The sequence below is a fragment of the Coregonus lavaretus genome (assembly GCF_964263955.1).
Source record: "Coregonus lavaretus genome assembly, chromosome: 23".
Lineage (NCBI taxonomy): Eukaryota > Metazoa > Chordata > Actinopteri > Salmoniformes > Salmonidae > Coregonus > Coregonus lavaretus.
In genome coordinates, this window is record NC_140010.1 from 40,450,107 (window position 1) to 40,522,195 (window position 72,089).

The 72,089-nt window shown below is 44.1% G+C and overlaps 1 protein-coding gene across 1 annotated transcript; it reads left to right on the top strand.

Annotated features, from left to right (window-relative positions):
- The first annotated feature begins 31,719 nt into the window (after window positions 1-31,719).
- On the top strand, window positions 31,720-57,473 carry LOC311150844 (tetratricopeptide repeat protein 19, mitochondrial-like). The gene is made up of 10 exons (XM_084188397.1): window positions 31,720-32,232; window positions 32,486-32,577; window positions 34,572-34,682; window positions 35,068-35,106; window positions 36,104-36,160; window positions 36,459-36,520; window positions 38,678-38,772; window positions 55,667-55,821; window positions 55,966-56,128; window positions 56,696-57,473. Exons 1-10 carry the CDS (start codon window positions 31,968-31,970, stop codon window positions 56,893-56,895), a joined length of 1,239 nt encoding a protein of 412 aa, XP_084044523.1. The 5' UTR covers window positions 31,720-31,967; the 3' UTR covers window positions 56,896-57,473.
- The last annotated feature ends 14,616 nt before the right edge of the window (window positions 57,474-72,089 follow it).

Here is a 72,089-nt window from a genome sequence, read left to right on the forward strand (position 1 = left end):
TCCTTTGCTGTGCTAATTTATTTTATTCCTTCTTGTCTCTCACTTTTGTAAATTTTTTACATTTAAGTCATTTAGTAGACGCTCTTATCCAGAGCGACTTACAAATTGGTGCATTCAATTTAGGATAGCCAGTGGGACAACCACCCTTTTTCCCCCTTTATTTTTTTTTTATGGGGGGGTAGAAGGATTACTGTTATACTATTCCAGGTATTCCTTAAAGAGGTAGGGTTTCAAGTGTCTCCGGAAGGTGGTCAGTGACTCCGCTGTCCTGGCGTCGTGGGGGAGCTTGTTCCACCATTGGGGTGCCAGAGCAGCGAATAGCTTTGACTGGGCTGAGCGGGAACTGTGCTTCCGTAGAGGTAGGGGGGCTAGCAAGCCAGAGGTGGATGAACGTAGTGCCCTGGTTTGGGTGTAGGATCTGATCAGAGCCTGAAGGTAAGGAGGTGCCGTTCCCCACACAGCTCCGTAGGCAAGCACCATGGTTTTGTAGTAGATGCGAGCTTCAACTGGAAGCCAGTGGAGTGTGCGGAGGAGCGGGGTGACATGAGAGAACTTGGGAAGGTTGAACACCAGACGGGCTGCAGCGTTCTGGATAAGTTGTAGGGGTTTAATGGCACAGGCAGGGAGCCCAGCCAACAGCAAGTTGCAGTAATCCAGACAGGAGATGACAAGTGCCTGGATTAGGACCTGTGCCGCTTTCTGTGTAAGGTAGGGTCGTACTCTGCGAATGTTGTATAGCATGAACCTGCAGGATCGGGTCACCGCTTTGATGTTAGCGGAGAACGACAGGGTGTTGTCCAGGGTCACGCCAAGGTTCCTTGCAATCTGGGAGGAGGACACAATGGAGTTGTCAACCGTGATGGCGAGATCATGGAGCGGGCAGTCCTTCCCCGGGAGGAAGAGCAGCTCCGTCTTGCTGAGGTTCAGCTTGTGGTGGAGATCCGACATCCACACTGATATGTCCGCCAGAAATGCAGAGATGCGATTCGCCACCTGGTTATCAGAAGGGGGAAAGGAGAAAATTAATTGTGTGTCATCTGCGTAGCAATATTAGGAGAGACCATGTGAGGATATGACAGAGCCAAGTAACTTGGTGTATAGAGAGAATGGGAGAGGGCCTAGAACTGAGCCCTGGGGGACACCAGTGGTGAGAGCACGTGGTGCGGAGACAGATTCTCACCACGCCACCTGGTAGGAGCGACCTGTCAGGTAGGACGCAATCCAAGAGTGAGCAGCACCGGAGATGCCCAACTCGGAGAGGGTGGAGAGGAGGATCTGATGGTTCACAGTATCAAAGGCAGCAGATATGTCTAGAAGGATAAGAGCAGAGGAGAGAGAGTTAGCTTTAGCAGTGCGGAGAGCAGTCTCAGTTGAATGACCAGTCTTGAAACCTGACTGGTTTGGATCAAGAAGGTAATTCTGAGAGAGATAGCAGGAGAGTTGGCTAGAGACGGCACGCTCAAGAGTTTTGGAGAGAAAAGAAAGAAGGGATACTGGTCTGTAGTTGTTGACATCGGAGGGATCGAGTGTAGGTTTTTTGAGGAGGGGTGCAACTCTCGCTCTCTTGAAGACGGAAGGGACATAGCCAGCGGTCAAGGATGAGTTGATGAGCGAGGTAAGGGAGAAGGTCTCCGGAAATGGTCTGGAGAAGAGAGGAGGGGATAGGGTCAAGTGGGCAGGTTGTTGGGCGGCCGGCCGTCACAAGTCGCAAGATTTCATCTGGAGAGAGAGGGGAGAAAGAAGTCAAAGCATAGGGTAGGGCAGTGTGAGCAGGACCAGCGGTGTCATTTGACTTAATAAATGAGGATCGGATGTCGTCAACCTTCTTTTCAAAATGGTTGACGAAGTCATCCACAGAGAGGGAGGAGGTAGGGTAGGAGGAGGAGGATTCAGCAGGGAGGAGAAGTTGGCAAAGCGCTTCCTAGGGTTAGAAAGTGGTAGAAAGTGGCTTTAGCAGCAGAAACAGAGGAAGAAAAAGTAGAGAGGAGGGAGTGAAAAGATGACAGGTCCGCAGGGAGTCTAGTTTTCCTCCATTTCCGCTCGGCTGCCCGGAGCCCTGTTCTGTGAACTCGCAATGAGTCGTCAAGCCACGGAGCAGGAGGGGAGGGCCGAGCCGGCCGGGAAGATAGGGGACATAGAGAGTCAAAAGATGCAGAAAGGGAGGAGAGGAGGGTCGAGGAGGCAGAATCAGGAGACCGGAGGGAGAAGGATTTAGCAGAGGGAAGAGATGATAGGATGGAAGAGGAGAGAGTAGCGGGAGAGAGAGAGCGAAGGTTGCGACGGCACATTACCATCTGAGTAGGGGCGAGAGAGAAAAGCATACAAAGTAGTGGTCGGAGAATTGGAGGGGAGTTGCAGTGAGATTAGTAGAAGAACAGCATCTAGTAAAGATGAGTGGAAAGAAGGAGGCAGAGAGAAATGAGTCAAAGGCAGACGTAGGGAGGTTAAAGTCACCCAGAACTGTGAGGGGTGAGCCATCCTCAGGAAAGGAACTTATCAAGGCGTCAAGCTCATTGATGAACTCTCCAAGGGAACCTGGAGGGCGATAAATGATAAGGATGTTAAGCTTGAATGGGCTAGTGACTGTGACAGCATGGAATTCCAATGAGGACATAGACTGATGGGTCGGGGGAAAAGAGAGAATGTCCACTTGGGAGAGATGAGGATTCCTGTGCCACCGCTGCGCTGACCAGATGCTCTCGGGTATGCGAGAACACATGATCAGATGAGGAAAGACCAGATTAGAATGGCAGCAGCCACGCGGTGTGAAGCGTTTGTATGGCCTGTGCAGAGAGGAGAGAACAGGGATAGACAGACACATAGTTGACAGGCTACAGAAAAGGCTACAATAATGCAAAAGAGATCGGAATAAAATGAACTAAACATCTGGAGAAGCGAGAGAGTGGGGCCTCCCTCACTTATCTTTCACACTTTTGCCTCACATTATCTATTCAGCTCTCCTGTGTCCTGCTCCCAGAGATCAACCAAGTGCTATTCACCAAGCATGGGCTGATTCACTCACCTGTGAGGAGAACCATCCTACTGCACTTTGAACTAGCCCTGCTGTCACTATTTAGACATTGGGACCACATTTGCATTTGCCTGTTGTCTTTTCTTTTTCTGGATTTTGTCTTACACAGTCTAGTGCATTTTAGAGTTGAAGAACACCCACTACAGATACCTTGTGAGGATTCGTAGGCGAGTGAGTAAATCGACACTACCATTGGTTCTGTCACGGTTTCGGCCGAGGCTGCTCCTCCTCCTTGTTCGGGCAGGCTTCGGCGGTCGTCGTCTCCGGAGTACTAGCTGCCACCGTTCTATGTTTCATGTTCGTTTGGTTTTGTCTCTTTGTAACACCTGTCCCTTGTTTGTGTTTGATTGTGTTCCCTATTTAGTTTCGTTTGTTTGGGTCAGGTGTTATGTGTGATTGTTATTTGTCAGCCTGCCTCCGAGGAGTTTGTATCTCTCGTTGTTGTATTTTTCGAGAGTTCGCACTGCGTGCGCTTTTCTTGTTTTTCCGCACTGTTTGTGCGTAATTGTTCGCGCCGCCCGGTTGGGTTGGCGACTCATTTCCGTTGTTGGACCTTACTAAAGTCTGTTGAAGTCATCCTTGTTCCTGCGCTTGATTCCTTTCACTCATCCACACACAGCACTCTGACAGGTTCTATTGGCCAACGTGCAATCACTTGAAAACAAACTGGATGATCTACGGTCGAGACTATCCTAATAAAGGGACATTAAAAACTGTAATATCTTTTGTTTCACCGAGTCGTGGCTGAACGACGACACGGATAATATAGAGCTGGCTGGGTTTTCCGTGCATCTGCAGGACAGAGCAGCTACATCTGGTAAGACGAGGGGCGGGGGTGTTTGTCTATTTGTCAATAACAGCTGGAGCGCGATGTCTAATATTAAAGAAGTCTCGAGGTATTGCTTGCCTGAGGTAGAGTACCTCATGATAAGCTGTACACCACACTATCTACCAAGAGAGTTCTCCTCTATATTATTCGTAGCCGTCTATTTACCACCACAAACCGACACTGGCACTAAAACCGCACTCAACCTCGCCCTCCATTTGGCAAATCTGACCATAATTCTATCCTCCTGATTCCTGCTTACAAGCAAAAACTAAAGCAGGAAGTACCAGTGACTTGCTCAATACGGAAGTGGTCAGATGACGCGGATGCTACGCTACAGGACTGTTTTGCTAGCACAGACTGGATTATGTTCCGTGATTCATCTAATGGCATTGAGGAGTATACCACCTCAGTCACCGGCTTCATCAATAAGTGCATCGACAATGTCATCCCCACAGTGACCGTACGTACATATCCCAACAAGAAGCCATGGATTACAGGCAAAATCCGCACCGAGCTAAAGGCTAGAGCTGCCGTTTTCAAGGAGCGGTACACTAATCCGGACGCTTATTAAAAATCCCCCTATGCCCTCAGATGAACCATCAAACAGGCAAAGCGTCAATACAGTACTAAGATTGAATCCTACTACACTGGCTCTGATGCGCGTCGGATGTGGCAGGGCTTGCAAACTATTACGGACCACGAAGGGAAACACAGCTGTGAGCTGCCCAGTGATGCGAGCCTACCAGACGAGCTAAATGCCTTTTATGCTCGCTTCGAGGCAAGCAACACTGAAGCATGCATGAGAGCACCAGCTGTTCTGGACGACTGTGTGATCACACTTTCCGTAGCCGATGTGAGCAAGACCTTTAAACAGGTCAACATTCACAAGGCCGCAGGGCCAGACGGATTACCAGGGCGTGTACTCAGAGCATGCGCAGACCAACTGGCAAGTGTCTTCACTGACATTTTCAACCTCTCCTTGACCGAGTCTGTAATACCTACATGTGTCAAGCAGACCACCATAGTCCCTGTGCCCAAGAATGCAAAGGTAACCTGCTTAAATGACTACCGCCCCGTAGCACTCACGTCGGTAGCCATGAAGTGCTTTGAAAGGCTCACATCAACACCATCATCCCAGAAACCCTAGACCCACTCCAATTCGCATACCGCCCCAACAGATCCACAGATGACGCCATCTCAATCTCACTCCACACTGCCTTTTCCCACCTGGACAAAAGGAACACCTATGTGAGAATGCTGTTCATTGACTTTAGCTCAGCGTTCAACACCATAGTGCCCACAAAGCTCATCACTAAGCTAAGGACCCTGGGACTAAACACCTCCCTCTGCAACTAGATCCTGGACTTCCTGACAGGCCACCCCCAGGTGGTAAGGGTAAGCAACAACACATCTGCCACGCTGATCCTCAACACCTGTGCCCCTCAGGGGTGCGTACTTAGTCCCCTCCTGTACTCCCTGTTCACCTACGACTGTGTGGCCAAGCACAACTCCAGCACCATCATTAAGTTTGCTGATGACACAACAGTGGTAGGCCTGATCACCGACAACGATGAGACAGTCTATAGGGAGTAGGTCAGAGACCTGGCAGTGTGGTGCCAGGACAACAATCTATCCCTCAATGTGAGCAAGACAAAGGAGATGATCGTGGACTACAGGAAAAGGAGGGCCGAACAGGCCCTCATTAACATCAACAGGGCTGTAGTGGAGCGGGTCGTGAGTTTCAAGTTCCTTGGTGTCCACATCACCAACAAACTATCATGGTCCAAACACACCAAGACAGTCGTGAAGAGGGCACAACAACACCTTTTCCCTCCCAGGAGACTGAAAAGATTTGGCATGGGTCCCCAGATCCTCAAAAAGTTCTACAGTTGCACCATCGAGAGCATCCTGACCGGTTGCATCACCGTCTGGTATATCAACTGCTCGCATCCGACTGTAAGGCGCTACAGAGGATAGTGCGTTCGGCCCAATACATCACAGGGGCAATGCTTCCTGCCATCCAGGACCTATATAGTAGGCGGTGTCAGAGAAAGGCCCAAAAAATTGTCAAAATCTCCAGTCACCCAATTCATAGACTGTTCTCTCTGCTACTGCACGGCAAGCGGTACCAGAGCGCCAATTCTAGGTCCAAAAGGCTCCTTAACCTCTTCATCACTAGGCACCTGGCTAAAGTGCCTGCCTCGAAAATGCATGCCCAAATTGAATAGAGTATATCTCCAAAACGACAAGGGCTATCAACATAATCTTGGTAGCAAAAGAAAGGTAACACATGTGAGATGTATATTGAAGTAATTGAAATAATTAATGTGGGTATTACTGTGTCAGAGTACATGAAGCTAGAACACAGCATAAATTGGGAGGTTTTGATTCCGCCTGAAAGTAACTTCAGATATTATAGGGAATAATTTATTGGACTTATGCAGCTGCAGCTCCTAAACACTATGGGACCATAGCCCAATATCTGATGAGTACTTATGAAGTTTGATGCCAATAAAGTAAAGTAAACCAAAGTTGTAGGGGTTTTAGTTGAAGTATGTTTAGGCGGATTACCAAATGGAGACATTTGGGTAGATTTGGGCACCATCAGTGCCATTTGACTTTTATCAGGTACCAGACAGCAAAAGGCATTTAATTTTACTAACATATGTGTACATTCCATCAAAATACAACTGTTTTGATGTTGTTTCCCATGTTCTCCCAGACCTCTATACATGTTCCCATTAAAATAAACCATACAATGGGAAAGTTTGACTCCAAACTGAGCAGATTTATTAGAAACTATAAACAACAAATTTAAAAACAAAAATTACACACATCCCAAAACTATAAACAATGATATGCTGTCCTTGGGTGGGTTGTCACACAAAATGTAGACCCTTTTTTCTCTTCTCTATTATGCCACCTATCTTCTTCTTCCTCTTCTTCCTCCCCGACTCTTGGAGTGGCAGGCCTACCTCCACCACGCTGACTTTGAGAAAGCTTTTCCTTTTCTTTTGGGTTGAGGGCTCTTTACAGGGGACTCAGTGTCCGATGAAGACCGTGGCCGAGGGAGGGGAGCAGAAGTGCGTTGTCTAGACAAGCGGCCAGGCTGAGGAAGAGGAGGCTCTGCCTGAGGAAGGGGAAGCTGTGGCTGAGGAGGCAGATGCTCTGGCTGTGGCTCATCACCCCTATAATCATCTTCACTGTACAAACAAGACAAAAGAGAAAATAAAATCATGACTAAAACACACTTGCATTCATTCATTGACAAATCTGACTCAAAACAGTCAGATATTTAAAATAAATAGTTCGAACTATGAGAATGTTGACTAAAGTGATAATTCAGTGACAAGAAATAATACACATAGCGTTTGTCACACCCTGGCTCGGGGACTCATTATGTTGAGCCAGGGTGTGTTCATTCTATGTTTTCTGTTTCTTTGTTGGGTGTTCTAGGTTGTCTGTTTTCTATGTTTGCCTGTGTGACTCCCAATCAGAGGCAACGAGTGTCAGCTGTCGGCTGGTTGTCTCTGATTGGGAGCCATATTTAACTGCCTGTGTTTCACTTTGTGTTGGTGGGTTTTTGTTCCGTGTTCGGTCAGTGTCACCGTGGACTTCACGAGTCGTGTTTTGTTTGTATTTAGAAACTTTAACTAATTAAAGTCATGTTTGTTTCTCACGCTGCGCCTTGGTCTACTCCTTTTCAAGACGATCGTGACAGAAAAACCCACCATACAAGGACCAAGCAGCGTGTCCAGGAGCAGGCAGACTGGACATGGGAGGAACGCCGGCCATGGAGTGAGACTGACGAGAGGCAACCCCAAAAAAATTTTAGGGGGGGGGCACACGACATGGACGACGGGGCTGACGGAGGCAAAAGAGGGGCGGATTCTGGAAGCCACCAGGTTACGGATACACCGCCCTGTACGTCCTGTGCGGATGCCCCACACAGAGTGTGTGAGGGTAGGCATTCAGCCAGGACGGGTTGTGGCCGCTCTTCACTCCAGGGCTCCTATCCGTCTCCACAGCCCGGTTCGGCCTGTCCCTGCTCCACGCACCAAGCCTACGGGGTGCGTCGCCAGCCCAGCCCGGCCTGTTCCTGCTCCACGCACAAAGCCTACGGTGTGCGTCGCCAGCCCAGCCCGGCCTGTCCCTGCTCCACGCACCAAGCCTACGGGGTGCGTCGCCAGCCCAGCCCGGCCTGTTCCTGCTCCACGCACAAAGCCTACGGTGTGCGTCGCCAGCCCAGCCCGGCCTGTCCCTGCTCCACGCACCAAGCCTACGGGGTGCGTCGCCAGCCCAGCCCGGCCTGTCCCTGCTCCACGCACAAAGCCTACGGTGTGCGTCGCCAGCCCAGCCCGGCCTGTCCCTGCTCCACGCACCAAGCCTACGGGGTGCGTCGCCAGCCCAGCCCGGCCTGTTCCTGCTCCACGCACCAAACCTACGGTGTGCGTCGCCAGCCCGGCCCGGCCTGTTCCTGCCACTCGCACCAAACCTACGGTGCGCGTCGTCAGCCCGGCCCGGCCTGTTCCTGCCACTCGCACCAAACCTACGGTGCGCGTCGCCAGCCCGGCCCGGCCTGTTCCTGCCACTCGCACCAAACCTACGGTGCGCGTCGCCAGCCCGGCCCGGCCTGTTCCTGCCACTCGCACCAAACCTACGGTGCGCGTCGCCAGCCCGGCCCGGCCTGTTCCTGCCACTCGCACCAAACCTACGGTGCGCGTCGTCAGCCTGGTCCAGCCCGTTCCTGGTACTCGCACCAAGCCAGGGGTGCGAGTCGCCAGCCCGGCTCGGCCTTTTCCTGCCACTCGCACCAAACCTACGGTGCGCGTCGCCAGCCCGGCCCGGCCTGTTCCTGCCACTCGCACCAAGCCAGGGGTGCGAGTCGCCAGCCTGGTCCAGCCTGTTCCTGCCACTCGCACCAAGCCAGGGGTGCGAGTCGTCAGCCTGGTCCAGCCCGTTCCTGCTACTCGCACCAAGCCAGGGGAGCGAGTCGTCAGTCCGGCACAACCCGTGCCTGAGTCATCGGTGCCAATTCAGGTACCGCTCAACTGCTCCACTAAGGAGCTGAAGCCTACCGCTCCTGCTACGTCCAGTCCAGCTCCAGCCAGCGGGGCCAGACCGGACCAGGGGCGCTATGGGGGGTTTGTTGGAGGGTGGTGGGCAAGACCGGAGCCGGAGCCGCCGCCGAGGAGGAATGCCCACCCAGCCCTCCCCTGTTTTTGCTCGTATTTAGGCGCGGAAACTTTAACTAATTAAAGTCATGTTTGTTTCTCACGCTGCGCCTTGGTCTACTCCTTTTCAAGACGATCGTGACAGCGTTCTATTGTAAGTCAACTTGCGCGTGGGCCTCTAAGCTAAGCTAGCGCTAACTTACGTTGAGCTTCAGTTTCTCAAATAGATATTTTAGAATGTATGTTTTGTACTCATACAATAAATTAGTAATAATAGTATTAGAAGTAATAAATAACAATGGGATTACATACTTGAGTAGGGCCCTGGACACGATAACCTTCGTTCTCGTCGTTGGGGTCTGGTTCGTCCGGTCTAAGCAGGTCCTCATCGTCTGATTCAGAGTCAATGGGGAGACATGGAGTCCAACTTTCATCTGTTACAATTAATAACGCCTCTGTAACTGTATATTTGTTACTAGAGCCTGCCATATTTGAATAAACTTTGCGTTTTACCTCCGAAATTCTAGTGTTGTGGTGCGCTCTGCGTAACCGTGCGTAACGCAGCAAGTCAACTAATATGAGACAATGAGGTGCGCACTTGGATATTTCAACAACCGGTTGGTCGATTTTGACATGTGACCCCTCTATCGAAAGCTCTGGATGTGTAGAATTAAATGAGAACAATTACAAACCACCGGGATTGCATTATATATCCAGAGGATGGCGACAAAACAGTGCCTGTTGTGATTGAACCAAACTACTGACTTCATCTTCAAACACATTGTTGGCCATGTAAAACGATGGAAACTCATTGAAATCGACTCGGAATGAGAGAAAGACCCTAGAGTATCTTTTCAAGTGGTTTTATTCGATCAGACACTACTTTTGGTAACAGAAACAACAAAAGTAAGATGCAGTTTGTTGTTGTGATAAAAAAAATGGAAGTTTGTTATTGACGTTCTTTGATTAATAGTTTAGTGAGTGTTGGTCATAGAGGAACACAGCTATCACTGTTGGAATCTGTGAGGTAGCAGCTTTTGAATGGTGTATCGTTTGTGTAGATAGGTTGAGAAAAATACGTTATCTGTCTACGAATATACGGGCATGCACGGTTTCAAAATAAAGTACTGGTTTTGCTATATGCTTATATATTTGCTTGGAGTCGGAATATTGTTTAATTTGGGCAACAACAGTTTAGCTAGATTCACAGTTGAGACGCTTCTCGTTCCAGTAGTGTATAACATTCAGGTATTCACACATGTTTAAAAACCGTACTATGCCATTGTTTGAGATTGCGGGAGGAGTACCCCGGATATGGGGAACCTCGTGATGAAGAGGTTTTTAACAGCTTCTACCCACAAGCCAGAAGATTGCTGAACAATTAATCAAACGGCCACCCGGACTATTTACTTTGACTCTGTACCGGTACCCCATGTATATAGCGTCGTTATTGTTATGTAATCTTATTGTATTGCTTTTAATTTAATTTTTTACTAGTTTATTTAGCAAATATTTTGTTAACTCTATTTCTTGAACTGCATTGTTGGTTAAGGGCTTGTAAGTAAGCATTTCACGGTAAGATCTACACCACATTTTTATTTGATTTTATTACACATGCTTGTTTGAGCATCTTTACTCATTATTGTCTCTCATGATCTAGTCACCAAGTCCTGCAGTTTGAACTAGCCCTGCCGTCACTATTTAGACCACATACAATGCCTTCAGAAAGTGTTCACACACCTTGACTTTTTCCAAATTTGGTTGTATTACAGCCTGAATTTAAAATGGATTAAATTGAGATTTTTTGTCACTGGTTTACACACAATACCCCATAATGTCCAAGAGGAATTATGTTTTCAGAAATGTTTAGAAAAAAAATTAAAAGCTGAAAAGTCTTGAGTCAATAAGTATTCAACCTCTTTGTTATGGCAAGCCTAAATAAGTTCAGGAGTAAAAATGTTCTTAACAAGTCACATAATAAGTTGCATGGACTCACTTTGTGCAATAATAGTGTTTTAACATGATTTTTGAATGACTACCTCATCTCTGTATCCCACACATAAAATTATCTGTAAGGTCCCTCAGTCGAGCAGTGAATTTCAAACACAGATTCAACCACAAAGACTAGGGAGGTTTTACAATGCTTTGCAAAGAATGGCCCCTATTGGTAGATAGGTAAAAAAAAAAAAAAAGGCAGACATTGCCCATTAAAAGTGTAATGGTTGTGATAGGAGAAAAATTAGAATGGATCAACTGTCAGGTTTTGGCCATGACTGTTCGGGTTTTGGTCACTAGATGTCCCCATTGCACCTTTTTTGTACCTTTTGTTTTTTCTTGATCTAATTATTGTTTGCACCTGTAGGTCATTCCCTTGTTAGTATTTAAACCCTGTGTGTTCCTCAGTTCCTTGCTCAGTGTTTGTAAGTTAGCACCCAGCCCCAGCCCAAGCCTTGTGTTATATGGATATTTCTCTGGTGGGATTTTTACCACTTTGTGGAGTTTCCTTGTTTTTTTGGAGGTTTTCCTCTTTGTGCCTCTTGGCTTTATTTTTGGACATTGTGGATTTAGTTTCTTTGCCTGAGGATTTTGTTCTTTATTAAACCACCATCTCTAGTACTGCTGTGTCTGCCTCATCTTCTGGGTTCTGACAATTATTAGTGACTGTTTCTCGCACCGGGTCGTGACAGAAACACTGAGCCATTATTATGAACCCAGAGGCAGCCAGTACCCAGGATTTTTGTTCCATGCTGTCCCACCATGAGGGGACTGTCCAACGCCACGAAGCTGCTCTGGTTCAGCAAGAGGCCTTAATGGCTAGACATTCTCAACTTCTGTCAGAGATGCTGACGTCCATAAAGCAGATTTCGGATCGACTTTCCCCGGCAACCGCTTCTGCTCCAGTTCATCCGATTCAAGGGCCCCTGGCAGTTAATCCCCTGGCGGAACCTCGTCTGCCGCCTCCCCAACGGTTCTCAGGGGATCCAAGTGTTTGTAAGGGGTTTTTCACCCAATGTTCTCTCTCCTTTGAGCTGCAACCATCGTCGTTTCCCACCGACCGGTCCAAGATAGCATATATCATCACCCTGCTGTCGGAAAAGGCTCTAGCCTGGGCTACTGCTGTGTGGGATGCCCAAAGTCCCTGCTGTGCCAGCTACTCTGCCTTTGCTGAAGAATTCAAGCGAGTGTTTCAAGGTCCTACCAACGGCCCTGACTCAGCCAAACAGCTCCTGACTCTCCGCCAAGGTCGGCGCAGCGTGACGGACTATGCCATCCAGTTCCGCACTGTGGCAGCAGCAAGTGGCTGGAACGACGAGGCGCTCACAGTGTGTTTTTTGAAGGGTCTTTCTGACACCATCCAAGATGAACTGGCCACTCGGGAACCACCGGACAACCTCGAGTCCCTTATCAAGTTGGCTTCACGCATAGACCAGCGTCTGAGAGAGAGAGAACAAAACCATAGACCGCTCACCCTAGTTCCTATCGGTTCCAACTCCGAGTCTCCACCTTTATCCTCGCTGGCTCCACCAGAACCCATGCAGGTTGGACGCATCTCCCAGGCTGAGAGAGACCGCCGGATGAGGGAGCGATGCTGTCTATATTGCGGCAAACCGGGCCATTTCCGCTCCACGTGTCCCGGGCTCCAGGGAAACGCACTCTCCCGTGCAGGCCTGGGAGGACTGTAACGGGAAACATAACCTCCTCCCATCCATCCAACTCCCGCCTGCTCATTCCTGTTACCCTTTCCTGGGACGACCACAAGGTTTCTCTTCAAGCCTTGGTAGACTCTGGAGCCGCAGGTAACTTCATGGATGGGATCTGGGCGAAGGAGAATGGCGTTCCTTCTGAACCTCTAAGTGACCCCATAAGGGTTACTACGTTGGATAGAAGTCCTTTGGGATCTGGACTTGTCACTCGTGCCACTACCCCCTTACGACTTTCAGTTTCCCAACACAAGGAAGTGATGAACTTTCATCTGATCGCCTGTTCCGAGTTTCCTCTCGTCCTTGGCTATCCCTGGCTTCACAGCCATAACCCTCACATCGACTGGTCTGTGGGCACTATCAAGCAGTGGGGTCCCACGTGCCAAGCCACTTGTATCTTCCCGAGTTCCCAGAGTTCTCCTTCCGAGTCTCTAGAATCCATCGACTTGTCCCGAGTTCCCGAGTGTTACCATGACCTCAAACTGGTATTTAGCAAACAGAGGGCCACCAAACTACCACCCCATAGACCTTACGATTGCACCATCGACCTGTTGCCGGGGACCTGCCCTTCCAGGGGTCGGATCTTTTCCCTTTCTCCACCCGAACGAGCTGCTATGGATACCTACATCAAGGACGCTCTGACAGCAGGCCTCATGCGTCCATCTACCTCGCCGGCGGGAGCAGGGTTTTTCTTTGTGGCCAAGAAAGACGGCGGATTACGACCTTGCATCGACTACCGGGGACTCAATGCCATAACTGTCCGTAACCGCTACCCGCTACCTCTTATGGCCACAGCCTTTGAGCTGCTCCAGGAAGCAGTTGTCTTCACTAAGCTTGACCTTCGGAACGCATACCATCTTGTGCGGATCAAACCCGGGGACGAGTGGAAGACCGCTTTCAACACGCCTACTGGTCACTACGAATACTCGGTGATGCCCTTCGGCCTGACCAACGCTCCGGCTGTGTTCCAAGCGCTCATAAACGATGTGCTTAGGGATATGCTTAACATCTTCGTGTTTGTGTACTTGGATGACATCCTCATCTTTTCGAGCTCCCTTCAAGAACACACTAAGCATGTCAGACAAGTGCTCAAACGCCTCCTAGACAGCCATTTGTACGTTAAGCCGGAGAAGTGTGAATTCCATTCCTCTCGAGTACAATTCCTGGGATTTATTGTGGAACCCGGACGAGTCCAGATGGACCCCAAGAAGGTAGAGGCGGTAGCGGATTGGCCCACCCCCAAGTCCGTTAAGGAAGTTCAACGTTTCCTGGGCTTCACCAACTTTTACCGCAAGTTCATCAAGAACTTCAGCTCGGTGGCAGCCCCTCTCTCGGCGGTAACCAAGGGTGGCAACACAAGGTTTCTGTGGGGGAGAGAAGCTGAGACGGCCTTCCAAGGACTCAAGCAGCGCATCCTCTCTGCTCCCATCCTGACACTACCAACGGCGGAGGAACCTTTTGTGGTGGAGGTAGACGCATCAGAGGTTGGGGTTGGAGCTGTCCTGTCTCAGAGGGGTGAAGACAAGAAGCTTCATCCTTGCGCCTTCTTCTCTCACCGGCTTACCCCGGCCGAGAGGAATTACGATGTGGGGGATCGTGAACTCCTAGCGGTTAAGATGGCATTGAAGGAATGGAGACACTGGCTCGAGGGGGCTTCTCAACCGTTTCAAGTGCTTACGGACCACAAGAATCTGGAGTATATCCAGCAGGCGAAGCGGTTGAACGCCAGACAAGCTCGATGGTCTCTTTTCTTCAGCCGATTTCAGTTTATCCTCACCTATAGACCCGGGTCGAAGAATCTCAAACCGGACGCCTTGTCACGAATCTACTCTCCTGCCATTCGAGAAGATACTGACATGACTGTCCTTCCGGCCGCTAAGATCGTGGCTCCGATCTCGTGGCAAGTGGAGGATACCGTGAAACAGGCTCAAGCCATCGAACCGGGCCCTGGTGGAGGTCCTGCTAATCGGTTGTTTGTTCCCAAGGCAGCAAGGTCCCAAGTCCTTCGGTGGGGGCACTCCTCTCGCCTCACCTGTCACCCGGGCATAGGCCGCACCTTGGAGTTCATCCAGCGTAAGTTCTGGTGGCCCACCATGAAGGAGGACGTTGCCACTTTCATCAAGGCCTGTTCCGTGTGCTGCCAGGGAAAATCTTCTCACCTTCGCCCTCAAGGACTCCTTCACCCTCTATCTATTCCCCACCGACCCTGGTCCCATATCTCATTGGACTTTATTACTGGCCTTCCTCCGTCCCATGGTAATACTACGATCCTAGTCATCATCGACAGGTTTTCTAAGGCGGCCAGGTTTGTTCCTTTGACCAAATTACCTTCTGCCAAGGAAACAGCTGAGTTGGTGATTAACCATGTGTTCCGAGTCTTTGGGATCCCGCAAGATATGGTTTCCGACAGAGGTCCCCAGTTCGCCTCAAGGTTTTGGAAGGCCTTCTGCCAACTCATAGGGGCCACGGCCAGTTTATCTTCCGGGTACCATCCGGAGTCCAATGGCCAAACTGAGAGGATGAATCAGGAGCTGGAAACCACCCTCAGATGCATGGTTTCCAACAACCCGTCCACTTGATCATCCTTCATTGTTTGGGCCGAGTACGCGCACAACACCTTGTGCTCCTCCTCCACTGGTATGTCCCCGCATGAGTGTCAGTTTGGCTATGCACCTCTATTGTTCCCGGACCAGGAGGCAGAAGTCAGAGTGCCTTCAGCCTCGAGGTTCATCAGACGCTGTCGGCTTACGTGGAAGAAGGCACGTCTTAATCTTCTGCGTTCCTCTCAGCAGTACCAACGACAAGCAAACAAAGGTCGCCGTCCCGGTCCTACCCTGTACCCCGGCCAGAGAGTATGGCTCTCAACTAAGAACCTACCGCTACGGGTGGAGTCTCGCAAGCTGTCCCAGAGGTTCATCGGTCCCTTTAAGATTGCCAGGAGAGTCAATCCCGTTACTTTTCGCCTGCACTTACCCAGATCCCTTAAGATCAATCCAACATTTCACATTTCTTTATTAAAACCTGTTGTTTTTTCTCCCCTTATTCCGGCAGGCAGACCTCCCCCTCCGCCCCGTGTCATCGGTGGCCAGTCGGCTTATACCGTCCACCGGATACTGGATTCCCGCCGGGTGCAGCGGTCCTGGCAGTATCTGGTGGACTGGGAAGGCTACGGTCCCGAGGAGCGCTCCTGGGTTCCTGCCAAGGACATACTGGACCCTGACCTCATTCGTCAGTTCAGGGCCCTCCACCCTGAGAAGGCTGGTAGGAACGTCAGGAGCCGTTCCTAGGAGGGGGATTCTGTCAGGTTTTGGCCATGACTGTTCGGGTTTTGGTCACTAGATGTCCCCATTGCACCTTTTTTGTACCTTTTGTTTTTTCTTGATCTAATTATTGTTTGCACCTGTAGGTCATTCCCTTGTTAGTATTTAAACCCTGTGTGTTCCTCAGTTCCTTGCTCAGTGTTTGTAAGTTAGCACCCAGCCCCAGCCCAAGCCTTGTGTTATATGGATATTTCTCTGGTGGGATTTTTACCACTTTGTGGAGTTTCCTTGTTTTTTTGGAGGTTTTCCTCTTTGTGCCTCTTGGCTTTATTTTTGGACATTGTGGATTTAGTTTCTTTGCCTGAGGATTTTGTTCTTTATTAAACCACCATCTCTAGTACTGCTGTGTCTGCCTCATCTTCTGGGTTCTGACAATTATTAGTGACTGTTTCTCGCACCGGGTCGTGACATCAACAACATTGTAGTTACTCCACAATACTAAAATAATCACAGAGTGAAAAGAAGGAAGCCTGTACATAATAAAAATATTACAAAACATGCATCCTGTTTGCAAAAAGGCACTAAAGTAAAACTGCATAAAATGTGGCAAAGAAATGAACTTTATGTCCCAAATACAAAGTGTTATGTTTGGGGCAAATCCAATCCAACACATCACTGAGTACCACTCTTCATAAAGTATTTTCAAGCATGGTGGTGGCTGCATCATGTTAATGGTATGCTTGTCATCGGCAAGGACTAGGGAGTTTTTTTTAGGATAAAAATAAATGGAATAGAGCTAAGCACAGGCAAAATCCTGGAGGAAAACCTGGTTCAGTCTGCTTTCCAACAGACACTAGGAGACAAATTGACCTTTCAGCAGGACAATAACCTAAAACACAAGGCCAAATATACAATGGAGTTGCTTACCAAGATGATGTTGAATGTTCCTGAGTGGCAGCTTGAAAATCTATGGCTGTCTAGCAATGATCAACAACCAACTTTAAGGATTTTCACTGTCATTATGGGGTATGACAAACAAAAATGTGGAATAAGTCAAGGGGTATGAATACTTTCTGAAAGCACTGTATCTACTGCTTGGATAGTTCCATCTGAGCAACTGGTTTAATCTTTAACTGTGATCTTTAGTTGAGTTGGAGACGTAAATACAACATATTGTTTGTTAACTTGTCAACAAGTTGGTACGCTATTTATTGTACTTCAAATATTGCTATTGAATTGTGTTTGGTTGTCAACGCAACCAAACATCAACATTTAAAAGGAGATGTATATTCTGCTTGGATAGTTATATCTGTGCCACTGACTTAAAGGCTCTGCATTGTCAATCTGACATCTGCAGTGGCCATACAGCATTTACTGCGATTTGGCCTCCGCAGAAGTCAGGGCATTTATACTTCTTGCGCTTCGCGGAACATAGCAGAGCTGTTGTGAAGGAAGTTGTCAAGGAAGTGAGTTTGTGTTTATACAGGACCTCCCGCCCCCACCTAACGTCAACCAATCATGTCAATGCGGAGCTATATGGAGCCCTCCGCATTGTTACACAATTTGGGAGGCGCACGGTGATGCGGTACGGAGCTCGATTTGTCCTCTGCAAGCCTCCGGAGGCTCTGCGCGACATTTTGGGATCAAGCATAAATTGGCTTTTACAGTGCTTTGCAAAAGTATTCATCCCCCTTGGTGTTATTCCTATTTTGTTGCATTACAACCTGTAATTTTAATGGATTTTTATTTGGATTTCATGTAATGGACATACACAAAATAGTCCAAATTGTTGAAGTGAAATTAAAATAATAACTTGTTTCAAAAAATTCTAAAAAATAAATAATGTAGAAGTGGTGTGTGCATATGTATACACCCCTTTTGCTATGAAGCCCCTAAATAAGATCTGGTGCAACCAATTACCTTCAGAAGTCAAATAATTAGTTAAATAAAGTCCATCTGTGTGCAATCTAAGTGTCAAATGATCACATGATCTCAGTATATATATATATATATATATATATATATACTGTATATACAGTGGGGAGAACAAGTATTTCAACTGTGAGAGACGGAATCTAAAACGAAAATCCAGAAAATCACATTGTATGATTTTTAAGTAATTAATTTGCATTTTATTGCATGACATAAGTATTTGATCACCTACCAACCAGTAAGAATTCCGGCTCTCACAGACCTGTTAGGTTTTCTTTAAGAAGCCCTCCTGTTCTCCACTCAGTACCTGTATTAACTGCACCTGTTTGAACTCGTTACCTGTATAAAATACACCTGTTCACTCAATCAAACAGACTCCAACCTCTCCACAATGGCCAAGACCAGAGAGATGTGTAAGGACATCAGGGATAAAATTGTAGACCTGCACAAGGCTGGGATGGGCTACAGGACAATAGGCAAGCAGCTTGGTGAGAAGGCAACAACTGTTGGCGCAATTATTAGAAAATGGAAGAAGTTCAAGATGACGGTCAATCACCCTCGGTCTGGGGCTCCATGCAAGATCTCACCTTGTGGGGCATCAATGATCATGAGGAAGGTGAGGGATCAGCCCAGAACTACACGGCAGGACTTGGTCAATGACCTGAAGAGAGCTGGGACCACAGTCTCAAAGAAAACCATTAGTAACACACTATGCCGTCATGGATTAAAATCCTTCAGCGCACGCAAGGTCCCCCTGCTCAAGCCAGCGCATGTCCAGGCCCGTCTGAAGTTTGCCAATGACCATCTGGATGATCCAGAGGAGGAATGGGAGAAGGTCATGTGGTCTGATGAGACAAAAATAGAGCTTTTTGGTCTAAACTCCACTCGCCGTGTTTGGAGGAAGAAGAAGGATGAGTACAACCCCAAGAACACCATCCCAACTGTGAAGCATGGAGGTGGAAACATCATTCTTTGGGGATGCTTTTCTGCAAAGGGGACCGGACGACTGCACCGTATTGAGGGGAGGATGGATGGGGCCATGTATCGCGAGATCTTGGCCAACAACCTCCTTCCCTCAGTAAGAGCATTGAAGATGGGTCGTGGCTGGGTCTTCCAGCATGACAACGACCTGAAACACACAGCCAGGGCAACTAAGGAGTGGCTCCGTAAGAAGCATCTCAATGTCCTGGAGTGGCCTAGCCAGTCTTCAGACCTGAACCCAATAGAAAATCTTTGGAGGGAGCTGAAAGTCCGTATTGCCCAGTGACAGCCCCGAAACATGAAGGATCTGGAGAAGGTCTGTATGGAGGAGTGGGCCAAAATCCCTGCTGCAGTGTATGCAAACCTGGTCAAGACCTACAGGAAACGTATGATCTCTGTAATTGCAAACAAAGGATTCTGTACCAAATATTAAGTTCTGCTTTTCTGATGTATCAAATACTTATGTCATGCAATAAAATGCAAATGAATTACTTAAAAATCATACAATGTGATTTACAGGATTTTTTTTTGATTCCGTCTCTCACAGTTGAAGTGTACCTATGATAAAAATTACAGACCTCTACGTGCTTTGTAAGTAGGAAAACCTGCAAAATCGGCAGTGTATCAAATACTTGTTCTCCCCACTGTGTGTATATATATATATATATATATATATATATATATATATACACACACACACACACACACCTGTTCTGAAAGGCCCCAGAGTATGCAACACCACTAAGCAAAGGGCACCACCAAGCAAGCAGCATCATGAAGACCAAGGAGCTCTCCAAACAGGTCAGGGACAAAGTTGTGGAGAAGTACAGATCAGGGTTGGGGTATAAAAAAATATCAGAAACTTTGAACATCCCACGGCGCACCATTAAATCCATTATTAAAAAATTGAAAGAATAACAAACCTGCCAAGAGAGGGCCGCCCACCAAAACTCACGGACCAGCCAAGGAGGGCATTAATCAGAGAGGCAACAAAGAGACCAAAGATAACCCTGAATGAACTGCAAAGCTCCACAGCGTAGATTGGAGTGTCTGTCCATAGGACCACTTTAAGTCGTACACTCCACAGAGCTGGGCTTTATGGAAGAGTGTACAGAAAAAAGCCATTGCTTAAAGAAAAAAATAAGCAAACATGTATGGTGTTCGCCAAAATGCATGTGGGAGACTCCCCAAACATATGGAAGCAGGTACTCTGGTCAGATGAGACTAAAATTGAGCTTTTTGGCCATAGAGGAAAACGCTATGTCTGGCGCAAACCCAACACCTCTCATCACCCCGAGACCACCATCCCCACAATGAAGCATGGTAGTAGCAGCATCATGCTGTGGGGATGTTTTTCCATCGGCAGGGACTGGGAAACTGGTCAGAATTGAAAGAATGATGGATGGCGCTAAGTACAGGGAAATTCTTGAGGGAAACCTGTTTCAGTCTCCCAGAGATTTGAGACTGGGACGGAAGTTCACCTTCCAGCAAGACAATGACCCTAAGCATACTGCTAAAGCAACACTCGAGTGGTTTAAGGGGAACATTTAAATGTCTTGGAATGGCCTAGTCAAAGCCCAGACCTCAATCCAATTGAGAATCTGTGGTATGACTTAAAGATTGCTGTACACCAGCGGAAACCATCCAACTTGAAGGAGCTGGAGCAGTTCTGCCTTGAAGAATGGGCAAAAATCCCAGTGGATAGATGTGCCAAGCTTATAGAGACATACCCCAAGAGACTTGCAGCTATAATTGCTGCACAAGTTGGCTCTACAAAGTATTGACTTTGGGGCGTTGAATAGTTATGCACGCTTTTGTTTTTTTTGTCTTATTTCTTGTTTGTTTCACCCCAAAAAATATTTTGCATCTTCAAAGTGGTAGGCATGTTGTGTAAATGAAATTATACAAACCCCCCAAACATCCATTTTAATTCCAGGTTGTAAGGCAACAAAATAGGAAAAATGCCAAGGGGGGTGAATACTTTTGCAAGCCACTGTATAATTAATTGTCTGATCCCTCCTGATGACCCATATGGAATCGTGATCCTTCCTTAACCCATTGGAAGTCCAACCCAGTTGATTACTTTGAAATGGTGAAAGTCCTGAATGGTGTTTCACATGCTAAAATTGGCTTTTGGGCACTAGTCCTCTATCTACAGTGTCTAAGGGGGAAGGCTTTCAAAATGACTCCCAATTTAACATATTTATATTTCACATATTTACTGAACAATCCCTTCAACAAATATCCTTTGAGTGCAGATAGAAAACAGGTCCAAAAAGATTGAGCAACTAACTCTCTGGTCGAAAGTCATTCAATAATCTTCTGAGTGTTGATGGGACACAGTGATTAAAATGCCCTAAGTGACATTTGATCATAGGGACTGACTTGCTTTGCGATATAGACACAACAACAATGTTTTTTTTGTGTTTAATTTTTGTTTATTGATACCAATATAAAGCATAATGGCCGAAAGGTATTAACATGCAAATGTCAATTTTTTGAATAAAGTTACAAATGGGCAATGTATCGACAAAAAAATAGAAAGGAAATACACGGTTTTGTGGACCATATGAACCCACTTCCCTCCCTCCTCCCACAATCCCAAATCCTGAACTAGTTGTCACACTAGTTGTCTCTAATCAACCAAGAGTTGTAACCTGGGGGCATGTTCTCTTAAGATATCAGATAGAATAAGCCTTTCCAGCTTTACACTGACAACTTTTACACAGTGGATTTGTATGTGCTCTCTACAGCACTGATTACACACATTTCTATTTTGGGAATAGCTTTTACTCACCTATAACACCAAGTGTTGTATACAGTACATAACCATTTATGCTACTTGCTGCCCATCAACTCAATAGGTGTTCATTTGCCACTACATCATTGGTGCTGCTCTCTTGTGAATAGGGATCCCATCTCAGTAAAGCATTTGCCACAAATGTTGCAACAATGTGTTTTCCCTTCGGTGTGAATTCGCTTGTGGCGTTTTCAACACACATGACACACATATGATTTCTCCCCTGTGTGAGTCCTGTATCAGGTATTCAACTAATAGACAACAATACTTAGGCTTCTACTTCCAGCTTATACATACTATATATGTAGGCGGCAGGTAGCTTAGTGGTTAAGAGCGTTGTGCCAGTACCCGACAGGTCGCTGGTTCTAATCCCCGAGCCGACTAGGTGAAAAATCTGTCGATGTGCCCTTGAGCAAGGCACTTAACCCAATTGCTCCTGTAAGTCGCTCTGGATAAGAGCGTCTGCTAAATGACTGAAATGTAAATATACATTATACGGACAGTATATTTTACATTAGTTATCTTTTGTTTGTTTTTAGTCCCAGCCTTCAGCTACCCTCAACCCTCCCATCTATCTCTGAAGACCATCCAGTGCCATATATTTTTACGCTGTGCTGTGATGTTTCCCAAAAGAGCAGAGACTTACAGATTGATGGCTGGGGCCCATCCAATGGTAAAACGTTTAAAAGAGTGCAGGCTGAGTTCGCTACCAAAGTGAGGGGAGGCTGAGGGAGAGTCAGTGAGGGTAGCTATCCAATAGCTATACCAGTGCTTGACTTGGGCAGTACCGGCACCTCAAAATGTTCTACAGCTTGAGCTTCTGTTCCTCTTATAGAATATTAGCTCAAAGGTATTGTGGAGCTCCTGCACCTAAATATAAATCAGTACTAGCACCCAAAATGAGTACCGGCACCTATTTCAGTCCAAGTCAAGCGAGAAAGATCAAAATATAGATAGATTCCAAATGTCAGACAGCTAGCACGCTAGCACTAAGCCAAGGTGGAAAAAGTTACAAAATTCCCGTAGCCTACTTCACAGAGAACATGCTGAAAAGTTGACAAAACAAAAAGCAGAATAGACGAGGTACTACACAATTAGAGCATGAAGTTAGGATTTTCTCTTTCGTTTTCATCTCACGGCAAGAAGGCACCAGAGCCTGCCGTGCTAATGGGTTCCCACTAGATAACAGCCACAAAGTCTGTAAATGTAAATGAGGATGCTAACGTTAGCCAGCTTGAGCTAGCTACCGAGCTAGCATACGAACTCTAGCACAGAGTAGATTCTCCATATGACGTTGAGAAATAGTGCATTGTGGGTAGTTTAGAAGATATCCGGAAATAAGTTAATAAATATGTAATAACCCCAAACATATCTACAGTTGAAGTCGGAAGTTTACATACACTTAGGTTGGAGTCATTAAAACTCGTTTTTCAACCACTCCACAAATTTCTTGTTGACAAACTATAGTTTTGGCAAGTCGGTTAGGACATCTGCTTTGTGCATGACACAAGTAATTTTTCCAACAATTGTTTACAGACAGATTATTTCACTTATAATTCACTGTATCACAATTCCATAGGGTCAGAAGTTTACATACACTAAATTGACTGTGCCTTTAAACAGCTTGAAAAATTCCAGAAAATGATGTCATGGCTTTAGAAGCTTCTGATAGGCTAATTGACATAATTTGAGTCAATTGGAGGTGTACCTGTGGATGTATTTCAAGGCCTACCTTCAAACTCAGTGCCTCTTTGCTTGACATCATGGGAAAATCAAAAGAAATCAGCCAAGACCTCAGAAAATGTTTTTGTAGACCTCCACAAGTCATGTTCATCCTTGGGAGCAATTGCCAAACGCCTGAAGGTACCATGTTCATCTGTACAAACAATAGTATGCAAGTATAAAACGCCATGGGACCACGCAGCTGTCATACCGCTCAGGAAGGAGACGCGTTCTGTCTCCTAGAGATTAACGTACTTTGGTGCGAAAAGTGAAAATCAATCCCAGAACAACAGCAAAGGACCTTGTGAAGATGCTGGAGGAAACAGATACAAAATTATCTATATCCACAGTAAAACGAGTCCTATATAGACATAACCTGAAAGGCCACTCAGCAAGGAAGAAGCCACTGCTCCAAAACCGCCATAAAAAAGCCAGACTACGGTTTGCAACTGCACATGGGGACAAAGATCGTACTTTTTGGAGAAATGCCCTCTGGTGTGATGAAACAAAAATAGAACTGTTTGGCCATAATGACCATCGTTATGTTTGGAGGAAAAAGGGGGGGCTTGCAAGCCGAAGAACACCATCCCAACCGTGAAGCACGGGGGTGGCAGGATCATGCTGTGGGGGTGCTTTGCTGCAGGAGGGACTGGTGCACTTCACAAAATAGATGGCATCATGAGGAAGGAAAATTATGTGGATATATTGAAGCAACATCTCAAGACATCAGTCAGGAAGTTAAAGCTTGGTCGCAAATGGGTCTTCCAAATGGACAATGACCCCAAGCATACTTCCAAAGTTGTGGCAAAATGGCTTAAGGACAACAAAGTCAAGGTATTAGAGTGGCCATTACAAAGCCCTGACCTCAATCCTATAGAAAATTTGTGGGCAGAACTGAAAAAGTGTGTGCGAGGAAGGAGGCCTACAAACTTCACTCAGTTACACCAGCTCTGTCAGGAGGAATGGGCCAAAATTCACCCAACTTATTGTGGGAAGCTTGTGGAAGGCTACCCGAAACGTTTGACCCAAGTTAAACTATTTAAATGCAATGCTACCAAATGCTAATTGAGTGTATGTAAACTTCTGACCCACTGGGAATGTGATGAAAGTGTCACGGATTCAGCCGATGCTGCCCCTCCTCCTTGCTCGGGCAGGCTTCGGCGTTCGTCGTCACATGCTACCGATCCATGTTTCCATGTTCGACTTGTTCTGTCTTTATTGGTTACACCTGTTTCCCATTATGTAGTATTGTCTTCCCTATTTAACCCTCTGTCTTACACTGTGTGTTGTGTGTGATTGTTTTATGTTTTCGGCAGTCATTAGTGTGCGGGTTGTTTCCCTCCCTGTGTGGAGGTTGTTGTATCTCAGAGTACCTTCGAGTAAAGTACGTTTTCTGATCAGCTCTGTGTCCTGCGTTTGACTTCGCCTACCGCATTTCACTGACGCCCTTGACAGAAAGAAATAAAAGCTTAAATAAATCACTCTACTATTATTCTGACATTTCACATTCTTAAAATAAAGTGTTGATCCTAACTGACCTAAAACAGGGAATTTTTACTAGGATTAAATGTCAGGAATTGTGAAAAACTGAGTTTAAATATATTTGGCTAAGGTGTATGTAAACTTCCGACTTCAACTGTACGTTTGTATTGATAGTTGTAGTTACGATCTGGTTACCTAAGTTACTAAGTCTTTGACCACACTGTGTTGTTAATTATGTGAGTAAGAACTCATACTTCCTACCCTTTAACCAGGTATTTTCTTCTGTTACAGCAAAATTATTTATCCCCTTTGTGAGTCATCATATGCACTGTTAGACTTTGCTTTCCTTTGTACCATTTACCACATTCATTGCAACAATATGATTTCTCCCCTGTGTGAGTCATCATATGCGCTGTTAGACTTTGCTTTCGTTTGTAGCACTTGTCACAATCATTGCAGCAATATTATTTATTTTCTGTGTGTATCTTCATATGACTGTCCAAGTACTCCTTGATATTTAGGCATCTGCCACATTCATGACAGCAATAGGTATTCTCTTTAGCGTGAGGTAACTGGTGGCGTTTTAGAATATTAACATACATAAAAGATTTCTCACATTAAGGGCAATTATCGTGTCTTTCCCCTGTGTGCGTCCAGATATTCACTGTTAGACTTTGGTTTCCTTTGTAGCATTTGCCACCTTCATTGCAGCAATAAAAAAATTCACGTGTGATTCTTCATATGCCTGATGAGTATGGTACATGCTCTGAAGGATCTGCCACATTCTTTGCAGAGATGACTATTTTCACCTGTGTGAATTCTCAGATGAATGTTGAAATCGGTTAACCCGAAAAAGCATTTACTGTACACAGGACATTTGTGTGATTTCTCCTCTGTGTGAATCTTCATATAAACGACCAGTTTTGTCACTCTGAAGGTTTTGCCACATTCGTTGCACTGAAATGGTTTCTTTGTGTGCATAATCTGATGCTTATCCAAACTGGATACACAGGACACTTGTGTGATTTTTCCCTTGTGTGAATCTTCGTATGAACTACCAGTTGTCTCTTGGCGACGAAGGATTTTCCACATTATTTGCACTGGAATGATTTCTCCACTGTGTGAACACTTTTAAATTTTTACATAACTTGGAATTGAGAAGCATTTACTGCACACAGGACAACTGAAATATTTCTCCCCTGTGTGACTCTTCACATGCCTGTCTAGTTTGTAATTGCAGTCGAAGGCTTTGCAACATACAGTGCATTCAGAAAGTATTCAGACCCCTTGACTTTTTCCACTTTGTTACGTTACAGCCTTATTCTAAAATGGATTAAATTGTTTTTTTCGCCCTCATCAATCTACACACAATACTCCATAATGACAAATAAAAAACAGATATTACATTTACATAAGTATTCAGACCCTTTACTCAATACTTTGTTGAAGCACCTTTGGCAGTGATTACAGCCTCAAGTCTTCTTGGGTATGACGCTACAAGCTTGGCACACCTGTATTTGGGGAGTTTCTCTCATTCCTCTCTGCAGATCCTCTCAAGCTCTGTCAGGTTGGATGGGGAGCGTTGCTGCACAGCTATTTTCAGGTCTCTCCAGAGATGTTCGATCGGGTTCAAGTCCGGGCTCTGGCTGGGCCACTCAAGGACATTCAGAGACTTGTCCCGAAGCCACTCCTGCGTTCTCTTGGCTGTATGCTTAGGGTCGTTGTCCTGTTGGAACGTGAACCGTCGCCCCAGTCTGAGGTCCTGAGCAGGTTTTCATCAAGGATCTCTCTGTAGTTTGCTCCGTACACCTTTGCCTCGATCCTGACAGCATGATGCTGCCACCACCATGCTTCATCGTAGGGATGGTGCCAGGGTTTCTCCAGACGTGACGCTTGGCATTCAGGCCAAAGAGTTCAATCTTGGTTTCATCAGACCAGAGAACCTTGTTTCTCATGGTCTGAGAGTCCTTTAGGTGCCTTTTGGCAAACTCCAAGCGGGCTGTCATGTGCCTTTTACTGAGGAGTGGCTTCCATCGGGCCACTACCATAAAGGCCTGATTGTTGGAGTGCTGCAGAGATGGTTGTCCTTCTGGAAGGTTCTCCCATCTCCACAGAGGAACTCTAGAGCACTGTCAGAGTGAGCATTGGGTTCTTGGTCACCTCCCGGACCAAGGCCCTTCTCCCCCAATTGCTCAGTTTGGCCGGGCGGCCAGCTCTAGGAAGAGTCTTGGTGGTTCCAAACTTCTTCCATTTAAGAATGATGGAGGCCACTCTGTCCTTGGGGACCTTCAATGCTGCAGAAATGTTTTGGTACCCTTCCCCAGATCTGTGACTCGACACAATCCTGTCTCGGTGCTCTACGGACAATTCCTTCGACCTCATGGCTTGGTTTTTGCTCAAACATGCACTGTCAACTGTGGGACCTTATATAGACAGGTGTGTGCCTTTCCAAATCATGTCCAATCAATTGAATTTACCACAGGTAGACTCCAATCAAGTTGTAGAAACATCAAGGATAATCAATGGAAACAGGATACACCTGAGCTCAATTTCAAATTAGCAAACATTTCTAAAAACCTGTTTTTGCTTTGTCATTATGGGTTATTGTGTGTAGATTGCTGAGGAAAAATATATATTTAATCCATTTTAGAATAAGGCTGTAACGTAACAAAATGTGGAAAGAGTCCAGGGGTCTGAATATATTCCGAAGGCACTGTATTTGGCAATGATTTCTCCCTTGTGTGAATTCTCTGAAGTCTTATTAGAAGGCTTGATTGTTTAAAACACACACGGAACACCTGAATCATTTATCCTCTCTTTGAAATGTATTGCTCTGATGAAGCCCATCCCACACACACGACACCTGTAGCATCTTCCCTGTGTGAGTCATCAATGGTTCTTTCAGCTCCGTTTTCTTTTGCCTTTGTGCACATATAAGAACTTGGTCCTTTACTGCAGAACGGTCTGAATTTATTGCAGAGAATAGCGGAGTTACTGGTTAGTTCTGATACTCTAGTACTCTTCATCAGGTTCTGTTTTGATCTCTTCAGCTGTGTTGGTGGGTAGGGAGTCCCTGTTGCTGTCTTGAACACATTCATTGTCCACACAGGGACAGGTAAAGATTAACTCTACAACCTATGTGGTATCAGACTCATGTTTTGCAACTGCTCTTCCTCCTGACTGGTCCTGAGTCCCTGTTTCTCTGTAATCTGTGTGGGCTCTGGATCCTCCTGCCCTGGGGCTCCACTCCTACTCACAGTGCTGCTGCTGCTGCTCAGGGGGAACCTCTTCTTCGGGAAAGTGTTGGCTGCTGGAGGTCTGGAGAAAAGGATAGGAAATACAGTGGGGGAAAAAAGTATTTAGTCAGCCACCAATTGTGCAAGTTCTCCCACTTAAAAAGATGAGCGAGGCCTGTAATTTTCATCATAGGTACACGTCAACTATGACAGACAAATTGAGAAGAAAAAAAATCCAGAAAATCACATTGTAGGATTTTTCATGAATTTATTTGCAAATGATGGTGGAAAATAAGTATTTGGTCACCTACAAACAAGCAAGATTTCTGGCTCTCACAGACCTGTAACTTCTTCTTTAAGAGGCTCCTCTGTCCTCCACTCGTTACCTGTATTAATGGCACCTGTTTGAACTTGTTATCAGTATAAAAGACACCTGTCCACAACCTCAAACAGTCACACTCCAAACTCCACTATGGCCAAGACCAAAGAGCTGTCAAAGGACACCAGAAACAAAATTGTAGACCTGCACCAGGCTGGGAAGACTGAATCTGCAATAGGTAAGCAGCTTGGTTTGAAGAAATCAACTGTGGGAGCAATTATTAGGAAATGGAAGACATACAAGACCACTGATAATCTCCCTCGATCTGGGGCTCCACGCAAGATCTCACCCCGTGGGGTCAAAATGATCACAAGAATGGTGAGCAAAAATCCCAGAACCACATGGGGGTACCTAGTGAATGACCTGCAGAGAGCTGGGACCAAAGTAACAAAGCCTACCATCAGTAACACACTACGCCGCCAGGGACTCAAATCCTGCAGTGCAAGACGTGTCCCCCTGCTTAAGCCAGTACATGTCCAGGCCCGTCTGATGTTTGCTAGAGTGCATTTGGATGATCCAGAAGAGGATTGGGAGAATGTCATATGGTCAGATGAAACCAAAATAGAACTTTTTGGTAAAAACTCAACTCGTCGTGTTTGGAGGACAAAGAATGCTGAGTTGCATCCAAAGAACACCATTCCTACTGTGAAGCATGGGGGTGGAAACATCATGCTTTGGGGCTGTTTTTCTGCAAAGGGACCAGGACGACTGATCCGTGTAAAGGAAAGAATGAATGGGGCCATGTATCGTGAGATTTTGAGTGAAAACCTCCTTCCATCAGCAAAGGCATTGAAGATGAAACGTGGCTGGGTATTTCAGCATGACAATGATCCCAAACACACCGCCCGGGCAACGAAGGAGTGGCTTCGTAAGAAGCATTTCAAGGTCCTGGAGTGGCCTAGCCAGTCTCCAGATCTCAACCCCATAGAACATCTGGAGGGAGTTGAAAGTCCATGTTGCCCAGCAACAGCCCCAAAACATCACTGCTCTAGAGGAGATCTGCATGGAGGAATGGGCCAAAATACCAGCAACAGTGTGTGAAAACCTTGTGAAGACTTACAGGAAACGTTTGACCTGTGTCATTGCCAACAAAGGGTATATAACAAAGTATTGAGAAACTTTTGTTATTGACCAAATACTTATTTTCCACCATAATTTGCAAATAAATTCATTACAAATCCTATAATGTGATTTTTTGGATAGTTTTTCTCTCATTTTGTCTGTCATAGTTGACGTGTACTTATGATGAAAATTACAGGCCTCTCATCTTTTTAAGTGGGAGAACTTGCACAATTGGTGGCTGACTAAATACTTTTTTCCCCCACTCTAGGTAGTTGGACCAGCAAATACTTCACATTGAAACAAACACATTCACATTACTCTATGCCCTGCTGAGACTAAAGGCCCTTGACACGTACAAGCCGCCAAGCATGCCATGCAGTCGAATGCAGCGCGGGGAGAAACTATACGGTCTACTACTATTACTACATATACTAGGCTACTACTACTACATGAATGTGTTTTTAAGTAGTGGGTCACATGGATTCATGATAGACCTATCAAATCATTGTACTTCCAAGGGGGAACAAAAATATTTTATCACAAAAATTGTGCACTAGTATTAGCGGACCAATATAGACTTGCTTTGGCAAAAAAGGTAATAATGCATGAGGGGGTGTGGTATATGGCCAATATACCATGGCTAAGGGCTGGTCTTACGCACAACACAACGCAGAGTGCCTGGATACAGCCCTTAGCTGTGGTATATTGGCCATATACCACAAGCCCCAGAGGTGCCTTATTGCTATGATATAAACTGGTTACCAATGTAATTAGAGCAGTAAAAATAAATGTTTTGTCATACCCGTGGTATAAAGTCTGATATACCACGGCTGTCGACCAACCACCCAGTTTATAATTAAGAACAATATCTTGTAGGATTCAATAGTTGGAATTGTAAGAGTTGTTGCCCTGTCCCTTTCTCTGCCATTGTCATTCTAATGAATCCAGAAATAACAAAACCCTGTCCTCAAACATTTACATCAAAAGGTGCAAAGTTATGACACAGAACATCCACATCAAATTAAATAGTTTTCTTGATCAAATAACAAGGAAAACAAGCACTATTTGTGCAGTATTAATTTACCATCCTTACAAACCACTTAATGTAAATTACTGTATTGTACATATGCTGGTCATCTAGGTTTGTACCTGTAGACTTTCCATCACCATGAAGAAAAACAATGCACAATAGAGTAATTGAGTACATTGAGACATCAAGTGGTTTCTGGTGATGTGGCTCAGTTGGTAGAGCATTTTATTTTATTTTACCTTTATTTAACTAGGCAAGTCAGTTAAGAACAAATTCCTATTTACAATGACGGCCTACACCGGCCAAACCCGGACGATGCTGGGCAAATTGTGTGCCGCCCTATGGGACTCCCAATCACGGCCGGTTGTGATACAGCCTGGAATCGAACCAGGGGGTCTGTAGTGATGCCTCAAGCACTGAGATGCAGTGCCTTAGACCACTGCGCGTGCAATGCTAGGGTTGTGGGTTCCAATCCCACAGGGGACTAGTACGAAAAAGTATTAAAATGTATACATTCATTAAGATAAGTTGCTCTGGATAAGAGCGTCTACTAAAATGGAAAAGGAATGAGTAGACCTTTTCAGTTTTCAAATAGAAATATATTGCATTTGCAATGTATTCCCAGAAACTGGAAAACATATATCAATCAAGTAATTTTATATCCCACAAGTATTATCAGATTAACTGTTTTGTACAGATAATTATCACACTCAAGTTACAAATGCTGGTAAACACTCATACATTTCGTTAATCCACAAAAGTAGTGCACTGGGCCTTTACTATTGCTTTATTAGCCGACCAATACAGACGTTTTCAGCACAAGCAATTTTATGCTTTTGTTGTTGTTGCAATGTTTCAATCGTGTTGACTATGAGCGCAGATAATCATTTCCGGGTCAGATTTTTTCATGGCCTGCAAAATAAATTCCCTATATAATAGAAAAACATGTATGTATTCAGTAAATATGCTAAAATATGTGTATAATGAATAATATTATTGTAACTATAATGTAGAAATGCACTTTGTGGTTGATTGCGTTTTAATTTGATTACCGGAAGTTACGTTTTTTCTGCCTCCAAAACTTCCGACTGGAATTGGTCATGGCTAGAACGTATACAGCTTTTGTCAAATGAACGTCAGAGTTGACTTTTCGTAGCAGTTAAGGAGAATTTACGAAGCAGCTTGTGAAAATTAACATAGCAGGTTAGGATAATTAGGTTAAGGATAGGGAAAGGGTTAGCTAAATTGCATTTTTTATTTGAATTTTTGTACTTTTGACTTTAAATTTGCCAATAGCTGGAACCCTTCTAGCCATGACCGACTGAATTTAGTAATTTATTAAAATAAAATGGCGTTACCGGCTGTCAATCGTGCACTCTTTGCTAATAGGAGTCAAATAAAACAATTTATTTCAGAGGGATTACGCAACCTGTCTTTAAGTAGTCGATGTAATTTTAGTACACAATCATTGCAATGTCTGAAAACGGCGACTACTCAATCGAATGCTGCCACTGTGCACAGAAGGTCACAGCTATACCGCAACTGCGAAAGCAATGGGGATGAAAATAGCCGTGCTACTAGTAACTGGACTTATGCAATGTGGAGTGCAATTGGTAAGTAAGTTATTGTCATGTTAGATATGGTACAGCAGTCTTCCTTAGTGGGTGTCATTGTCAGTACTTTAAATTGCAGTCAAGAGGCTATCATCAATCATCTTTTGAATTGATGTGCATATGATTTGCATAGCTATGAGTGCTTCATCATTTAATGTAATTACAAGAACATGTGAAGATTCATAACCGGTCATTTAAGTCATTGAGTGACATTAATGTTTTATAATGCATCCCTCCCTCTCCTTCGTGATAGCGTTCTCTTTCTTCAGCAAAGCTGAGGAGGACACCAGAACTGAGGCCCAGAAGAAAGAAGATGAGATCATTTTACTTTTGAAGAGAGCAAAGGTAGATAATTATCGCTGTAGGCATCTCCTCAATCAATTTTGTTGTTGTTGCAAGAATCTAAACAGGAGGGCTACAGTAGCACGTAGCCCTTGATCATGACGCTCAGTTCCATTACATTATACATAAGTCATTGGACGAATGCGTCTTCTGTATGGGGTAGTTTTGTTAAGATCCCAGACACTCAATCTGAACATTAACACGCGCCGCTTGCGGTACGGTTTTGGAAACGTAAGGACCTTATCTTTAATATCAGTGAGAAATCATTTTTTTTTTAAACAACTAAAGGTTAAATTGATACACACCTTGTTAGGGTTAGTGTTCCCACACAGCCATATCTCTATGTTACAGCGCATGTTTATGGAAGACAAGAGGCGACCACCTGTACTAATAGCATACAGTTCCTTGCAAAAGTATTCATCCCCCTTGGCATTATTCCTATTTTGTTGCATTAAAACCTGTAATTTAAATGGATTTTTCTTTGGATTTCATGTAATGGACATACACAAAATAGTCCAAATTGGTGTAGTGAAATGAAAAAAATAACTTGTTAAAAGAAATTATACATGTATTCACCCCCTTTGCTATGAAGCCCCTAAATAAGATCTGGTGCAACCAATTACCTTCAGAAGTCACATAATTAGTTAAATAAAGTCCACCTGTGTGCAATCTAAGTGTCACATGATCTCAGTATATATACACCTGTTCTGAAAGGCCCCAGAGTCTGCAACACCACTAAGCAAGGCGCACCATGAAGACCAAGGAGCTCTCCAAACAGGTCAGGGACAAAGTTGTGGAGAAGTACAGATCAGAGTTGGGTTATAAAAAAATATCAGAAACTTTGAACATCCCACGGAGCACCATTAAATCAATTATTAAAAAATGGAAAGAATATGGCACCACAACAAACCTGCCAAGAGAGGGCCGCCCAAAAGGCATGTGGGAGACTCCCCAAACATATGGAAGAAGGTACTCTGGTCAGATGAGACTAAAATTGAGCTTTTTGGCCATCAAGGAAAACGCAAACCCAACACCTCTCATCACACTGAGAACACCATCCCCACGGTGAAGCATGGTGGTGGCAGCATCATGCTGTGGGGATGTTTTTCATTGGCAGGGACTGGGAAACGGGTCAGAATTGAAGGAATGATGGATGGCGCTAAATACAGGGAAATTCTTGAGGGGAACCTGTTTCAGTCTTCCAGAGATTTGAGACTGGGACAGAGGTTCACCTTCCAGCAGGACAATGACCCTAAGCATACTGCTAAAGCAACACTCGAGTGGTTTAAGGGGAACATTTTAAATGTCTTGGAATGGCCTTGTCAAAGGCCAGACCTCAATCCAACTGAGAATCTGTGGTATGACTTAAAGATTGCTGTACACCAGCGGAACCCATCCAACTTGAAGGAGCTGGAGCAGTTTTGCCTTGAAGAATGGGCAAAAATCCCAGTGGCTAGGTGCCAAGCTTATAGAGACATACCCCAAGAGACTTGCAGCTGTAATTGCTGCAAAAGGTGGCTCTACAAAGTATTGACTTTGGGGCGTTGAATAGTTATGCACGCCCAAGTTTTCAGTTAGTTTTATTTCTTGTTTGTTTCACCCCCAAAAATATTTTGCATCTTCAAAGTGGTAGGCATGTTGTGTAAATCAAATGATACAACCCCCCCCCCCCACAATTGCATGTTATTGATGGCAATTTCAATGCACAAAAATACAGTGACAAGATCCTGAGGCCCATTTATTTTTTGTTGTGACCAACAGATGCATATCTGTGTTCCCAGTCATGTGAAATCCATAGATTAGGACCTAATGAATTCATTTCGATTGACTGATTTCCTCATATGAACTGTAACTCAGTAAAACTCACAAGTGTCATGTCAATGACAGCATTTTTAATTGCATCAATTCAGAGTGAACTGTTAGTCTTCTGTCATAGAGAAGTATCATGTCTTTCTGTACATTATGTCCGAGTAACATTGATATGTCTTCTGTTCCAGCTCGGTATAATGCGGGGGCAGCTGCATGGAGCTAATGGATTCCTTCACCAGGCAATTGCGCTGGCCCACCAGACTCACAATACACAAGCTATCATCTATACCTACAGCCTGGTAAAAGCCTTGATGGGGAAAAAAAACAGATGTTTTTAAAGTCTCTTCTTCTGTGCTCATGTTGTGAAGTTGCTAAAAACACTTCAAACCCGACGCTCAATTAGCCTACACAGCGCACTTGGGGGAACGTGATTGGTCATGACTTCTGCTGTGCATTTACAGAGTCCACTTAACTTCGCAGCCTCTTGCAATAGTGAGATTGCACACACATCGATCCATATTGCAATAGCGCTAATATTGAGGTATCATTCAATACATGTTGATGGAATAAGGTGTGTTATGCTTACTCAGGCATGTTTGTAAGCATTTGTAATTTAATGCCATAGCAAAAAAGTTTGCATAAAAACTCTGCAGTAGATTCTTTTCTTTTCCCCTGTCTCTACAGATGGCAAACCTTGCCTATGTCCAAGGTGAGCTGGATAATGTGAGTAATAGCAGAGGTTACCACTCTTTCTCCACTCTTCAGTGAACTACTTGCTGTCCCACTTTTGGAATTTATTTTTAAAGGTACACTCGGCAATATGACAATGTCAGTCACTGTGGGGTTACTTCCTGCTGATAGAAATCAACAACAAAGTTTAAATCTGCCAAGAAGACTGGCACTTGGCGCTTCCCTATGTATGCTTCAAAGGAGGGCACGATAAGAGCCAATAGAGGAAGTCTTGGCATTTTTAAAATCCTGTTGTTGATGTCTGTAAGCTGGAGGTCAAGATGATGTCATATTGCGGAGTCTACTGTAATAATACATTTTATTTTATATACACTGTGTAGCTCTTATCATTACAAACAAGAATCTCAAAGTCGCTTTAAAAACAAAAACAAATGTAGGGATCTGGCAGTTCAAGGTTGATGGTTTTCCACAGCTTCAAATGTCTAGGCAGTTCGGAAAGGCATTAAGGCAGTCTGTAGCAGTAGCTTGAGTGGAGGGAGCATCGATGATACAGACAGGTAGGGAGACAACGTCAGTCAGACAATGGTAGACAGGCTCAGAGCTCTTCATCAGTCACCTCGTCTCCTCTTCCGTAAGTAGGCTTGATCATCCACTATCAAAGTGTAGCACCCACCTGGGTAATGCTTTGGCGACTGGAAAAGCGGCAGAAAAGACCACCACACCTCGACAGTAGTCTGGAACAGTCCCATATGAGGCGAGCCTCTGCCATTCCCTCACACCACAGTCCCCACATCCTTCCACATCTATCCAGGAACTGGGACCGGTGGAACAAAAAGCCAGTGATGTGAAGGCATTCAGTTTTACTAAACTCATAAGGCATTCATAAGTATATTCTTCAAGAATCAATAGTATATCATTAATTGAAATGACCATTGAGCAGAGGTAAATATGCTAGATTGTACCTTTTGAATGTTTGGTGTTTTGAGCTGTTTTGCTGACTTCCAGTGACCCCTGTGCTCTTCTCCTCCAGGCAGAGAAACTGTTCAAAGCGGCCATGAGTTTCATGTTGTCCGGAGGAACACCACAGGTGAGGGTTGGTCATGTGTCTAAGTAAGAGGTTAATAGTAGAGGAATGTTGTGACAACTGGACAGCGGAGTCACTGGGTACTGTAGCATCTTTCTGATTTTGAAATGAAGAGGATAATCTGTCATTTTACCGTCTATTGTCGATCTGAACAAAGGAGGACTGTCTGGAATAAATAGGCTTTGGCTCAGTCTATTCCGAAACCATTGGTGGTGAATTGTTTTGGCGTATGGTGCGTTGTTGTCCAGACACTGAATGCTATTGCTACTTCAGTTTTTTTCCCTTCTCCTTCTGTTCAAAGGACGACAATGGGGTCATTGAGATGTCCTTGAAGCTTGCTACCATATATGCTGGCCAGAATAAGTAAGTGGACTTCAAAAGTGGAGCAATTGAATCAGTCTTGAGGTTTAAAGGAGAATTCTGTTCTTTTACAATCAAATGTCCTATTTTTTATGTAAATGGTGTGTTATGCAAGGGTCCAGACACTGTTTTGGGTGATTTCACTTGTTTTTGACAAACTTACGCCAACCAGTGATTCATATGGAGGACTAAAAGTGCCACAATTAAATAAATAAATACACCATTAAATAATTACTTAAATGTGTCATTAATTAATTCAAATTAGAATTAAATACATAAATGTGTTATTAAATGTGTCATTAATTAATTCAACTACCGATTCATTTTATGTAAAATACATATAATAATTTCACTATTTACATTTACATTTCATGGTCCTGCGTTGGAGTGCTTCCTGAATTACTTAAAACTGTCAAACTGACCCATCAAAAGTTGGTAGGCGGAACCTAACGCCTGATTGGTTACCCTCTGCATCAAGCCAAGACAAATCAATTCCGGATAATGTCAGCAGGTCCTGCTTCTACATCCTCTGCTAAGTTTAAAATGTCTCTAACCAACTCCCTGGAAAGTTCACGGAGATCCTCCATTGTCTCTATCCAGGTTGGCCTACTCTACTTCAGACCAAAGCAATGGATCAGACTAGATTCGCGTTAGCCCCGCCCACTGACTTTGATGGGTCAGTTTGACAGTTTTAAGTAATTCATGAATCACTGCAATGCAGGATCATGAAATGTAAATGTAAATAGTGAAATAATTATATATGTATTTTACATAAAATGAATCGGTATTTGAATTAATTAATGATACATTTAATTACACATTTATGTATTTAATTCTAATTTGAATTAATTAATGACACATTTAAGTAATTATTTAATGGTGTATTTATTTATTTAATTGTGGCACTTTTAGTCCTCCATAGATTCACTTCCTCATCCTCGTTGTGCAGTACGGGGGCTCTGAAAAAAACATGAAAAAAGGCACTAAAAACACCCAGATACATCCTTTTAGAAAAGCAAAAGCTCCCCATATAGTGATACAGGTCCTTAGATATTGTACATATGAATTTGTGTAATTCCAAACTTTATCCGCAACGTTATATTCCATTTTGTGGCGACTCGAGCGATACATCTCCGTCTATTCTAGCAGCAGGCTACACAGAGAATGGAACAGCTGGATAGGGAAAATTGAATATTAGGAGGCACATTTGGGTCAAATTCCATTTAATAGATGTAAATAGGTTCTGGATAGGCTACACCATTAAAGAGGGTTTCTAGCCAAAGCCAAGCTTTTAAGTTGAGAAATAATTTTCTGTGGGCAGTATTTCTATATTTGAAATACGTATTTTAATTACTTCTGAGTATTTTGTGTGTTGTATTACACTGGGATGAACTACACTCAAATGTATTTTGTAACAAGATCCTTTCGAAAGCTGTAATTTGTCTTTTCAAAATAGTTTTTTTTTTATAGCGGTTCACAATTTTGTGGCCCCCTTTCACCCCACATTAGTATCAAAAGTCTGATGGCACGATGGTGTGATGAAGTTAAGTAAATGAACTAAATATAAGGGCTCTATCCAATCTGTATCACGGATGCGTTGCAGATTGCGCACTACAAATGAAGGTAATTTCCATTTGTGGCGACATAGGAAGCATTTACCGTGTGCTTTGCGCTTTTTCATTTTCACATATACATTTACTTTTTGGTCATTTAGCAGACACTCTTATCCAGAGCGACTTACAAATAGGTGCATTCACCTTATAGCCAGTGGGATAACCACTTTACAATGTTTTTTTTATTCAACTAAGGTAGATAAACGACAACATATCGCAGTCATAGCAAGTAATACGTTTCTGTAACTGTTACTGAGAATGTTGTTGCTGTTCGGCCGGCTATTTGCAAATGTATTTTAAAATACAAAATACATGTATTTTAAATGAATACAATATTTGCAAAATGATTTTATTTAGATAAATTGGTCATTCTGGTATTTTGTAGTTGTATTTTGTAATTGTAATTCATGCCCATCCCTGGTTATAGTCCTGTAGTAGTATTATAATATGACTACATTTCACGAACCACCCCCAAGTTCTTCATACCACAGTTCACCATGTAAGATGTGTAACCTTAAATTAAATGTATGTTTTTCTTTCTTCTCAGGAATGACTTGGCAGAGACTGGTTTCCAGTTTTGCACTGAATCCCTTGAAGCCAAGTTGGAGAAATTCAAGGAACTTCCTGCTGAGGAACAGTCAGGTATCTAATGACCAAACCTTCAAATAATTTGTTTTGCTGTAATAGCATAAGATTGTATGTTTTGTGGGTGTGTGGCAGAACTTCCTGATGGGGCGACCCCAGGTGGTGAAGGTAGGCAACAACATCTCCACTACACTGATCCTCAACACAGGGGGGCCCCCACAGGGGTGCATGCTCAGCCCCCCTCCTGTACTCCCTGTTCACCCACGTCTCCAATGCAATCATCAAGTTTGCTGACAACACAACAGTGGTAGGCCTGATTACCAACAACAATGAGACAGCCTACAGGGAGGTGGTGAGAGCCCTGGCGGAGTGGTGCCAGGAAAATAACCTCTCCTTCAACGTCAACAAAATGAAGGAGTTGATCATGGACTTCAGGAGACAGCTGAGGGAGCACCCCCCCCCATCCAAATCGACAGGGCCGGAGTGAAGAGGGACAAAAGCTTCAAGTTCCTCGGCGTGCACATTACTGAGGACCTGAAATGGTCCCTTCACACCGACACCGTGTTGAAGAAGGCACAACAGCGCTTCTTCAACCTCAGGACACTGAAGAAAATTTGGCTCACAAACTTCTACAGATGCACCATCGAGAGCATCCTGTCGGGCTGTATTACCGCATGGTACGGCAATTGCACCACCTGCAACCGTAGGGCTCCCCAGAGGGTAGCGCGGTCAGCCCAACGCATCATCGCACACTGCCTGCCCTCCAGGACATCTACAGTACCTGGTATCACAGGAAGGCCAAGAAGATCATAAAGGACCAAAGCCACCCGAGCCATGGCCTGTTCACCCCGCTACCATCTAGAAGGCGGAGACAGTACAGGTCACCATCTATCTCCAGGCCACCAGACTGTTAAACAGTCACCACTAGCCAGCCTCCGCCCAGTACCCTGCCCTGAACCTTAGACAATGTCACTAGCCAGCTACCACCCAGGAACCTACCCTGCACCTTCGAGAATGCTGCCTTATGTACATAGTCATTGGACACTGGTCACTTTAATAATGTTTACATACCGTTTTACCCACACTTATGTGTATATACTGTATTCTAGTCATGGCTAATCCTATATAACTATTGCTATACAGACATTTTCTATTCACATAGTGTCCATACTGTATACACAATTCACATACATATACAGTGCATTCGGAAAGTATGCAGACCCCTTGACTTTTTCCACATTTTGTTACGTTACAGCCTTATTCTAAAATGGATGAAAAATAATAATAATCTCATCAATCTACAAACAATACCCCATAATGACAAAGCAAAAACAGGTTTTTAGAAATCTGTGCAAATGTATTAAAAATAAAAAACGGAAATATCACATTTACATAAGTATTCAGACCCTTTACTCAGTACTTTGTTGAAGCACCTTTGGCAGCGAGTACAGCCTCAAGTCTTTTTCTGTCAGATTAGATGGAGAGCGTCGCTGCACTGCTTTTTTCACTCAAGGACATTCAGAGACATGTCCTGAAGCCACGCCTGCGTTGCCTTGGCTGTATGCTTAGGGTCGTTGTCCTGTTGGAAGGTGAACCTTTGCCCCAGTCTAAGGTCCTGAGCACTCTGGAGCAGGTTTTCATCAAGGATCTCTCTGTACTCTGCTCCATTCATCTTTCCCTCGACCCTGACTGGTCTCCCAGTCCCTGCCACTGAAAAACATCCCCACAGCATGATGCTGCCACCACCATGCTTCATTGTAGGGATGGTGCCAGGCTTCCTCCAGACGTGACACTTGGCATTCAGGCCAAAGATTTCAATCTTCATTTCATCAGACCAGAGAATCTTGTTTGTCATTGTCTGAGAGTCCTTTAGGTGCCTTTTGGCAAACTCCAAGCGGGCTGTCATGTGCCTTTTACTGAGGAGTGGCTTCCGTCTGGCCACTCTACCATAAAGGCCTGATTGGTGGAGTGCTGCAGAGATGGTTGGCCTTCTCCACATAGGAACTCTAGAGCTCTGTTAGAGTGACCATCAGGTTCTTGGTCACTTCCCTGACCAAAGCCCTTCTCCCCCGATTGCTCAGTTTGTCCGGGCTGCCAGCTCTAGGAAGAGTCTTGGTGGTTCCAAACATCTTCCGTTTAAGAATGATGGAGGCCACTGTGTTCTTGGGGACCTTCAATGCTGCAGAAATTTTTTGGTACCCTTCCCCAGATCTATGCCTCGACACAATCCTGTCTCGGAGCTCTACAGACAATTCCTTCGACCTCATGACTTGGTTTTTTCTCTGACATGCACTGTCAACTGTGGGACCTTATATAGACAGGTGTGTGTGCCATTCCAAATCATGTCCAATCAATTGAATTTACCACAGGTGGACTCCAATCAAGTTGTAGAAACTTCTCAAGGATGATCAATGGAAACATGATGCTCCTGAGCATAGCAAAGGGCCTAAATGCTTATGTAAATCATGTATTCCTGTTCTTTATTTTTTATATATTTGCAACAATTTCTAATAACCTGTTTTCGCTTTGTCATTATGGGGTATTGTGTGTAGATTGATGAAAATAAATACATGTAATCCATTTTAGAATAAGGCTGTAACGTAAGAAAATTTGGAAAATGTCAAGGGGTCTGAATAATTTCCGAACGCACGTGTGTGTGTGTATACACTACCGTTCAAAAGTTTGGGGTCACTTAGAAATGTCCTTGTTTTCGAAAGAAAAGCAATTTTTTTGTCCATAAATAATCAAATTGATCAGAAATACAGTGTAGACACTGTTAATGTTGTAAATGGCTATTGTAGCTGGAAACGGCTGATTTTTAATGGAATATCTACATAGGCGTACAGAGGCCCATTTATCAGCAACCATCAGTCCTGTATTCCAATGGCACGTTGTGTTTGCTAATCCAAGTTTATCATTTTAAAAGGCTAATTAATCATAAGAAAACCCTTTTGTATTTATGTTAGCATAGCTGAAAACTGTTGTGCTGATTTTAAAGAAGCAATAAAACTGGCCTTCTTGAGACTAGTTGAGTATCTGGAGGATCAGCAATTGTGGGTTTGATTACAGGCTCAAAATAGCCAGAAACAAAGAACTTTCTTCTGAAACTCGTAAAACGCTGTGTACTACTCCCTTCACAGAACAGCGCAAACTGGCTCTAACCAGAATAGAAAGAGGAGTGGGAGGCCCCGGTGCACAACTGAGCAAGAGGACAAATAAATTAGTGTCTAGTTTGAGAAACAGACGCCTAACAGGCCCTCAACTGGCAGCTTCATTAAATAGTACCCGCCAAACACCAGTCTCAACGTCAACAGTGAAGAGGCGACTCCAGGATGCTGACCTTCTAGGCAGAGTTGCATAGAAAAAGCCATATCTCAGACTGGCCAATAAAAAGAAAATATTAAGATGGGCAGTCTGAGATATGGTCCATTCTTTATCAGTTTGGAAGACCTCTTTTTTAATTCTCCCTTTTTTTGTTTTATTTTAAAGCAACCACTCACCCAAATTTCCTAATTCTTTGTTTCTTTTTTTTCCTTACCGTTTGAAGTGGTCTATTGGCCAGGAGCGACTGCAAGGTACAAGGAGTGTATGGTGCATTCACTCCTGACCCTTAGATTACTTCCCAAGTAAGAAGATTCAAGAATTACGACATTTGGGTGAACTATCCCTTCAAAACTCACGATCATCAATGTCTGTCCATTCATCATCACGCTTGTCATTCTCCCAAAAACTCTTGCGGTCCCCTTTCTTTAGCTCATCCCCATCTCTCTTTCCTCTCGTGGAGTATTCTCTTATTTCCGGATCGTCGTTCACATACTCTCCATATTTTCTTTTATCAGTCTGCGTGTTACCGTGATCTGTCCATTCTTCATCAGTTTGGACATTGTCATATTCTGTGGCTATTCTCACCCTCTTTTCTGCAGCTCGCACTCTTTGCTCAATGGCGCCGACGGAGATGGCAGCCTCGTGACTAGCTCTTAGGAAACTTTGCGGTATTTTATTTTATGTATAATATTTTTTATATTATTAGCTCAGGAAATATTTTGTCATTGTTACATACAGCCGGGAAAAACTATTGGATGTCAGAGCGGTGGGAACTCACCAGAACTACCAGCATTATGACCAGGAATACGACTTCCCAGAAGCAGATCCTTTGTTCGCTCTCCCCAGAGCAATTGAACTGATTCCAGAGGCCGACCCAAAACATCGCCGGCGGAGGAGAGGCACTCAAGGTGGCCTGATGGTTCGACGTAGGAGGCGCGCACACCACCCACCGCTTCCAAGTATACAACTCACTAATGTTCAGTCTTTGGATAACAAAGTTGATGAGCTCAGGGCAAGGATTTCTTTCGATCAGGGCCTGTAACATACTTTGTTTCATGGAAACATGGCTCTCTCGGGATACTCTGTCGGAATCAGTCCAGCCAGAGGGATTCTCAGTTCATCGCGCAGATAGGAATAAATATCTCTCTGGGAAGCAGAAGGGCGGAGGTGTGTGTTTCATGATTAACGACTTATGGTGTAATTATAGTAACATATAGAAACTCAAGTACTTTTGTTCACCCGTCATAGAATACCTCACAATCAAATGCCGACCGTATTATCTCCCAAGATACATTTCTTCCGTTATAGCCACGGCCGTTTATATCCCCCCTCAAGCCGATACCACGACGGCCCTCAAAGAACTTCACTGGACTTTATGCAAACTGGAAACCACATATCCTGAGGCTGCATTAATTGTAGCTGGGGATTTTTAACATAGCAAATTTGAGGACTAGGCTGCCGAAGTTCTATCAACATGTTGACTGTAGTATCCGCGCTGCTAAAACACTAAACCACTGTTATTCAAACTTCCGCAATGTTTACAAGGCCCTCCCCCGCCCTCCTTTCGGCAAATCTGACCACGACTCCATTTTGCTTCTCCCTTCCTATAGGCAGAAACTCAAACAGGAAGTATCTGGGCTAAGGATATTCAATGCTGGTCTGACCAATCGGAATTCACGGATTGTTTTGATCACACGGACTGGGATATGTTCCGGGTAGCTTGCGAAAGTAATTTAGACGAATATACCGTAACTGAGTATATCAGGAAGTGTATAGGAGATGTCGTACCCACTGTGACTATTTAAAACCTACCCTAACCAGAAACCATGGATAGATGGCAGCATTCGCTTGAAACTGAAAGCGCAAACCACCTTATTTACCCATGGCAAGGTGACTAGGAAATGGCAGAATACAAACAGTGTAGTTATTCACTCTGCAAGGCAATCAAACAAGCAAAACGTCAGTATAGAGACAAAGTGGAGTCACAATTTAACGGCTCAGACACGAGACGTATGTGGCAGGGTCTACAGACAATCACGGACTACAAAAGGAAAACCAGCCACATCGCCGAGACCGTCTTCCTTCCAGACAAGCTAAACCCCTTCGCCCACCCATGGGGGCCACTGACGCGGCCCGCTACCAAGGGTTCTCCTTCTCCGTGGCCAACGTGAGTGAAACATTTAAACGTGTTAACCCTAGCAAGGCTGCCAGCCCAGACGGCATCCCTAGCTGCGTCCTCAGAGCATGCGCAGACCAGCTGGCTGGTGTGTTAACGGACATATTCAATCTCTCCCTATCCCAGTCTGCTGTCCCCACATGCTTCAAGATGGCCACCATTGTTCCTGTACCCAAGAAAGCAAACGACTATCGCCCCGTAACACTCACCTCTGACATCATGAAGTGCTTTGAGAGACTAGTCAAGGATCATATCACCTCTACCTTACCTGCCACCCTAGACCCACTTGAATTTGCTTACCGGCCCAATAGATCCACAGACGATGCAATCGCCATCACTCTGCACACTGCCCTATCCCATCTGGACAAGAGGAACGAATGCTGTTCATTGACTATAGCTCAGCGTTCAACACCATAGTACCCTCCAAGCTCATCATTAAGCTCGAGGCCCTGGGTCTGAACCCCGCCCTGTGCAACTGGGTCCTAGACTTCCTGACGGGCCGCCCTCAGGTGGTGAAGGTAGGAAACAACACCTCCACTTCGCTGATCCTCAACACTGGGGCCCCACAAGGGTGCGTGCTCAGCCCCCTCTGTACTCCCTGTTCACCCATGACTGCGTAGCCAAGCACGCCTCCAACTCAATCATCAAGTCTGCAGACGACAGAACAGTAGTAGGCTTGATTACCAACAATGACAAGACAGCCTACAGGGAGCAGGTGAGGGCTCTGGGAGTGTGGTGCCAGTAAAATAACCTCTCACTCAACATCAACAAAACAAAGGAGATGATCGTGGACTTCAGGAAACAGCAGAGGGTGCACCCCCCTATCCACATCCACATCAACGGGACCGGGGTGAAGAAGGTAGAAAGCTTCAAGTTCCTTGGCGTACACATCACTGACCTACTGAAATTGACCACCCACACAGACAGTGTGGTGAAGAAGGCGCAACAGAGCCTCTTCAACCTGAAATTGTTAGATATTACTGCACTGTCGGAGATAGAAGCACAAACATTTCGCTACACCCGCAATAACATCTGGTAAACACGTGTATGTGACCAATAAAATTTGATTTGATTTGAGCTCTCTTGATCCTTTCCCTTACTTCAGTCTTTGTACAATTACTTTTTCAAGGTATACATTCTCTTTCCCATCATCCCTCTCTTTTCTCTTTTCATTACTCTTTAGCTCCTGCAGACTGAGTTCCTTTCTCTGCATCTTTCTCTTCTTTCCCTCTATCCTCTCCCCTGCCTGCCTCCACAACTCTTCCCTCTTTCTCCTTCTGATCTCTCCATGATGTGAAGCTCATTTCTACTCCTGTGGTTCGACATCAGTTTCGCTATTGTCTCCTTCGCCACTTCTCTCTCTTGATGGCTCACTCATATCCCCCAACCTTATCTCTCTCTCTCAACCTCCCATCTCTTTTTCTGCTTTATCCTCGCCTCCTCCCTCCATCTCTCCTCTTTCTCCCTCTTTGCCAACTCCTCTTCATTCTTCCATTGATTCTTTGTCATCTTCTCTCCAATCTTCCTTCTCACTGGCTTCCCCAGCCTCTCATACCCCTTCTCTCTTCCTGTCTCTCCATTGCTCCTCATGCATTTCATGAAGAACTGGAATTTGAGTAGTATGTCTCATCAGTAGTCTGCATACTTTCCTAAACTCTGTCTTGCTGCTGTAGCAGGCCCACCTCCTCACCAAAACGCTAGTCGTCCTGATGGAAACTACTCCACTCTTCCATAGTGATGTAGCAAGCAAGTTTATTTATATAGCACAATTCATACATCGAAGCAATTCAAAGTGCTTTACAAAGATGTTTATCAAAAATAATGAAAACATAATAATAAAAAATAAAAATAATAACATATAAAGATTAAAATGTATAAATTAAAAATGGGATAAAAACATAGGAAGCTATAATGCTAAACAGTGTGGTTAAGTTTAAGGGCTCAGTCGTAGGCACGTGAAAAGAGAAGTGTTTTTTTAACCTGGATTTAAAAATGGATACGTTTGGGGCACATCTAAGATCTTCTGGTAGTTTATTACAGTTGTGTACAGCATAAGTGCTAAACGCAGCTTCTCCATGTTTAGTTTGGGCTCTGGGCTCTACTAGCTAACCTGTGTTCATGGATCTAAGAGCCCTGCTCGGTTTATATTCTTCAAACATATCAGACATGTACTCGGGTCCTAAACCATTCAAAGATTTATAAACTAAAAGCACCACTTTGAAATCAATTCTGTAACTGACTGGAAGCCAATGTAAAGATTTAAGAACCGGAGTGATGTGCTCCGTTCTCTTGGTCCTGGTTAACATTCTAGCAGCTGCATTCTGAATGAGCTGCAGCTGTTTTACAGGCTTTTTCGGGAGTCCTGTTAAGAGGCCATTACAGTAGTCAACCCTACTAGAGATAAAAACATGGATGAGCTTCTCTTGATCTTTTTGGGACACCAAGCCTTTGATTCTGGCTATATTTTTTTGATGATAGAATGCTGTTTTGGGGACCGCTTTGATATGACTGTTAAATGTGAGGTCTATCAGAACACCAAGATTACGCACTTGATCGCTGGTTTTAAGGACCCAAGAATCCAGCTCTTTACTAATACTTGTTCTTTTATTTTTGTTGCCAAACACAATAATCTCAGTTTTATCTTGGTTTAATTGTAGACAATTTTGGTTCATCCAGGTATTTATGTGCTCTATACAGTGACACAGAGTCTATTGAGCTGTTGTCATATGGTTCGAGAGCCATATACAGTGGAGAGAACAAGTATTTGATACACGGCCGATTTTGCAGGTTTTCCTACTTACAAAGCATGTAGAGGTCTGTAATTTTTATTCTAGGTACACTTCAACTGTGAGAGATGGAATCTAAAACAAAAATCCAGAAAATCACATTGTATGATTTTTAAGTAATTAATTTGCATTTTATTGCATGACATAAGTATTTGATACATCAGAAAAGCAGAACTTAATATTTGGTACAGAAACCTTTGTTTGCAATTACAGAGATCATACGTTTCCTGTAGGTCTTGACCAGGTTTGCACACACTGCAGCAGGGATTTTGGCCCACTTCTCCATACAGACCTTCTCCAGATCCTTCAGGTTTCGGGGCTGTCGCTGGGCAATACGGACTTTCAGCTCCCTCCAAAGATTTTCTATTGGGTTCAGGTCTGGAGACTGGCTAGGCCACTCCAGGACCTTGAGATGCTTCTTATGGAGCCACTCCTTAGTTGCCCTGGCTGTGTGTTTTGGGTCGTTGTTATTGAAGACCCATCTTCAATGCTCTTACTGAGGGAAGGAGGTTGTTGGCCAAGATCTCGCGATACATGGCCCCATCCATCCTCCCCTCAATACGGTGCAGTCGTCCTGTCCCCTTTGCAGAAAAGCATCCCCAAAGAATGATGTTTCCACCGCCATGCTTCACGGTTGGGATGGTGTTCTTGGGGTTGTACTCATCCTTCTTCTTCCTCCAAACACGGCGAGTGGAGTTTAGACCAAAAAGCTATATTTTTGTCTCATCAGACCACATGACCTTCTCCCATTCCTCCTCTGGATCATCCAGATGGTCATTGGCAAACTTCAGACGGGCCTGGACATGCGCTGGCTTGAGCAGGGGCACCTTGCGTGCGCTGCAGGATTTTAATCTGTGACGGCGTAGTGTGTTACTAATGGTTTTCTTTGAGACTGTGGTCCCAGCTCTCTTCAGGTCATTGACCAGGTCCTGCCGTGTAGTTCTGGGCTGATCCCTCACCTTCCTCATGATCATTGATGCCCCACGAGGTGAGATCTTGCATGGAACCCCAGACCGATGGTGATTGACCGTCATCTTGAACTTCTTCCATTTTCTAATAATTGCGCCAACAGTTGTTGCCTTCTCACCAAGCTGCTTGCCTATTGTCCTGTAGCCCATCCCAGCCTTGTGCAGGTCTACAATTTTATCCCTGATGTCCTTACACAGCTCTCTGGTCTTGGCCATTGTGGAGAGATTGGAGTCTGTTTGATTGAGTGTGTGGACAGGTGTCTTTTATACAATAGTTCAAACAGGTGCAGTTAATACAGGTAATGAGTGGAGAACAGGAGGGCTTTTTAAAGAAAAACAGGTCTGTGAGAGCCGGAATTCTTACTGGTTGGTAGGTGATGAAATACTTATGTCATGCAATAAAATGCAAATTAATTACTTAAAAATCATACGTGATTTTCTGGATTTTTGTTTTAGATTCCGTCTCTCACAGTTGAAGTGTACCTATGATAAAAATGACAGACCTCTACATGCTTTGTAAGTAGGAAAACCTGCAAAATCAGCAGTGTATTAAATACTTGTTCTCTCCACTGTATATTTGAGTATCATCAGCATAGCTGTGGTAGTTAATGTTGTTGTTCTGTACAATTTGGCCCAGAGGTAGCATATAGAGATTGAACAGAATCGGTCCGAGAACTGATCCCTGTTGAACTCCGCATGTCATAGCCACCCTATCAGATTCATTATTACCAATGGTGACAAAGTAACTCCGGCCATCTAGATAAGATCTGAACCAATCAAGGACTGTCCCAGAGATTCCTACCCACTTTTTCAGCCTATCTATAAGTGTTCCATGATCGACAGTGTCAAATGCTGCACTGAGATCTAATAGAACCAGAACTTTTACTTTATCAGAATCAGTATTCAGCCGTATATCATTTAAAACTTTAATCAGGGCCGTTTCAGTACTGTGGTGAGGTCTGAAACCTGACTGAAATGTGTCTAAGAGACCGCATGAGGTGACAAAATTGCTGAGTTGATTGAAGACAACCTTCTCAATGATCTTTGCTATAAAAGGGAGATTTGACACAGGTCTATAGTTGTTCATTATAGATGCATCCAGTGTTCTCTTTTTTAATAGAGGCTTAATGGCAGCTGTTTTTAGAGACGTTGGGAAAATGCCTGATTGCAGAGAGCTATTAACTATTTGCTGTAGGTCCATTGTTATAGAGTTAAAAATTGTTTGAAATAAATCTGATGGCAGTGTGTCGAGACAGCAAGTGGAAGCTTTAAGATGTCGAACTGTTTCTTCTAGGGATTTTTTATCAATTGTATTAAAATGCGACATAATAACCAAGTTATGTCTTGGTGGTTGTGGTGACGGTACAGAGTCCTTTTTAGACTGAGCAGTTTTGATGGTCGGTCTTATACTTTTTTCACTAAAGAAACACGCAAATTCATTACATTTCACAGTGGACATGAGTTCTGATGGTATCTGCTTTATTGGGTTTGTAAGCTTGTCGACCATGACAAATAGAGTGCGGATATTGTTGATATTCTTGTTGATCATTCCCGATAAATGTTGCTGTCTGGCGTAACTCATTGTTGAAGCTACCAAGGCTTTGTTTATAGATGTCATAGTGAATTTGAAGTTCCGCTTTCCTACATTCTCTTTTCAGGGCACTTACCATCATGGTGGTTCTCCATGGTGTTTTCTGTTTGCGCATAGTTTTCTTTACCTTTACCGGTGCAACACGATCCATGACATTCAATATTTTGGCATTAAAATTATCCAGGAGTACATCAACTTACTCAGCACTTATTATTGGAGAGATGGTTATGGCTTCCATAAACTGAGCATTGGTACTCTCATTAATGTACCTTTTCTTAACAGAAACTGAGTTTACTGGAACATTCGGGGTGATAAGTGATTAAAAAAAGACAAAGAAATTATCAGACAGGGCCATGTCTTTAACCATGACAGAGGAAATATCGAGACCTTTAGAGATAACCAGATCTAAAATGTGTTCTTGAGTGTGTGTGCGCTCTTTCACATGTTGAGTGAGATCAAAAGTGTCAAGTAGTGCAAAAAGTTATTTGGCATTATTGTCTGTACTATTATCTATGTGGATGTTAAAATCCCCTGTAATAATAAACAAGTTATAATCAACTGATATAACAGAGAGTAGTTCAGCAAAATCATCAATAAAATTTGCAGAATATCGTGGAGGTCTGTAAATGGTTAAAAACTAAATTTTGGGGGTACCCTTCAATGTAAAACAGGTATTCAAAAGAAATAAAATTACCTAGTGTATTTTCTTTGCACTGGAATGTATCTTTGAATAGGGCAGCCACTCCTCCTCCTTTCCTACCATTTCGACACGTATTCATATAGCCACATTTTTCAGGTGCTGTCTCGTTAAGAATGGCAGCACTACAGTCTTCTGTTAGCCACGTTTCAGTGAGAAACATAAAATCTAGGTTGTAGGATATTATAATGTAATTTACCAAGAATGATTTGTTGGCGAGAGATCTGATATTAAGTAAAGCCAGCTTAATAGATATAATAGGGGTTCCTGGACTAGTAGGTTGACGTGTTACAGTTAACAGATTATACAAGTTTACTTTATAGGGTGCATGCTCACGATTCCGTCTATTTCTAATCAACACAGGAATAGAGATACTGGGTCCTAGCTTGTACTCAAAACAGTCGGCATTGCTATTTTCACAATAGCAGGGACCCGAAACACATCACCGAGTATATTCTGTGCTCTGTGGAAATAAAGAACAAGGTTGTTGACGATGGCAGTTGTCTAAGCATTCGTTTTACACAGAGGGGAGGAATGGGACAAAGGGAAAGATGAGCTCTGCTCTTTTTGGTTAGAACTAGCTCTCTGATTGGTGAGGGGGGGACGGTAAGTGTGGTAGAGGGCGAGTGTGGTGGAGGGGGGGTGGTAGTTGTTGCGCCCCTGTTTGGGACAAGGACAACTTCTGAAAGCACTGGGTGATTTTAGTTAAAGGGACAAGAGAGGGGGGGGGTGGATACTCTGCCTGTGAGTACTGTCCTTCATGCTGATCTTGTTTGTGAATGGTATTCAAGAGCATGACGTATGTTGGCACCAAGCAGCCGGTATCCCATGATGTTTGGATGAACCCCATCAGGTCTAAAGCGGTCTTTACAGTTCCAAAAAAATATTGAAATTGTCAATAAACCTTATCCCATGATTGAGGCATGCCGATGTCAGCCATGTAATCAGCCCAATTAGTCTGCTAAAAGATTCAATTCCTTTCCCCAAGGTTGGAATGGGGCCTGAGATGAAAACAAGTTGTTTATTTTTTTCAGTAGCATAGAAAAATCATTTTTCAGGATCTCAGAGCCAGTTTTCCTTTGTAGAATGTCAAAAGACCCAGTGTGGATAATAATCTGCATGTTGCTTGGATGTGTAGAGAGAATAACTGGCAACATTTCTGTTAGCTCTCTGACCGATGTGTCAGCCATGGTTAGATTTTCAGTCTTTGCCATTCTGATATGCTTGGTTATGTCATCCCCAATCAATGTAGTATCTGGCATATCAAACGTGGAGTTAGCAAAGTTTCTTCTTTCCCTCATCCTATCAGTGGTTTTAGGGCTATTTCTTGGATTTTGATTAGCCATAATGCTAGTGTTGTGATTAGCTTCCCTAGGTTCATTTACACACATTTCGTTCCGAGTCAGTGGTTCGTACCTGTTTTGCAGTGTAAGTTCAGGTGGTGGATTGAGGGTAGGTGCTCTCTTATTTGATTTCTCGCTGGATTTGCCTCTGCTGCGCACAACATCAGACCAAGTCCCCGCTGGAGTTGATGCCTTCGGTCTAGCCCCGGTGCTATGCCAGTAAGATGTGTCATTGGGAAAGGCTGGTTTAAAAGCCTCTGCGGTTAATCCAGTGGCATTAGCACATGTCCAGGGGAGAGTGTCAGCCAGGTCTGTGACAATGTGGTCAAACTTTGAAGTAATCCCTTGTATACCAATCTGTGTCTGTCCGTTAGCATTTGGTAGCTCGACCACTAGAGTAGCTGCTACAGAGTCAATGAATTGTTCACTCTCACGTATTTCAAGCTGTGTTATCGTCTCATTCAGCCGTTCGCTCTGAAATTGCTCTGATCTGTTCACCAGTTTTGACTGCGTTCTATCAAGTATAGGGAAATCTTTAGAGCTCTCTAGCCTTAGGCTAGCTTGTTTTGCTATATTAGCCTTAGCATTTGTTGATTCACCTACCAGACAAGACCCACAGTCCGACCGGAGGAGCGCTCTGGTGACTAAATCTTCTAAGCGGTTGATCCGTTCCTCCAACAGCTGTCTTAGCTCCTCCATCACAACGTGTTATCAAATAAATGTTCTCTGACAGAGGGAGAGAAGGGTTGCACCCTTGGCCTCAACCCTTCTAATTTATTGTACCCTGCGCACAACCCATGTGGAATTCCGTGTCTCTGGCAACATTTGGAACTGCCGATCTGCGGTCAAGAACGCCGAGTTCATCTCTGCCTATGCTGCCCTTCAGTCCCTTGACTTTTTGGCCCTGACGGAGACATGGATCACCCCAGAGAACACTGCTACTCCAGCTGCTCGCTCTTCATCTGAATATTTTTTTTGTCATAGTCCGAGAGCATCTGGTCATCGCGATTTCTCCTAAGTGGAGATTTTCTCTTTTCTCCCTCACCTGTCAATCTCCTCATTTGAATTCCATGCTGTCACTGACACTTGTCCACTCAAGCTTAACACTTGACATCTATTGCCCCCCAGGCGCCCTTGGAGAGTTCCTCAATTAGCTTGACACCTTGATAAGCTCATTTCCTGACGATGGCTCACCGCTCTTCGTACTTGGCGAATTCAACCTCCCGCCGTCTGCCTTCGATTCATTTCTTTCCAACTTTCTCTTTCCCCTCCATGCCTCTTTTAAACTCAACCTTTCCCAATCCCCTCCAACTCACAAGGCAGGCAATACGTTTTACCTCATCTATACTAGAGGCTGCTCGCCTACTAATCACACTGCAACCCCCCTCCAGGTCTCGGATCACTACTTTGTTTTCTTTTCTGTCTCCCTTCCCTCCAACACTAACCACTAAGCCCCTACCCAGATGGTCATGTGCCATCGCAATCTTCGCTCTCTCTCTCCCACTACTCTCTCCTTTTCTATCCTATCAGCTCTCCTTTCTGTTAAATCCTTCTCCCTCCTGTCTCCTGATTCTGTCTCTTTGACCCTACTCTCCTCCCTTTCTGCATCCTGTGATTCGTACTGTCCCCTTTCCACCCGGCCGGCTCGGCCCTCCTCTCCTGCTCCGTGGCTGAGTGACTCATTGCGACCTTACAGAACAGGGCTGCGGGCAGCGAGAATTGAGGAAAACTAAACTTCTGGAGGACCTATCATCCTTTCACTTCCTCCTCTCTACCTTCTCTTGTGGTCCTCTGTAGCTCAGCTGGTAGAGCACGGCGCTTGTAACGCCAAGGTAGTGGGTTTGATCCCCGGGACCACCCATACACAAAAACGTATGCACGCATGACTGTAAGTCGCTTTGGATAAAAGCGTCTGCTAAATGGCATATTATTATTATTATTCTCTTCCTCTGTATCCGCTGCTAAAGCCACTGCATTTCAAGCTTCTGCCTCTAGCCCTAGGAAACTCTTTTCCACCTTTTCCTCCCACCTTAATCTTCCATCCCCTCTTCCCTCTCTGCGGACGACTTTGTCAACCACTTTGAAAAAAGGTTGACGACATTCGCCACTCATTCACTCAGCCTATTGAGTCCACTGGTCTCAATCACACAGAACTACCCTTGACCTCTTTCTTCCCTCTCTCTCCAGATGACATCATGTGACTAGTGAGGTCTGGCTGCCCAACAACCTGCCCACTGGACCCCATCCCCTCCTCCCTTCTCCAGACCATCTCTGGAGACCTCCTCCCATTCCTCACTTCCTTCATCAACTCATCCCTGGCCACTGGCTGCATCCCCTCTGACTTCAAAATGGCCCGAGTTGCTCCCCTCCTCAAACCAACACTTGACTCATCTGACGTCAAACTATAGACCTGTATTCCTTCTTTCTTTTCTTTCCAAAACACTTGAGCGTGCTGTCTCTGATCAACTTTCTTGTGATCTCTCTCACAACGATCTTCTTGACCCTAACCAGTCAGGCTTCAAGACGGGTCACTCAACCGAGACTGCTCTTCTGTGTCATGGAGGCTCTCCGCACTGCCAAAGCTGACTCTCTCTCTTCTGTTCTCATCCTCCTAGATCTGTCCGCTGCCTTCGACACCGTGAACCATCAGATCCTCCTCTCCACCCTCTCAGGGCTGGGCGTCTCAGGCTATGCACATTCTTGGATTGCATCCTAACTGGCAGGCCGCTCCTACCAGGTGACGAGAAGATCTGTGTCTCCACCACATACTGTCACTAATGGTGTCCCCCAAGGCTCGGTTCTAGGCCCCCTCTCCTCTTCTCTCTATACTCCAAGTCACTTTGCTCCATCATATCCTCACATGGTCTCTCCCATCATTGCTATGCGGATGACACTCAGGTGCGGCAGGTAGCTTAGTGGTTAAGAGCGTTGTGCCAGTAACCGAAAGGTCGCTGGTTCTAATCCCTGAGCCAACTAGGTGAAAAATCTGTCGGTGTGCCTTTGAGCAAGGCACTTAACCCTAATTGCTCCTGTAAGTCGCTCTGGATAAGAGTGTCTGCTAAATGACAAAAAATAAATAAACTACTTTTCTCCTTCCTCCCTTCTGACACCCAGGTGGTGACACACATCTCTGCAGATACACTACCAGTCAAAAGTTTTGACATACCTACTCATTCAAGGGTTTTCTTTATTTTTACAATTTTTTACAGTGTAGAATAATAGTGAAGACATCTAAACTATGAAATAACACATATCTTGTAGTAACCAAAAAAGTGTTAAACACATCAAAATATATTTTATATTTGACATTCTTCAAATAGCCACCCTTAGCCTTGATGACAGCTTTGCACACTCTTGGCATTCCCATGACAGGCATTCCCATTGCACAATGCAGCCACAACCATACTTGAAACTATGGAGTGCGTGGCCTGGCTGGTCTAGCGGTAATGCTTCTGCCTCAGGCATACATTATTTACCGTGGCGGCATAGGTTGTAGGGCCGTGACGATACCAGTATTGCAATACTCATTAGTATCGTGGCAAGGAAACGAAACACGAAGCGGATTTAACAATTTTAGGAAAACAGCCCTAATGTTGGAAACAAACATTGTGTTGTCATCCAGAGTCACATGTATTTATTTTCCAAGCTATAGCACACAATACTTTTTTTTTTTTTGTATAGTTGTCGTGGCCGAGTGGTTAAGGCGATGGACTAGAAATCCATTGGGATTTTCCCGCGCAGGTTCGAATCCTGCCGACAACGGATTTGCATTATGTGGTCCTCTGTAGCTCAATTGGTAGAGCATGGCGCTTGTAACGCCAGGGTAGTGGGTTCGATCCCCGGGACCACCCATACGTAAAAATGTATGCGCACATGACTGTAAGTCGCTTTGGATAAAAGCGTCTGCTTTTATTTTGAAAGGACCAAAGAATTTAGTCTGCTTCATGTGACGTGATCCTCTGAAAAGTTGTGTAACCTTGCTTTCGAATGTGCATTCAACTTGTGTGACCCTTCCTTTTGATATTGAAGTTGCTTGCTGACAGCATCAGTTTCTCCCTCTTTCCAGAGGAGTTGCGGATGGAGACCCGGCTCCTGCTGGGCCTGACCTTGGACTCCCACGCTCGCTACATGGCCGCCACACACCGCCTGAGCCAGGCGGCACTGGACTACAAGCGAGCCCTGCTGATCTGCCGGGAAGAGCAGGGAGAGACCCACCCACAGGTACCAGTTGTTAAATGTTTAGTCATTCTAGTTTATACAACCTGTTGGTACCTAGTGGGTTGGGACCTAAAGACTTACCATCACCTCTACTGTGGTGTTAAAGACAATTGACAAGAAAGTAATATTCTTCTTGGTCTTCTACAGTCACTGGTGCTGCTGAGTGACCTGGCCACCATCCTGGACCTGCAGGGCCGCCACGATGAGGCCCTGCCCCTGGTAAAGCAGGCAGTGGAGCTGAGCAGAGAAGCCGGCCACCCTGACCAGCACGTGTTGTTGGGAAACATGGCAGGCGTCCTACTGCACAATGGTAAGGAGGGCTAAAAATGAGGACTGAAATTCTAGGAGTGGCTTGGTTTCCTCTATCCTCAACATAAGTGAGTTTTCAATGTCATAACATGAGCTTTTATTGGGAATTACTAAATTAATGTAGCTCAGTTGGTAGAGCATGGCTCTTGCAATGTCAAGATAGTGGGTTTGATTCCCAGGACCACCCGTACGTAAATAATGTGGCACGCATGACTAAGTCACTTTGGATAAAAGTGTCTAAATGGCATATAATATGTTTCTTTATGCATGTTATCCTTCTGGCACAGGTCAGTTTTATGAGTCGGTGCAACTGCATAAGTAACTGTTCAGGCATTAACATTAATGGATAACATTTAGTTCAAGGAGGTACTGTGAAGACTTATCACTTAATATCAGAGAACATCTCTGTCGTGTTCATTAAGGCGCGCAACAGAAAACGTTTAAAGTATTTGTAACAGAAAACGAAAGGGAGTGTTTCTTATTGGAGAAACCCAATTCCTGTTTCAGTCTGTTTTTCTTTAGTTTCATGTTGAATGAACACAATCCTTGTGTGTTCCTCCTGGTCCAGGTCTGTTTGAGGAGTCTGTGAAGCTGTACAAGGAGGCCCTGGCTCTGGCCCAGTCCGTAGGAGATGAAGAAGCAGTAGAGCAGATTCGGGAGGGGCTGAAAGAGGTGGGCAACAGGAGGAAGGCACAGAAGGCGGAAGCAGAAGCCCCCAAGACTGAGACCGAAGCCCCAAAGACTGACACCGAAGCCCCCCAAGAATGAGACCGACTGACGGGCTGGATCAACCAAACTAATCTTAACACAACCCCAAGCCATCTCTCTTAACCTGTCTGTGTTTGCAAAGGAACCAAAATTAGATGGGTCGTGTAAGCACAAGATACAGAGCACATGGCTTATATAGTAGCTCAGGAGGAGAAGGAGAAATGCAATAACACTAACCACAACCGTGCATCTTACGATGGGCATGCAACATTCTCATCTTTGAAACCCTGTGATGTTTTTGTATGGATTGTGTGAAATCTCATTCTCTTCAATGTGGCGTTCTTTTGTTGTCAGATTGGCTCAATATGTAAGGGGAAAGCCTCAGGGCTAAAATAAGTAAGACCAAAGCCGGAATTCAGTCAAAGGTATCGAGCGTATTGCACATTTAAATTACTACAACTTTATATTTACGCTTAAGACATCATCTGCAGCATTTATCATGAATGCGATCTCTCTACGAACGTCGGGGAAAATGTGATTGTTGACAACACGCCTTTGATTGAATCCCAGCCTGAATAATGGCGTTTTAGAAGAAAGGCAAGTCATCTGAATGACTATAAATAAAACGGTGAAAGATATGTACATTTTATGTGTATAAAAACGCACTAATTTCATACAAGCTGGAAAGTGACATGGGACTTAACTGTCAGCTTCAAGAGTGAAATGTCAAATCAATAATTTTCTTGTTTTCCCTTTATGTGACAATCATTGTGTGAACAACCGAGATATAACATAAGACCGAGGCTGCGGTTCCAACTTTTCTGGACCCCGCTTTCCAGCGGCTGGTGTCCTGTGGCATCTGCGCATGTGGGGGATTCTGTACTTTGCGCACAATCTCTGCTCTACTCGTTGAGAACCTCCCTTAACATTTTGCACTGTCAATCGTGAATGAAAATTCGTCAAATTTTACCGGTGAAACGTCCATGCTGCATCTGCATACCAACCATAGGGTGTCAAATCAGTTTCATGGGGATACAGTGCATTCGGAAAGTATTCAGACCCCTTGACTTTTTCAACATTTTGTTTCGTTACAGCCTTATTCTAAAATGGATTTTAAAAAAACATTATCCTCATCAATCTAAACACAATACCCCATAATGACAAAGCAAAATTTATTAAAAATAAAAAACGGAAATATCACATTACATAAGTATTCAGACCCTTTACTCAGTACTTTGTTGAAGCACCTTTGACAGCGATTACAGCCTCGAGTCTTCTTAGGTATGACGCTACAAGCTTGGCACACATGTATTTCGGGAGTTTCTCCCATTCTTCTCTGCAGATCCTCTCAAACCCTATCAGGTTGGATTGAGAGCGTCGCTGCACAGTTATTTTAAGGTCTCTCCAGAGATGTTCGATCGGGTTCAAGTCCGGGCTCTGGCTGGGCCACTCAAGGACATTCAGAGACTTGTCCCGAAGCCACTCCTGCATTGTCTTGGATATGTGCTTAGGGTCGTTGTCCTGTTGGAAGGTGAACCTGGAGCAGGTTTTCATCAAGGATCTCTCTCTGTACTTTGCTCCGTTCATCTTTCCCTCGATCCTGACTAGTCTCCCAGTCCCTGCCGCTGAAAAACATCCCCACAGCATGATGCTGCCACCACAATGCTTAATTGTAGGAATGGTGACCGGTTTCCTCCAGACGTGACGCTTGGCATTCAGGCAAAAGAGTTCAATCTTGGTTTCATCAGACCAGAGAATCTTGTTTCTCATGGTCACAGTCCTTTTAGGTGCCTTTTGGCAAACTCCAAGCAGGCCGTCGTGCCTTTTACTGAGGAGTGGCTTCCGTCTGGCTACTCCACCATAAAGGCCTGATTGGTGGAGTGCTGCAGAGATGGTTGTCCTTCTGGAAGGTTCTCCCATCTCCACAGAGGAGCTCTGTCAGAGTGAGCATTGGGTTCTTGGTCACCTCCCTGACCAAGGCCCTTCTCCCCCGATTGCTCAGTTTGGCCGGGCGGCCAGCTCTAGGAAGAGTCGTGGTGGTTCCAAACTTCTTCCATTTAAGAATGATGAAGGCCACTGTGTTCTTGGGGACCTTCAATGCTGCAGACATTTTTTTGGTACCCTTCCCCAGATCTGTTCCTCGACACAATCCTGTCTCTGAGCTCTACGGACAATTCCTTCGACCTCATGGCTTGGTTTTTGCACTGTCAACTGTAGGACCTTACATAGACAGGTGTGTGCCTTTCCAAATCATGTCCAATCAATTACATTTACCACAGGTGGACTGCAATCAAGTTGTAGAAACATCAAGGATGGTCAATAGAAACAGGATGCACCTGAGCGCAATTTCGAGTCTCACAGCAAAGCGTCTGAATACTTATGTAAATAAGGTATTTCTGTTTTTGATTTGTAATTTGCAAAAATGTCTAAACCTGTTTTCGCTTTGTCATTATGGGGTATTGTGTGTAGATTGATGAGATTTATTTAAAAATATATTTAAAAATAAGAATAACGTAACAAATATTTGGAAAAAGTCAAGGGGTCTGAATACTTTCCGAATGCACTGTATGCGTTTAGATCTTCTTGAGTCGTAGGCTACAGTTTTGAAGTAGCCTACAGTGTTGTTTTGAATTATGTACATTGAGCGAGTTTAGAGCAGATGGTGTTTACAAACTGTAGCATAGCCTACCTGTGTTTAGTTTCAATCAAAGCACATATTTTGCCTAGTGCTGTGCGCCGTTTAGTTTTGGCCACATGAGAGAAATGTGACCAATCGCACAATCATCCTAAAATCTCAAGAAATAAGGTGGTGTTTTATGTCTTACAGTAACGTTATACTATGCTATTATTTTCGGTTCTGTTATGTAGAATACTATCATTATGTGATCTTGCAACATTGATTCAGCTTTGATCTAACTTTTATTAAACAAGCACCATTCTCCAGAGTAGCCTGTTCTCTGCGAGTGGAGCGGAGACTTTGCGTGGAGTGGAGGGTCCCGCACATGCGCAGAGACTTTGGGCTGTCAGGAGGAAAGATAACGTAATAAAAACGGACTTTGAGACAAATGAATGCGAACTCTGCGAACGCGGGAATATTGCTTTTAAAAGGTGCTTACACAGCAAATTTTTGATCAGAATTCTAACACCCATAGTGTTAAATGTAACACTTTCTTAGTGTGTATATGTGGCCCACCGAAATATTGTTAAACTAACACCGCAAGAGTGTTGGGTCCCTAACACCATGGGTGATACAAATTCTTTATTAGAGCTGATGCTGTTACACTTGCTCAGTGTTAGGAAATGAACACTTTTGGTGTTACAGTAACTCGTTTTTGGGTGCCGTTTTAACTGTAGGGTGTAAAGCCTTATTTGCATATTTATTTCCCAGGGTGCCTTTCAAGTGAATTCTAAGGGTACCTGTACCACCCATTTACTGTTCGCTAGTGATAGACATGATTGTTGCATTTGATGACTTTCAGTCCTGTACCCTTCACCAAGAGAGTGCCTAAGTGAATTTATCATAAACATTTAATTTATAACAATACATTACTTTTTTGACAATACCATACTTCGACAGCCTAGTTTTACCCTAACACAGTGGTCTGCCACATCGGCAAAGTCATATTATGCTGGCTTGCAGATTGTTACATAATTCATATTGGAATCCAACGAGATTTAGGATATCCCAAAATTTGAGCTTTTAATCACCCGCAATCTGCAGTTAGAATGACTGCCAAGGTAGGGAAGATTGATAAATGAGACTACCTAAACTATCTGAACTGGAATAACCATCTCAATTACAGGTGAAATAAGTCCAACCACTTACAGATCGGGGCGCAGCGGTCTAAGGCACTGCATCTCAGTGCTTGAGGCGTCACTACAGACTCCCTGGTTCGATTCCAGGCTGTATCACAACCGGCCGTGATTGGGAGTCCCATAGGGCGGCGCACAATTGGCCAAGCGTCGTCCGGGTTTGGCCGGTGTAGGCCGTCATTGTAAATAAGAATTTGTTCTTAACTGACTTGCCTAGTTAAATAAAGTAAATTGGATAGTTTAGAAAATGTTATTTATCTTTGTGTAGTATAAGATTAATGAATGAATCAATGTGCATGCAGAAACATAGATATTAAAACAAACTATTCTAAAAAGTAACCTGCAGCAAAGCATGCTGGGAAATATGATGAGCCCCATCCCATGCATTTTTCACTCAGAGTTAACGGAAATGAACTCACCAGTCGAGTAACAACACCTACATCTGGTTAACACTTCATTTATTTACTGCACGTGGTGTCAATTTCAATCCCACTGGTGTAAACCCCACTAGAATCAACACTCCAATATAACACTTTTTACCTCGACACCAAGATTTTAAACACCTGCAAATTTGCTGTGTAGCTGACAAAACGTGATCGAATTGAATACTGGCCTAAATTCAACAGGAAGGCCCTATATTTTCTTGAAGAAAATCTACAAAGTCACCAAGAAAGTGTAGGCCAAGAAACACTAAACAAAAATATAAACGCAACATGCAACAATTTCAGATTTTACTGAGTTACAGTTCATAAGAAAATAATTCAATTTAAATAAATTCAATAGGCCTTAATCTATGGATTTCACTTGACTGGGAATACAGATATGCATCAGTTGGTCACAGATACCTTTTTTTTTTAAGGCAAGGGCGTGGATCAGAAAACCAGTCTGTATCTGGTGTGACCACCATTTGCCTCATGCAGCGCGACACATCTCCTTCACATAGAGTTGATCAGGCTGTTGATTGTGGCCTGTGGAATGTTGTCCCACTCTTCAATGACTGTGCGAAGTTTCTGGATATTTGCGGGAACTGGTACACGTCGATCCAGAGCGTCCCAAACATGCTCAATGGGTGACTTATCTGGTGAGTATGCAGGCCATGGAAGAACTGGCACATTTTCAGCTTCCAGGAATTGTGTACAAATCCTTGCGACATGGGGCCGTGCATTACAGTGGCAGTCTGTGCCGTTTTAAGATGAGGGAGGCCGACAATTTTTTAAAATAAGCATGGCCTTATTTCTATTACAGCATATTTGATGACTGTCATTCATATTCCATTCACCCAGCTCAATGTAACATCGATAGATTTGGGCTACTACAAGATACTTGAAATTCCCTATACCCATCATGAGGTTGCTACAATCTAGCCTATGAATGAACGTTTACAACATACTGTAGCTGCACAGGTCGTGATAATGTTTTGTAATCAAGGTTACAGACAGTGACACATTCAATACCGCCTTGCACACTCTTGCCTGCATCTAGCTGATCTAGGGTGTAATCATTAGTCCAACAGTTGCAAATGAGAGTTTCTATTGGACAAATTCAGGTGTGTTTATCCCCATTTCGTTCCGTTCTAAGAAACATTTTTCAACAGAATCAGTGGAATGAATACACCTCTGATCACCGCAAACACAGTTCACTTTCATAGCAGCCACATACAAACAGCATGGTCACTTTGCTCGTTGTAATTCCTTCTCGCTACACACAGCCTACATCTTTTCACCATATTATGTAACGTCATAGTCAACATAGCTAATAGAACTAACCCATTAGTAAACCCGCTACAATCATGCAGTACAGGGTACAGTCAGCAAGCACTTTAGCAGTTATACCGGCAGGCCACGGTGGCAATAAATTAATAAAACCAAAAGCTTACCTTGACTTGGAAGAGTTCCAGTGTTGGATAGCCATAGCCAGCTAGCTAACATAGCATCCATCTCTGTTTGAGCCGGGTGTTTGAGTAGGCTAAACTAGCTAACTAACTAAGTGGAAGTGAAAAAAATACTACAAAATGTAGCTAGCTAGCTGTCTGTCTCTCCCTCTCTCTTGCTTCTGCATTTTTGAAGAAATAATTTGTTCAAAACTGTTCAACTATTGTCTTTCTCTGAGTCAATTACTCACATTTTATGCATTGCAGTGCTAGCTAGCTGTAGCATATGCTTTCAGTACTAGATTAATTATCTGATCTTTTGATTGGGTGGACAACATGTCAGTTCATGCTGCAAGAGCTCTGATAGGTTGAGGACGTCCTCCGGAAGTTGTCATAATTACTGTGCAAGTCTATGGAAGGGGGTGGGAACCATGAGACTCCTAGGTTTTGTATTGAAGTCAATGTACCCAGAGGAGGACGGAAACTAGCTGTCCTCCGGCTACATCATGGCACTACCCTACAGAGTGCTGTTGAGGCTACTGTAGACCTTCATTGCAAAACTGTTATTTGGTGAAGTGAATATATTTAGTATAGTTTCATCTAAAAATGATAGCTTTTTTAATGTTTCACAATTTATTTTATTTTATGAAATTCACTGATGGTCCTCCCCTTCCTCCTCTGAGGAGCCTCCACTGGTGCATTATCATGCTGAAACATGAGGTGATGGCGGCAGATGAATGGCACGACAATGGGCCTCCGGATCTCGTCACGGTATCTCTGTGCATTGAAATTGCCATCGATAAAATGCAATTGTGTTCATTGTCCGTAGCTTATGCCTGCCCATACCATAACCCCACGCCAACATGTGGCACTCTGTTCACAACGTTGACATCAGCAAACCGCTCGTTCACACGACACCATACGCGCTGTCTGCCATCTGCCCGGTACAGTTGAAACTGGGATTAATCTGTGAAGAGCACACCGCTCCGGCGAGCCAATGGCCATCGAAGGTGAGCATTTGCCAACTGAAGTCGGTTACGACATCGAACTGAACTCAGGTCAAGACCCTGGTGAGGACGACGAGCACGCAGATGAGCTTCCCTGAGACGGTTGTGCAAACCCACATTTTCATCAGCTGTCTGGGTGGCTGGTCTCAGATGATCCCGCAGGTGAAGAAGCTGGATGTGGAGGTCCTGGGCTGGCGTGGTTACACGTGGTCTGCAGTTGTGAGGCCGGTTGGATGTACAGACAAATTCCCTAAAACGACATTGGAGGCGGCTTATGGTAGAGAAACTAACATGAAAAACAGAAAGGAAAACACAGCACACTGCTGCTCATGCTCCCAGGTGATATTTATTTATAACAACGTTTCGACCCTTAGGTCATCATCAGGCAGCCATATCCCAGGTGGGGGTGGAAGGTCCTATATATTGGGGCAGTACTCAGTGACATCACTTCCTGAAACAGGAGGTAAAAAATGTAGAACATATGTTCACAAGATTAACATTCAATGTATCAAAATATATGATAATATTCAAGGAATGTGATCAATATTTACAGTAATATACATACAATGTTCAATTAGGATTTAAACAAAAACACAATTTGGACATATTGAAACTATAAAAACGGTTTCAAGTCAAACTCCTTGTTAAGGCCAAGAGGAGACAGTGTGTAGAGCATGTGGATCCAGAAATATTCCCTTTGAAGAAGTTTCCTCTCAATGTCCCCTCCCCTGCGTGACATCTTGACCATTTCTATTCCAATGTATCTCAGAGAACTAATAGGATGTCCAGCTTGTACAAAATGAACAGCAACCGGATATTTTGTCTCACCTGTCCATATATTGCTGCGGTGCTCACAGATCCGTTTCTTAAGGCTTCTGCTGGTTTTTCCTATGTAAGACAGACCACAAGGACATTTCAACATGTAAACAACATTGGTGGACATGCAATTGAGCACATTGGCCACATTTGTAATTACCCTCCGGGACCTTGTCCCAAGAAAGTTTCCCTTTTCTCTGGTGGGTAATCAGATTTAACCACAATGTCTTTCACGTTTGGGGGTCTTTTAAAGACCATACGTGGGGGATATTTAAAAATGGGTTTCAATTGTGGGTCAGTATCAATAATGTACCAGTGCGTCCTGATAATGTCCTTAAATGCCTTCCCCCAAGGGTGAGTATTGGGTAAAGCATGAGGGGACATGTTCTGCGTTTTCTTTAACCTTTGGTTGAAGGCTTTCCAGCTGTGTTAGTCCTTCAAAACGATAATTGGCATGTTTTACCCAATTGTCTTTGTACCCCCTTGATTAAACCTCTGTGAGGTCCGTGGTCTGTTTCTGATAAGAAGCATCAGAGCTGCATATTCTTCTGATGCGACTGAATTGACTTATAGGTATACTTTTTTAATAAGTGGACGTGGATGAAAGCTGTCACCTCTAAGGAAGGTATTCCTGTCCATAGGTTTCCTATAGAGATCTGTAGAGAGTGAGGTTTTGTCCTTTAATAACCATCACATCAAGAAAACTGATTTGTGATAGGTCATAGTTAATGGTGAAATGAAGGTGTTCATTCATAGAGTTTAGATAAGCATGGAATTCCAAAAGTTCTTCCTGGGTCCCTGTATAGATCACGATAATGTCATCCAGAAATCTCAGAATTAGGAGAATATTGGAGAGAAAAGGGTTAAGGGCTGGATTCAGCAGCACCTGTTTTTTAAACAACCCTAGATATAGGTTAGCATATTTAGGAGCCATAGGGCTCCCCATCGTTGTTCCTTTGGTCTGGAGAAAAAGGTATCCTCTAAAGACAAAATAGTTGGAGATTAATACCAGTTCAGTCAGGTCCACAATACAATTGGTGCTGGGAAGAGCATTAGGGGGACGTTCATTGAGGTAGAACTTGAGGTCCTCTAGACCACCCTGATGGGGGATGTTAGTATATAGACTGGTAATATCAAAAGTACACAGAATAGAATTCTCAGGTATATGGTCCACAGATTTGGAAAAAAAAAAAAATAATCAATAGAGTCTCTAGTATATGTGGGGAGGGAGATCGCCCAGGGTTTCACTAAATAGTCTACAAAGGTAGAGACATTCTCTGTCAGAGATCCGTTACTACTCACAATGGGCCTGCCTGGTATAGGTGGTGTCATGCTCTTGTGAATTTTGGGGAGAGCGTATATGACAGGTGTGGTTGGGCAGTCAACTTTCATATACTCATATTCTGTCTTTGTAATTTCCCCTTCATTCAAAAATTGACAATTTATCATGGATCAGAGACTTGAATTGATTAGTAGGGTCCTTAGGGAGTATTTTGTAAAATTCATAATCACTGAATTGTCTCAATTTCCTTTTCATAGTCTGCTGCATTTCGTATCACTATTGCACCTCCTTTGTCGGCAGGTTTTGTAATGCTACTGGAGTCATTTTTGAGTTCCATAAAATTTTATTTCTCTGCTTTGGACATATTGTGTCTCCTCTTAGCCAGGAGATTATGTACATCTTTCTCAACTAGGCAGCAATATATTTCAAGAGAGGGATTTCTTTTAGGTGGTAAAAATATGCTTTTCCTCTTAAAATATGTATTTTCCATTGTCATATCCTCAGGGCGAGATTCAGGTTCATTGTCATTCAGGTTATTAATAGGAAAAACATTAGCACCATTACCTGTCTGGTTACTAATATCGTTCAATAGATTAACATTGGCAGGTGAACAGGGAGCAACCCCATTACCAAAAAACTCAGTCAATCTCAAATGAGAAATGAACATTCACTTCTCTGGAAACTGCTCTGGTGGACATTCCTGCAGTCAGCATGCCAATTGCACGCTCCCTCAACTTGAGACATCTGTGGCATTGTGTTGTGTGACAAAACCGCACATTTTAGTGGCCTTTTGTCCCCAGCACAAGGTGCAGCTGTGTAATGATCATGCTGTTTAATCAGCTTCTTGATATTCCACACCTGTCAGGTGGATGGATTATCTTGGCAAAGGAGAAACGCTCACTAACAGGGATGTAAACACATTTGTGCACAGAATGAGAGAACAGCTGATGAAAACCAGTGTATATTCAGGTCCCCAAGAAAGTAGACCTCTCTGTTTACATCACATACACTATCAAGCATTTAACACACATTATCTAGATACTGACTGTTAGCACTTGGTGGCCTATAGCAACACCCTAAAATAATAGATGAGGCAGGTGAACCTGCAACCACAACACTTCAACAACACTTGACATGAGATCTTCTATAAGCATTACAGGGATATGGCTCTGAAGATACAGTGCATTCGGAAAGTATTCAGACCTCTTGACTTTTTCCATGTTTTGTTACAGCATTATTCCTCATCAATCTACACACAATAACCCATAATGACGAAGCGAAAACAGAAATACCTTATTTACATAAGTATTCAGACCCTTTGCTATGAGATTTGAAATTGAGCTCCGGTGCATCCTGTTCCATTTATCATCCTTGAGATGTTTCTACAACTTGATTGGAGTCCACCTGTGGTAAATTCAATTGATTGGACATGATTTGGAAAGGCACACACATCTGTCGTCTAAATAAGGTCCCACCGTTGACAGTGCATGTCAGCGCAAAAGCCAAGCCATGAGGTCGAAGGAATTGTCCGTAGAGCTCCGAGACAGGATTGTGTCGGCACAGATCTGGGGAAGGGTACCAAAACATTTCTGCAGCATTGAAGGTCCCCAAGAGCACAGTGGCCTCCATCATTCTTAAATGGAAGAAGTTTGGAACCACCAAGACTCTTCCTAGAGCTGGCTGCCCGGCCAAACTGAGCACTGGGGAGAACGGCCTAACCAAGAACCTGATGGTCACTCTGACAGAGCTCCAGAGTTCCTCTGTGGAGATGGGAGAAACTTCCAGAAGGACAACCATCTCTGCAGCACTCCACCAATCAGGCCTTTATGGTAGAGTGGTCAGACGGAAGCCACTCCTCGGTAAAAGGCACATGACAGCCCACTTGGAGTTTGCCAAAAGGTACCTAAAGACTCTCGAACCATGAGAAACAAGATTCTCTGGTCTGATGAAACCAAGATTGAACTCTTTGGCCTGAATGCCAAGTGTCACGTCTGGAGGAAACCAGGCACCATCCCTACGGTGAAGCATTGTGGCAGCATCCTGCTGTGTGGATGTTTTTCAGCAGCAGGGACTGGGAGACTAGTCAGGATCGAGAGAAAGATGAATGGCGCAAAGTACGGAGAGATCCTTGATGAAAACCTGCTCCAGAGCACTCAGGACCTCAGACTGGGGCGAAGGTTCACTTTCCAACAGGACAACGACCGACAGCCAAGACAATGCAGGATTGGCTTCAGGACATGTCTCTGAATGTGCTTGAGTGGCCCAGCCAGAGCCCGGATTTAAACCAGATCGAACATCTCTGTGGAGACCAGAAAGTAGCTGTGTTGCGACGCTCCCCATCCAACCTGACAGAGGTTGAGAGGATATGCAGAGAAGAATGGGAGAAACTCCCCAAATACAGGTGTGCTTGTAGTGTCACACCCAAGAAGACTCAAGGCTGTAATTGCTGCCAAAGGTGCTTTAACAAAGTACTGAGTAGGGTCTGAATACTTATGTAGATGTGTTATTTCAGTTTATTTGTAATAAATTAGCAAAAAAATCTAAAAACCTGTTTATGCTTTCTCATTACGGGTTATTGTGTATAGATTGAGGAAAAAACAGTTTAATCAATTTTAGAGCAAGGCTGTAATGTAACAAAATATGGGAAAAGTCTAGGGGTCTGAATTCTTTCTGAATGCACTGTGTGTGTGTGTGTGTGTGTGTGTGTGTGTGTGTGTGTGTGTGTGTGTGTGTGTGTGTACACAGTACCAGTCAAAAGTTTGGACACTCATTCAACGGTTTTTCTTTATTTTTACTATTTTCTACATTGTAGAATAATAGTGAAGACAAACTATGAAATAACACACGGAATCATGTAGTAACCAAAAAAGTGTTAAGCAAATCAAAATATATTTTATATTTGAGATTCTTCATAGTAGCCACCCTTTGCCTTGATGACAGCTTTGCACACTCTTCGCATTCACTCAACCAGCTTCATGAAGTAGTCACCTGGAATGCATTTCAATTAACAGGTGTGCCTTGTTAAAAGTTAATTTGTGGAATGTATTTCCTTCTTATTGCGTTTGACACAATCAATTGTGTTGTGACAAGGTAGGGGTGGTATACAGAAGATGGCCCTATTTAGTAAAAGAACAGCTCAAATAAGCAAAGAGAAACGACAGTCACACTACTTTAAGACATGAAGGTCAGTCAGTCCGGAAAATTTCAAGAACTTTGAAAGTTTCTTTAAGTGCAGTCACAAAAACCATCAAGCGCTATGATGAAACTGGCTCTCATGAGGACCGCCACAGGAATGGAATACCCAGCGTTACCTCTGCTGCAGAGAATAAGTTAATTAGAGTTAACTGCACCTCAGCACCCAAAATTCACAGAGTTCAAGTAACAGACACATCTCAACATCAACTGTTCAGAGGAGACTGCGTGAATCAGGCCTTCATGGTCGAATTGCTGCAAAGGAACCACAACTAAAGGACACCAATAAGAATAAGAGACTTGCTTGGGCCAAGAAACACGAGCAATGGACATTAGACCGGTGGAAATCTGTCCTTTGGTCTGATGAGTCCAAATTTTGAGATTTTTGGTTCCAACCGCCGTGTCTTTGTGAGACACAGAGTAGGTGAACGGATGATCTCCGCATGTGTGGTTCCCACCGTGAAGCATGGAGGAGATGGTGTGGGGGGTTCTTTGCTGGTGACTGTCGGTGATTTATTTAGAATTCAAGGCACACTTAACCAGCATGGCTACCTCAGCATTCTGCAGCGAAATGCCATCCCATGTGGTTTGCGCTTAGTATGATTGCCATTTGTTTTTCAACAGGACAATGACCCAACACACCTCCAGGCTATGTAAGGTCTATTTGACCAAGAAGGACAGTGATGGAGTGCTGCATCAGATGACCTGGCCTCCACAATCACCCGACCTCAACCCAATTGAGATGGTTTGGGATGAGTTGGACCGCAGAGTGAAGGAAAAGCAGCCAACAAGTGCTCAGCATACAGTGGGGAAAAAAAGTATTTAGTCAGCCACCAATTGTGCAAGTTCTCCCACTTAAAAAGATGAGAGAGGCCTGTAATTTTCATCATAGGTACACGTCAACTATGACAGACAAAATGAGATTTTTATTTCCAGAGAATCACATTGTAGGATTTTTAATGAATTTATTTGCAAATTATGGTGGAAAATAAGTATTTGGTCAATAACAAAAGTTTCTCAATACTTTGTTATATACCCTTTGTTGGCAATGACACAGGTCAAACGTTTTCTGTAAGTCTTCACAAGGTTTTCACACACTGTTGCTGGTATTTTGGCCCATTCCTCCATGCAGATCTCCTCTAGAGCAGTGATGTTTTGGGGCTGTCGCTGGGCAACACGGACTTTCAACTCCCTCCAAATATTTTCTATGGGGTTGAGATCTGGAGACTGGCTAGGCCACTCCAGGACCTTGAAATGCTTCTTACGAAGCCACTCCTTCGTTGCCCGGGCGGTGTGTTTGGGATCATTGTCATGCTGAAAGACCCAGCCACGTTTCATCTTCAATGCCCTTGCTGATGGAAGGAGGTTTTCACTCAAAATCTCACGATACATGGCCCCATTCATTCTTTCCTTTACACGGATCAGTCGTCCTGGTCCCTTTGCAGAAAAACATCCCCAAAGCATGATGTTTCCACCCCCATGCTTCACAGTAGGTATGGTGTTCTTTGGATGCAACTCAGCATTCTTTGTCCTCCAAACACGACGAGTTGAGTTTTTACCAAAAAGTTATATTTTGGTTTCATCTGACCATATGACATTCTCCCAATCCTCTTCTGGATCATCCAAATGCACTCTAGCAAACTTCAGACGGGCCTGGACATGTACTGGCTTAAGCAGGGGGACACGTCCTACACTGCAGGATTTGAGTCCCTGGCGGCGTAGTGTGTTACTGATGGTAGGCTTTGTTACTTTGGTCCCAGCTCTCTGCAGGTCATTCACTAGGTCCCCCCGTGTGGTTCTGGGATTTTTGCTCACCGTTCTTGTGATCATTTTGACCCCACGGGGTAAGATCTTGCGTGGAGCCCCAGATCGAGGGAGATTATCAGTGGTCTTGTATGTCTTCCATTTCCTAATAATTGCTCCCACAGTTGATTTCTTCAAACCAAGCTGCTTACCTATTGCAGATGCAGTCTTCCCAGCCTGGTGCAGGTCTACAATTTTGTTTCTGGTGTCCTTTGACAGCTCTTTGGTCTTGGCCATAGTGGAGTTTGGAGTGTGACTGTTTGAGGTTGTGGACAGGTGTCTTTTATACTGATAACAAGTTCAAACAGGTGCCATTAATACAGGTAACGAGTGGAGGACAGAGGAGCCTCTTAAAGAAGAAGTTACAGGTCTGTGAGAGCCAGAAATCTTGCTTGTTTGTAAGTGACCAAATACTTATTTTCCACCATAATTTGCAAATAAATTCATTAAAAATCCTACAATGTGATTTTCAGGATTTTTTTCCCTCAATTTGTCTGTCATAGTTGACGTGTACCTATGATGAAAATTACAGGCCTCTCTCATCTTTTTAAGTGGGAGAACTTGCACAATTGGTGGCTGACTAAATACTTTTTTTCCCCACTGTATGTGGGAACTCCTTCAAGACTGTTGGAAAAGCATTCCAGGTGAAGCTGGTTGAGAGAATGCCAAGAGTGTGCAAAGCTGTCATCAGGGCAAAGGGTGGCTACTTTGAAGAATATCAAATATAAATATTTTTTGATTTATTTAACACTTTTGGTTACTACATGATTCCATATGTGTTATTTCATAGTTTTGATGTCTTCACTATTATTCTACAATGTAGCAAATAGTAAAAATAAAGAAAAACCCTTGAATGAGTAGGCGTCCAAAATTTGACTGGTACTGTATACAATATTTTTGTACCTTTTATTTTATAAGGGAGTCATACTGAGACCACAGCCTCTTTTACAGATGAGCCCTGAATTACATAAGTTACAGAAAATACACACATCAATTTAAATACAAAATGCAAGCAGAAATAAAAACAGCTATAAAAAATAAAAAAACATTAATTAGTAATAAGTTCCTCAATCAGTATAAAGGAGGAAATGTTGCTTACTTGTAGAGCAAAATCAAAGCAGTAATGCATCCTGATGTCTTTGGTTGCTGGTTCAGTAGGGCCCCCCAGAGACAACTGCAGGTCTTAACAGGTGATCTTGCAGTCAGCAACCATCTTCTGGAAGACAGACCGCTCACTCTGAACAAGCAGGAGATGCTGCTCTTGCTTCTTCAGCTTGGCTGATTTAACAACTTTTGGCAGATCTGAAGACCTGATAGCTGTTCCTCTGGCACTGCTAGCACAGGTCTGCCGGGGCTTATTGCTTGAGATGTGTGGCAGCAATTTTCTCCACAGATTCCTGAAGACAGCTAGACTACACATACCTCTGAAAAATACACAAATAATGTGAGATCAATAGAAGTAGTGCCAATC

Excerpts from the sequence above, each read along its gene's own strand:
- LOC311150844 (XM_084188397.1), top strand. The coding sequence starts at position 31,968 with ATGGCGTTACCGGCTGTCAATCGTGCACTCTTTGCTAATAGGAGTCAA. Across the intron at positions 55,822-55,965 it reads AGGGAGAGACCCACCCACAG|TCACTGGTGCTGCTGAGTGA; the intron begins GTACCAGTTGTT and ends GGTCTTCTACAG. Across the intron at positions 56,129-56,695 it reads AGGCGTCCTACTGCACAATG|GTCTGTTTGAGGAGTCTGTG; the intron begins GTAAGGAGGGCT and ends CTCCTGGTCCAG.